Here is a 71,037-nt window from a genome sequence, read left to right on the forward strand (position 1 = left end):
CTCTGGGCAGAAACGTTTGTTAAGAACCGGGATGGCTTCCCCAGGATCTCATGGGCTTGCTCTTAGAAGTGAGTTAACCCGCAGACTCTCAAGACAGTGTCCAGCACTGGGTCTGTACTCCATCAGTGTTAGACTTTATTATTATTAGGACAGTAGTAAACACAGAGTTCTGACTCATGCTGGACACAACACACACACACACACACACACACACACACACATACAGACATAGACGCACTAAATTTGCTGGGTAAGGAGCTCTGGTTCATCAGGAAGTGATGAGTAACCAACATGAAGAAATGCCATGATACTACAGCTAAGTATAGTGTGTGTGTGTGTGTGTGTGTGTGTGTGTGTGTGTGTGTGTGTGTGTGTGTTGGGGAATCCTGGAATGGAAAGTTAGGGCACCTGGGACCTTGTAAAAGTCTCATCCTGTTCCTGGACCTCTGTGTTCACTTGTGCCCACAGGGGCTGGTCCCGGATGACTTGTCTGCTCCATGATGCTAAGTGAGGGACCCCTTTAAGGGGCACGGCTGCCCAGGTGGGAAGGCTAGCTGTGGCCAAGAAAGCAGATTAATTATGGGGCCAGTCCCACCTCTGCAAACCACCCATCTGGGAGGTCAGCCTGCAGACACTGTTCCTCTTGATATTATAGGCCTGTGTGTCTTTGCCCTTAGTCACCCAGAGAAAGCTTTCCAGCAGTCCGCTTCCGGCGGCCTCCCCACCCTGCCCCCACACATTGTCCCTGGCTCCCAGCTGTGAGGTCTTTCTCTAACAAGCTTTTCTGGTCAGACCCAGAGATGAAAGAGAAGGCCTCTCTAACGAAGGAGTGCAATCCTTTGCTTGAATTGTCTTCATGCTCCTTTCCGAGCTCCTTGCAGCGTCTCTTGCAATGCGATGCTCACATTTTTCCTACTCGAAAGCAAGAGAGAGTAAAGGAAACTTCCTCACCCTAAATCACGGGAAAAGCCCCATCCAAGCTGCCTTGCCTCCATGTACTGGCTGAGTGTCTTGGGCAAACAAACCCCTCTGTGTTCCTCACCTGTAAACACGGAGACACCTTTCCTGCCCAGTCCTGATTACAGGGAAGTGCTTGGCTACGTGTAGAACACCTTACAAACATGGAGTAAGGACGAGTGCCTTGCGATCATTTCTGCTCTGATTTGTCTGAATCAACAGTTAGTGGTTTTTATCGCTGTATAATGAAGTAACCGAAATCTAGTGGCTTTCCCAGCAGCCATCGCTTACATCACAGTGCTGTGGGTCAGAAATCGGGTGGGCTCGCCTGGCTTCCCAACACAGGATCTCACGAGGCCAGAATCAAGGTTTCAGGCCAGCTAGACTCTTCTCTGGGGTCCCACCTCTCTGCAGGCTGGCAACGGGCCTTGGTCTCTGCTTCCCCCACTGTCCACACTCCTTCTAACGTGGCCCCTTCGCCTTCAAAGCCAGCAAGGATACTTCCACAAACCCTTCTCATGCTTTCAATCAAGGGTTCAACTGATTGGGTGAGGCCCACCCAGATAGTCTCCCTATCATAAAGTCAGTGTATTCGAGACTTTAATTCCACCTGCAGAGTCTCTTCCCAGCAGTCCTTGCATTCGGGTTTGATTGGAGAATCTGAAGAGGAGAATCTTGGAAAGGCACAGGGGGCGTTTGAGCTCTGCCTACCACAAGGTGATTCTTAAACTGCGTTTTGCATAGGCAAAATGATGGCAATAACGTTCTGTGAAGAAAGGAATTCATAGTCCAATCATGGTGGGAAACAGTTAAACAGAATGAAATCACTTTTGTTCACGGGCTTTTCACTTGGGGACACATCAGAGCCGCTGATATGCCTCACAACCCCTCAACATATACTTTGCCCAAATATATTGAGCTATGGTACCCTTTTCTGCCAAAACACCTGTTGTTCCTCATAACCCAGTTTGGGATCCAACTATCAAAATTTTAGAAGGAATTTTAGCTATTTGTATAGCCAAGGATTTAGATGGATCAATAGGGAATTCCCTATACCTTTATACATCCAGGGTTTTTTTTTTTTATTTTTATTTTTACTTTTTTTTAAAGAATTTATTTATTTATTTGACAGAGAGAGACACAGCGAGAGAGGGAACACAAGCAGGGGGAGTTGAAGAGGGAGAAGCAGGCTTCCTGCAGAGCAGGGAGCCCAATGTGGGGCTCGATCCCAGGACCCTGGGATCATGACCTGAGCTGAAGGCAGACGCTTAAAGACTGAGCCACCCAGGCGCCTCTACATCCAGAGGTTTTTTGTTTTTTTTTTTAAGATTTTATTCATTTATTCATGAAAGACAGAGAGAGAGAGAGGGAGGGAGGCAGAGGGGAGGGGAGAAGCAGGCTCCCCGCTGAGCAGGGAGCCCAAAGCGGGGCTCGATCCCAGGATCCTGGGATCACAACCTGAGCCGAAGGCAGACGCTTAACTGACTGAGCCAGCCAGGCGCCTCTATACATCTGTTTTTAGGGACTGATGATCTGAGCATTCCCAGTTGTCTCATTATCTTTAGGTGCCCTCCCAGGCACAGTCCTGGGTGACTGGTTACCAGAAGGAGTTAACTATTTGTGGGCATCCTGGAGGGCCTCCACGCCCCTTCCTCTAAGAGTGAGGTCCACAGTATTGGGCCCCTCAGTCCCCTTCCCCGCCTCAGAGGCACTGCCCCAGAGCTCATTTTGCCCTAGGTTAAATCTGGAAGGTGGGAGTGAGCTCCACCCCTCCAAAGAACGGAGGGAAGGGACGTGGAGGGTAACAATCCGCTGAAACCGGGCATCTCTCTGTTGCCCTTCCCAGCTGGGCTTCTCTGACCACCGCCTGAAGCAGAGAGGAATGCCCCATCTTAGAGGGTATGTGTCCCTAGCAAGCAGCCCCGTCCCCTGCTGCCCCTTCTCAGCTCCCTGGCACCCGTTCCAGCAGCTGTCCCAGGGCCATTAAACGGGGGACAGTTTAGGCCAGACCTCTGGCCATGCTCTCACTTAACCCTGTGCATCTGGGAGAGGAAATTGGTGCCAAATTTATATTGTGTCCCCTGACATCAACTCCAAAATAGTTCTTGTTTTCAACCCATTCATCTGTGACTATATGCCTGATTTCAAATTGTGGTTTATTGTCCCTCTAAGGACCCCCTGGCCCTCTTTCGGGTGTATAGCAAGTTATGTTCTGGGCAATTGCAACTTCAGATGGAAGGTTTCTCTTGCTGGAGGCAAGTGATTAAACATTTTAATAGTGCAGCAAACTTATCAACAGACTTACGAAAAAAAAAAAAGGGAAGCGATTTTATTCTCCCAGCTTGTGTTTCAGGGTATTTTACTACTGGGGTCAAATGTCTGTCAAAGATTTTTGAAGCCCAAATTTGACTTTGAACAAGCTCAAAAGGTTTCTGGAATGCACACTGCATCGCGCCCTATAAACAGCCAAGGATTTTGCCTGCAAATGCCTAACCATCCAGTTCAATATCACCATGGCGCCTAAAAGGTTTTTAATATAGATATTAAATATATCCATATCAGCGCTTCAGCAAGACCGTGAGCTGTGCTTTTTCCTCTGGGGTCTTCTAGGCTATTTGCTGCTGACATACACTATTAAAAATAAACCTACCCTGAGGAACTAGTCATTTTACACGGTATTAGGACTAATGTTATCATTTAAGTAGCTGTGGAGATTTGCCAACTACAGAGGCCCCAGATAACGATGGAAACATGATCATGTGAGATAATCTTCTGTGCGGAAATGACTTTCATCATCTGTAATATGTCGTTTAGACGCTTATTTAAGACTTACACTATTGAACAAATATTGATGCCTTCAAAGGAATAAGAAACATCAATGCCGGTGAGAGCACCGGATTCACTTCTGGGGCTTGGGACTGGACTGGGTGTGAGATCTCCTGGGATCTGTGTGGTGAGAGGGGGAAGGAGGGTGAAGGGGAGGGAGGAAAGGGATTGACTTCAGTCCCGCTACCCTTCTTTTTAGGTACATGCCAGGCACCGACAAGGTGAAGGAATCTGTTTATCCCCATTTTACAGATGAGGCAAAGTGAAGTTCAACGAGTTTTCCTAAACTCAGGTTCAAACAAAGTCACCGCCGGGATGCGGCAGAACCGGGCTCTGAGTGTGGTTCTGACCCGAGTCCACGTGCACCCTACAAGTGTTGTCCTTGCCTTTGGTAGAGGGGCCAAGACTCTGGCCACTTTCTCGCTCCATCCGTAGGGCAGTGAATTAAGAGTATGATGTAAAATTCAGCAAGGAATAAATATGTTTTGAGCATCAACGATGAATCGGTCACTGTGTTAGGCACAGAGTGTTAGGTACAGAAGTGACAAAGAGAGGTCCACAGGCAGACCCTCACGGTCTGTGAGAAGTCGGACCTGCCCTCACTGAATGCCTGCACCACTCTGCAGCGCTTTGGGCAGACTGGATGGACCTCTTCAATCCCTATCAGACCCAGAGCTTCACCAATGAGACTCGTCCCATCACATCAGGCTCGGGGCTCCCAGAAAATATTCTTACTCCACATACATAGCTAGCTTCTACTGTTTTCTGTTCTACCACACCGTGTCATCCATCCACTATCTCTGGGGCCCTCCCTGCCACCCAGGGAAGTCAGCGATTAGCCCATTTTACAGATGAAGGAACTGAGGCTGAGAGAGGTGAAGTGATTTACTCAAGAGCATGCAGACAGAATGATACAGTGGAGAGAGGACACTGCCTTCATCCTCCCACGAGTCCACCATGGAGGAGAACATTATCCATCACTTATGGCTTGCTGGGCCCTTTGAGGTGGGTGCTGTTATTTTGCCCTTTTTCGGGAGATGAGCCCAAGGCACAGAGAGGTCAGTCACAGGACTTTCAGGCCCTTCTAACGAAGTGGGCCTTTTTGAAAAAGACAACTTGGTTTTAGTCATGGTGTGCCTCTTTGGCCATATTATGCTACCACTCTGGGGACGGACAGCTTATTAAAGTTCAAACACTGGAGAGGCTCTCTCTTCTTGTCCCTCTTTTTCTCACTTTCTCTCGGACGCTGCGATCCCTGTGGCCTCAAAAGATCGGGGACTACTCAAAGAGCCTTTTAAGGGGCGCCTGGGTGGCTCAGTCAGTTAAGCAGCCACTCGTGATTTCATTCGGCTCAGGGTATGATCTGCAAGTCGTGAGGTCGAGCCCCGCCCGGAGCCCGGAGACACGGGGCGGGGGGGGGGGGGGGGGGGGGGGGGGGGGCGGGGGGGGTTGGGCTCAGTAGGGAGTCTGCTCAGGATTCTCTCTCCCACTTCCTCTGCCCCTCCCCTCCATGCTCTCTCTCTCCAATAAATAAATAAATAAATAAATCTTTTTTTTAAAAAGAGCCTTTTAAGAAAACTATGGGGATCTCTTTTTCTATTAAAAAAACACAGAAGTTGCAGGAGGGCTGCAGGGTAGGGAGAACGGGGGGCGGGGACTCAGGGAGGCAACAGCGCTGGTTCTGGGGAGGGCGTGGTTCTGCAGGCGCTGCTCTGGTTAAGTGGCGCAGCCGGTCTGAGGGGATTTGGCAAACTCAAGCCCTGTCTCACTGCTAGTCATTTCTACCTGCTGCATTTGCATATACATATGATATCCGTTATCCTAATTATATCTATTTTCCCAAGGTACAGATAGACATACCCCAGAGTTGGGGTGCCCATTAGCAGATCACACGGGCCTCTGCAGCTGTGTTTTGATTAGCAGAAAAGGTTCCCTGGCATCGGAGAACCGAAATCACCTTTTAGAGTATGACAAGCGCAGTCAAGCGTCTCGCAAGTGAAAATCAGAGGTTTCTCTAAGGAAGGAGTGAGAACAACCACAAAGAATTAAAAGGAGAATAACCTTTAATGGTTTCGACTGTGAAAGTTCAGTCATGCTTAAGGGCTGCCATCCATCAGGCAGCGTGGCATGGGAGTGCTCCTGAAGCCTGGAGTCGCTCCCATGCAGGCTTCTGGAAGGAGGGGATGGCAGTGGGAGACCCCAGGGGAAGCCCCATCCACCATTTTTCCAGGCTGGACTTCAGCAGGGAGGACACGGGAAGGTGGAGAGGCCAAGGAAGGCGGCAGGAGGGAGGAGTGCAAGGGTATTCTGGGTCCTGATGCATTTCCATCTGCCTGGAATGACTTGCAAAGGATGTGCAAATCCTTATGCAAATCCACAAAGCCTTCTTTTAGACCCCGAGGCTCAGGGACTCCTTTCCGAGGACACATAGTGTTTTCACATTAGTATGCTCCCAGGTGTGCACGCCCACGCTCTGGAGACTGGAGACTTCCTTGCGGGGCTTGTGTCTCTATGGGTCAACACCTTAGGTGTTAAGCTTGCGAGTCCTTCCTAATATGTGGTCTGTTCATAAGTTCTATCCTATTTCGCTCTTGGCAACTCTGTAAGCAGGTTTTATGACCCCAATTGCACTGAGCCTAATGGCCCTCGGCGACTTGCCCAAGGTCAAATGGCCGGGCCAGGCCGCCTTGAACTCTGTCTTTAACCCTTGTGCCCTAACTTCAAGTCTGGTGTTACTCCCGCTACATTTCCCTGATTAAAATATTGTACCTTCAGAGTGGTGGTGGACTGGAGATGCCAGGAATCAGGAGAAGGGTTTCTCAATATCATCCCCAAAAGGGCCACACTGGAGAGGGAAGCAGAGTTTTGTGGATTGAAGATGCTCCTCAGGTGATGATGTGTTCCCAGGTACGTCTGGTTGAAAGGTATTCCATTAATTCATTCTGTCCTCCAACAAATATTTACTGAAGACCTGCTATATGCCAGGCACTGTTCTACATGACTTAGATTCAACTGGGGGCAGACAAGTGTCCATTGTGCTAAGGGATCTGACAAAAAGGAACCAGACCCCCGGAGACCAATTTAGAGAGGGCAGTCTCTTTGAGGAAGAGCATCTGAAGCCCAGGCTCCTTATGGAGCCCGAACCAGCCCTGCAAGAATTGAGGGGAGAGGCTTCCGGCAAGGGTGCAACATGGTGGAGGTTCAGGAGCTTCTAGAAAGTGCTGTTTGAGAACCGAAAAGGAAGTGGGCTGGTTGGAGCTGGCTAGAGCAAGGTGTTCTAGGGCAGATGGTATGAGATGAGTTTGGAAAGGGGAGCAGATGGGAGCCCATGCAGAGCCCCAGAGGTTTTTGGGGTTTTTTTTGTTTGTTTTGTTTTGCTTTTTTGAGGTAGCCTTTAAGCTACTGCCAAACTTGTGGCTTAAAAATAAGGGTTTTTAAAATTAATAGATTAGAATAGCATAGTATATATCAGGCAATTGTTCTCAAACTTTAGAAAGTATCAGAATCACTTGGAAGTCTTGGTAAAACTCCAAGAACTTTTTTTTTAAGAGAGAGAGAGAGAGAGGAGATGGAGATGGAGAGACAGAGGGAGAGAGAGAATCTTAAGCAGGCTCCATGCCCAGTGAGGAGCTCGACACGGCGTTCGATCCCACAACCCTGAGATCATGACCTGAGCCAAAATCAAGAATCGGACGCTTAACCCACTGAGCGACCCAGTTGCCCCCAAGAACTTCTGATAGAGCATATCTGGGGTGGGGCCTGAGAGTCTGCATCTCCAACTAGTTCCCAAGTGAGGCTGATGTTGCTGGTTTAGGACCACGCTCAGAGAAACACTGTGTTAAGAATATACCATCTATATTATGGGAAAGTTTTGTTTTTTGAAACTTGTTTCAGGGATATGTATGCTCATGTGTACTCGATACGGATATTTAAAAAAAAAAAAAGAGTGGGTCATATTTTAAGAAGTTGGAAAACCCTTAACTTAGAAACTTAGGACCTTTCTTTAGAAGAGAAATCATCATCCTTCAAGGTTCAAATCAACTCCGCTGGAAATCTTGTGACATCCCCCAAAAATAAACAAACCAGCAAATACCTGAATGAAAGACAAAATAAATGAAGGAAAATCTTCTGGAATCGGGAATAGGGTTTATTCGTAGCCTCACCTTGGCCTTGATTCATCCAACCAAACCTTCGAAAATACTGTGTTGCGCTTGGGCACAGAGCCTGGGATCGTGCTGCCCCTTGTCTCCCTGGCTTCCGTGCCTAGGAGCACTCTGGCTGTGGAGACCCCATTTTCCTGCCCTGGGGCCAGCTCCGCAGCACCGCTATCCTGCACAACGTCGACCAGCATTCAGTCCGTAAGACATAAACACACTCGCCTGGCCTGTTGAGTGGTTCCTCTGTCATTTGTCCCTTCTTCTCCTATTAGCTGCACTGGTTCCAGATCTCCATAGGAAATCGGGGTAAGTCTCTACTCCTCGCTCCTGGCCGGTTCCGACATCAGTTACAAAAGCGTGTCTAATCCCCACTCAGGGACGGACCAGCCTGGTGGGGAACGTGAGGGCTTCTCTGTGGAAGCTCAACAGAAAGGCTGCAGCCTCTGGAAACTGCACGGTCTTGGTCAGTTCGGCCTGCTTTGATCGAGTACCATTGCCGCGAAGATGAGTAAGACTGTCTAGTTGGAAATCCGCAGAGCGCCTGGAAGGACAGCAGGCAGTGCTTAATTTTAGGGACAAGTCAATTTCAATCGCTGTGACTTAGATGGTGTTCCAGGGAGTACATTGGGTTGTCAGAGCCCAGGCCAGGGAAGCCCGAGAAGCCTGCAAAGCCATTCAGAGGGAGCTGACCTCCCACCTTCCTCCTCTCATCTAACTTTCTTCCCATCTCCTGGCCCCTCGAGGCACAACTCAGTGGCGCAGGCCACATGGGTGGTGCCTTCCCCAATCCGCCGGCTCCCCTGTCTTTGGCACTTCTCCGATTCTGCCTGGAATGGAGGAGGCGTTCTTTCCCTCACTCACCTGCCACCACCACGCAGTGCCAGGTCTGGAGCACGGCAGAGATTCTGCAGATACCCACGTGTAGGAAACTGCCAGGATGTATGGTGAACCTGCCAGGTTTAGTCCTCAGAAGTCCCTGGGAAGGCTTCGAGGCTGTGTGCGCACCTGTCTCCCCGGCCAGTCTATAGTCCTCTTGAGGGCAGGGACTCTGCTGCATCCATGTGTCCAGCTCTGTTTAACCACCATTTCCTGAAAGATCCAGCAGCTTCCAGAGAGTCCTCAAGAGGAAGAGATGAAATCACAGAGACTTTGAGTCTCCCTGGAAAACTCCCGGCAGAGCCAAGTCCCCAGACTCACAAGGGAAATTCTCTTCCCTCTCTCCTGCCACCCTCCCCTCAACAGCACTAGATGCTTATGATAGAATCCATGGGACCACCCTCCCAGGACTTCGCTTCTGCGAACTGCCCCCCTCGCCATAGGGAGCCACTCTGTAAGTACAACGTGATTCCTGACCCCGGGCGACTGGCTGGGGCTTGGCACCTGAGCCACACCGAACCAATGAGAGGCCTTTCGGGGTTCCTTGAAATGAAAACTGAAAAAGCACAACCTATATCTTGGAGCGAGGCATGCCCTGTTCTAGGGAGCCCCATTTCTTTCCAGAGGTGTCTCAGAAGTGGAAGAGGCCAGTCAGCAAGTGGTTATGATGGAGCACATACTCTGAGAAGCAGAACTGAGAAATGGAATGTTCTGAGGTCATGTGAGCCCCTCATTTCATTGGTTCCCGAAGTCCAATTGCATCTTTTCTGAGATACTCCAGGATCTAGTTGGTCCCCCTTCTTCCTTTATACAGGGGCAGCTTGAGTTTCTATTGCTCACAACCCATAGCATCCTGGGTAATGGTACAAGGTGGCTCTGGGAAGGCTCTCCCCTGGGGAAATGTCATGCTTTTGGTGAATTCTCTTCTCTGCCCTCCCCTCACCCTTACCCCAAACTGAGAGTCATCCATGGATGGTACCAGTAACTCTATTAGGGGGCAAGCTATGTTTTTAAAACAACCTTGAAAGATGAAATGAACCTGTAAAGGTAATGGGAGGTGGGTTGGCAAAGCTCCAGGGCAGAATGTCTGTAAGAGATGTGTTTCTGCCATAGATTGGTCAGATTCTAAAGTCCAGTTTGGTAAGACCAACAAACAAATAATGTATCTTCATTCTTTTTATACAGCTGCTATGTAGTAAAAGCACTTATTAACTGGATAAAGAGGTAAACTGGATCATAGGTTATCAGTATGGGAAACATATTCACTAGCCTGGGTCCTTGTTATACACAAAAGGTCAGTTAAACTTATACATATTTCTGGATATTTAAGTGCATTATAATTCCCTCTAGTGGACCGTGGTCAACTCCCTAATATCTGTATCTCCCCTCTGTCATCTTGGAAAGGCCATGGAGTTTGGGGTTTGACTCTCCCTCTAGGGACAGCTCTGAGGTTAATCACACCGAAGCATGTGGCTTAATAGTGGTCACGTGACCCACTTCTGGTCATTTAGATTCCAGGAGAGGTTGGCCAGAAGCTTCTGAGAGAGTTCTTTCATGTCCTCTAGAGAGAGAGGCTATGATAGTGTATGCTCACTCTCCCCAATGGGGACCTAACACATTTCCTTACCGTTAGATCAGTCTGAGCAGAGTATCGTGCTAACAGTCAGCCCTGAGCTCATCCCAACCGATGAAAGGAAGTCCCTCAGGAAGGGCAGAGCCATGGGGTGGTTAGAAGCTTAGCGTCTGGAGTATGAGAATTCTGAGTGCAAATCCCAGCTCTGCCAACTGATGTCTGTATAAACTGGGCAATTTGCCCACCCCTCTGAGCCTCAGTCTATACATCTGTACCATGGGGCCATTAGGGTTTCTGTGGTGGTTACTTGCCACCTTGGGCTATGCACAATCCAGCCCCCACCCAACATTCAAAACTCCTTCTGGGGATCCCCCAGTGGTGTGTCATATTGGTGGAAGATGGAGCCTACCTGGCCTTACTCTTGCTTAAAAGATAAGATCTTTTGTTCCTGCCCTGACCCGGCCAAATGGAAGGTTTGGGGCTTTTTTTAAGTAAACTCTGTGCCCAACGTGGGGCCAGAACTCATGACCCCAAGACCGAGAGTCGCATGCTCTGACTGAGCCAGCTGGGCAGCTCACATGGCAGGTCTCGATGTAAGCAGGTCAGATTCAGTGACTCTGGGGCACGGAGGGGACCGGAAGTTATGTTGGTTGGTCCACAGAGCTGGCACACGGAACAGCCCTCCCCTGCTGCCTGACCCTCTGGGGCTCCCTGGGTCCCAGCCCCTTTCCACAACCCTGTGTTCCAGCCTCCCAACCACTCTGGAAGCCCCAGTCCCCTTCCCATAAACTCCGTACTTCTGGAATAGCAAGTTGGCCTTGGTTGCTTGCAGCCAAGAGCGCGGCCATATAAAAGGGCCTTCTTTGTAAGTCCGCTGTGAAGCCTATAACTGAGATTTGCACTTGTAAAGCATTTCAGTGAATGCCTGGCTCAGCGCATGTAGCTATTGAGATTATTACGAACTCAGATGGCCCCAGGAAGGGATGATCTGAGTTAAACACAAGGTTTTAATTGACCAAAAAGGATACACAGAGTTCTAGTTGCCGAATTGGCACCTTTCCCTCCACACGGAGTCTCCGGCTGCTTGGGGTCTCCCGTTTGCCATATTCACCATGAATTGGCAACGCTCGATGAACACAACGGAATGAAGGCCCAGACCCTCCAAAGGCCAACACCAAGCAAACAAGAGTGTCAAGTAACGATTTTGGCAACACATCTCCTTCACCAGGGTTTGCTGGCCGTCATGTGGAAGCCAACAGACAGCGTGAGGAAGTCAGGGCAATGAAGGGACAGGGCTCAAGGGCAGAGGTCAAGACCGGATCTGGAGTTCAAACAGTCATCCCACGGCCACGTTCCGTGGCTGCCCTTCCTGGCTCTTTACCAGCAAGCACGCTTTGAAGTGGTTGAACCGGCTTCTTACCTGGCGGGGGTATGAGTCAGATGCAGACATATGACTTACTTTGTAATTTGGTACATTCCAGACACCAAGTGAATATGGCCATCAATATCACCACCACCAAGAGCATCTTCTTCCTCCTCCTAACACTTATGGTACCATCATGAAACCCCGGGGACCGGCTATACATTTTATAGGCATTAGTCCATTGGCTTCTTCCAACAGCCTATGAGGCCAGGCACTATCACTGTGGTTAACAGACTGAGACTTACAGAAATTGAGTGACTTGGCCTAGCCCTTCACCACTCAGCTGTAGCTCAGCCAGCTTGCCAGGAAAGCCCCTCTCCCCCCACCAACACGCATGCTCACAAGTTCTGACTCATTTCAGCCGGTCTTATTCTCAACAGACCTTTCTCTGCAGGCTAAACAGCCACAGATAGAACTTTTGCTAAAACGCCTTCATGCCCTTACTCCGAAGATGGGTTTTATGCCCTGGTTGGGGGGTGGTGGCATAGCCTGTCTCTTCCACATTATAAACTCTTATGTACCTGCCATAAAAATGCCCCCTCGGTGCTTATGGCAATGTATTGATCACAGCTGTTCAGTCCCACATACAACGTCAGAAGCTTGGGCCCACACTCCTCTCTGTGAGTTTGGCCTGCAGGCTTCAGGCCTGTAAATGTCCCCTCACACCCCAGCGCTGGGGGGCCCCGAAAAAGGATGATTTATGAATGGGATTCTCAGGTGTTCTGCCCCAGATTAATTGCTTTCAGGCCCTATGTGTCAATGGTAGAAAAACGAATCACAGCCACACCACTTTGCTGAAGAAAACGAATCCGAAGAGGCGGGCGTCTTTCTGGAAGGTCACTGTGCACGTGGATCTGGCTGGTCTCTGCGGGGGCGCGGAATGGTGATGGGAGGGGAGACGCTGTAAGGACTGTCAGGTATGCTGTCACCACAGGGGCAACTGTAGCCCCCAGTACCACATTGCCGTGCGGGCAGTACAACAGCCCCCCTACTTTCTCACTTCTCTTCCCTCGCTCCAGGGAGGTGGGACCCAGCCAATCGATACGCTGCGTGGCCGGAGGTGCCTGCTACATGGTCATTTCTCAAGCGAGGCCCTGATGGCACCTATCACTAGCAGTCAAAGGCGGCCAGAGACAGAATCAAGGCCTGTCCCATTGTAGGACCTGTCTCCGCCTCTTTGATAAACATCCCCTGCACAAGCTTGCAGCAAAGAAACCATTTCCAGAATGCAACATGCGGCGCGCCTGGCACCTGCCCTCCCACTTCCCAACCAACATTTCCTTGTGCTCCACAGCAGGTTTTCCCGGGTTCCCTGGCAAGTTGGCCAGGCCAGCCCCAAGCATCCCCACCCCCATTTTATTCCTGCATGTTGTGTCAGGAAAGGGGAGCCCCCCAGGGACGGCTGCTGGAGGTTGGGGGGCAGCTCCTGGCTGGAGGGAGGGTGTCGCGGAGACCCACGCGTGCTGACGAGAAGCATTCCAAATTCAATTACTCCAGGGAGGCCATACCTCATTAGGCGTTCCTGATTTTTTTGGAGAGGAAAAGGCATTATTCTGCCAAACGAGTTGTCTAGCATGCTTTTTTTTCTTCCTCTTCTTCTTCTGTCTTTGGGAGGGTGGGGGGAAGCCAAGTCTGGATGTTGCAGCCAAGGTGGCTCGAAGCATTCTGCTTCCCCCCACCCCCCCACCAGGCTTCTCTTGCTGATCTCAGCCAGAGAGAGGCGGGCAGTGGCCAAAGAGCTCAAGGGTCTAGTTCTAGTTCCTAAGTGGATGGCACCGGGGGCCGGCCCTTTGCTCTCTTGCTCGCTCCACGTGAATGGGAAAACTACATCACCCAACCCACAGCACCCTTCCTGGACAGGGCAGGGGGGCAGGGTGTGGGTTGGCAGGGAAGCTGACACTGGTAGTCCCAGCACTAAGAGGCTATCAGCCTTGAAAGTTTGGGAAAAGACACAAGATTTTTTTCCACTCCACAATCAGTTTAGAAACCTATAGAATAGTCACAGGTGGAGGAGGCACCTTTTGAACCGGGGTTTGCTCAACCTCAGCACTATGACAACTCGGCCCCTGTAACTATTTATCCTGGGGACTGTCTTGTGCATCCGTCTAGCAGCATCTGTTCTCTGCCCCCTAGGTGCCAGAAACATACATCATGACAACAAAAAATGTCTCCAACCATTGCCAAATGTCCCTGAGGGTGAAAACTGCCCCCAGGAGGAGACAGTGCTTCTGGCAAAGGTATAGAGGCAGCTATAAGCCCGGATGCCGGATGTCTCCAGGATCTGGAGGTGAACATTCCAGAACCCACACAACTCACACAACTAATACCCATGTCATCGAGCGTCAAGAGAATTTGCAAGGGATGCAAAAGGATTTCATAAAACCATCATCATCATCATCATCACCATCATCAACATCATCATCACCAGCTACCTTTTCTGGAGTGCCTGTGATGGGCCAGGCATGTACCAGCTGCTCAACCCACGCCATGTCTAACAAGGATTAGTGGTTATTAATGCTAGTGCCACGCGCTGGTGACTCAGAGCCACATTTTCCCCAAATATGGCAAGCATGAGATACCATGGCCAGGCCACACTCATCGCTTGCAGGAACAGAATGGCATGAGCTTCTAGTTCCTTCACAGGCACGATGCCTGACCGGGAACATTTTGGGACACAGGAGGAGTTGGAGAACTGACCCATGCTCCTATTGTAAGATGACTGGCCTGGGTGGACCCCTTCCCGGGTCCCCTGACCCCCACCTTGCAGGACTTTCATATTTGCTGAGCCGTCCTTTACATCCTCACTATACAAAGCGGTCCATGCCTGCAGCATCTGCATCACCTGGGCGCTTGGGAGAAATCTGGAATCTCAGGCCCCACCCCTGACCTTCCAATTCAGAATCCGCATGCTCATGAGATCCCCGAGTTATTTCTCAGGGCACTAAAGTTTGAGACCCTACTCTGGCACAACAGTACCAGCCTGCTGGCATCTGTCAGCATTTTATTTTGTTGAGATTTTATTTATCTTTTTAAGAGTGAGAGAGAGAGCATGCGCAAGCGGCGCGGGGGGCGGGGGGGGGGGGGGGGAAGGGCTGAGCAGGGAGAAGCAGACTCCCCGCTGAACAGGGAGCCCATGCAGGACTCAATCCCAGGACCCTGAGATCATGACTTGAGCTGAAGGCAGATGCTTAACTGACTGAGCCACCCAGGCGCCCTGCATCCATCTGCATTTTAGAGTGTGTACAGATGCATGGCAACAGCCTGGCTATCCCTAGATCCATTCATTCAACAAATATTTACTGAACACCTATCGTGTATCCTGCCCTTATGGAGCCAACAGTCAGGGCCTCTCACCAACCCCCTCCTCACCAGACAGGTGACTATACAGAGGAAGTCACTTGTTTTACATAGAAAGATAATGAAGCCCCACCAGCTTAAGAACCTGGGGGAAAATCCTGCTACCAATAACCAAGGCAAGGGTTTTAATTCCAACATCCTTTTCCTCAATCCTGGCTCTTTCTTCTACATCCGTACTACTTTTCAACTACAATCATCAGGGCAAAAAGAAGAAACAGAAGTTTCTGCCTGTCTTAACTACTGAATCATACTAAAGGCAGGATTGGGGATTGGGGGCGGTGGTCACTCAGCCTGACGGCTGGCTTCCGTCATGAACTCATCTAGAATCAGAGACAGTTTAATTCACGGGGGTGAATCTTTTGCTCAAAGCTCTCCATCAGCAACATCAGTTCTAAATCAAAGGCCTTTAAAGACCACCATAAAAAAATACAAAGCAACCACAGCTCTGGAGATTTTAACGAATCTGCACCCTCAAACTGTCTCTTCCTGTCATCTGAAATCAAAACAGAGGTCCAGATTGCGTCCATGCAGCGGACTCCAAACTCCTGCCCCAAGTCCCCTCCTCACCTGGCCTTCCTAAAACTCAAAAACTTGTTTTTGTTATCAATTACTTCCATTTGGTTTAGTATTGTCTTCTCATAAAGCTATCACAAGACCTGGTTATAGGCCCCCAGCAGCCCCAAACCTCCGTGATTCCAGGGAAATTACTCCAGAGCCTCAATTTTCTCATCTGTAAAATGGGAAACGTAGACACTGTTTTACAGAGTTCTTGGGGGAATTCGTGAGGCTAATGAATGTCGATCCTGTGCTCAGCCCCAAGCCTGAGTCCTGGCAAGTATGCAACACATGGCAGCTCTCTTCTCCCTCCCTTTGCTCTGGGAACATTCCAGGGGGGGTGGCTGAGGGCTGATGGTGACTGACGATGAGTCTTCTTAGGGATTCTCCAACACATTGGGTTGAGCTGCTAGGCATGAAAGAGGCAGAGTCCCATTCAAATGCAGAGGTTGGAGCTCAGCAGAAGGGCAGTTACTGCCCTAGATGCTTGAAGTAAGCTTGCGGCCATCCTTGGCATGTATCTTATGGGTCTCCTGTGATGCTCAGAGAAATCAGAAGATTGCCATGAACGGCTCAGATGCAGGGGGCGCTGTACAGGTCACAGAGACACCTGACATCCTTCTGGTTCTCCCAGCTCAGGGAACTCCGCACCACATGAGCCTTAGACTTCTCTGAGACAGAAGCTAAAAATGCCAGACATCTATGTTCCTAGCCTCACTTGCCTCTATGAAGCAGCCACCAAATGCCCCGCTGAAGACGTTGACTCGAGAGCCAGGGCCTGTGAAGAATCCAGACTGCTGAAGATGTCACAGGAGCGGGATCTCTAGCTAATGCCCAGAATGTCTATGGCGCCCAGCTTCTGCAGGGTCAGCAGTGGGACGGCTTCCAGTGGCGACAGTCATGTCTCCTCAGGAGCTACCCTGGAGACCAAACCTAGACAGGCTAAGCCTGATTCGCCTGCCCTCCTAAGGAATCTATGAGCACCCCAAGTCCTTTAAAAACTTATTTCTTTGTCGAAATTAAAGTGTCTCTTGTGGACGCTAAGAACCCTGATGGATGCATCTCTCAGCCTAATTTCTGGTCCTCGATTTAGCTCGTAGAGAGACGTGAGTATGGGCTAAGAGAGAAATCCCCACCACTGACCCACCTCCGCTGTGTCTGCAAGAGCACTTCTCAAAATGAGATCTCTGGAACACACCTATCAAAGTCGACTATGGCGTAACTAGGGTATTGACAAAAACGCAGATTCCCGGCCCTCGCTGTGCAGATACTGAATCAGAATCTTTGGAGCTACAGTTCGTGAGCGTGGATTTTTTTCACAGACCCTTGCCCACCCCCTCCCCAATTGTTTTGCTCCCTGAAGTGTGAGAACTGCTGGTCTACGGTACTTCCTAGCTTTTTCCACATAAACAACGGTGACATCTGTGTGTCCCCATGCGATAAAATGAAGAAGCTCCTTGTGACCAGAAGCAACTGGCCCTGGGGGGCTCTGGCAGCCCTGGGTCCCATCTAGCTTCCCTCAGCACTGAGAGGAACAAATATGTCATATGCTATTACCTGTCTTGAGGCTGCGAGATTCTGAGATACCCCAAGGCTACTCAAACTGTGGTCCGCGGGCCAGGGCTTGGTCCGGTTTGCTGGCAGCCTGCAACACCATAACTAGAGAAATGGAGAGCAAGCCTTTAGAAACTACTCTGACGGGGCATCTGGGTAGCTCCATCAGTTGAGCATCCGACTCTTGATTTCCACTCAGGTCGTGATCTCAGGGTCCTGGGATCAAGCCCCGTGTTGGGCTCTGCACTCGGCGAGGAGTCTGTTTCTCCCTCTCCCTCTGCCCCTCACCCTGCTTGTGCTCTCTCTCTCTCTCTCTCTCTCTCTCAAATCTTTTAAAAAACAAAAAACAAAAAAAGAAACTACTTTGACAGTTTGCCAGAATAATTTATGTTTGCTGAATCTGCGATGCAATTTTGGAGCTCATATTTTGTGCAATTCTGTTTTCTATTCCATTTTTTTCTCAGGACTTTTTCTTTTTTTTAAGATTTATTTATTTATTTGAGAGAGCGAGAATGAGAGAGAGAGTACATGAGAAGGGGAAGGGTTAGAGGGAGAAGCAGGCTCCTCGCTGAGCAGGGAGCCCGATGCGGGACTTGATCCCGGGACTCCAGGATCATGACCTAAGCCAAAGGCAGTCGCTTAACCAACTGAGCCACCCAGGCACCCCTCTCAGAACTTTTTCTAGTAATATATTTTCATATTTTCTAGTACTGTATTTTCAAAAGCATTGGTCCATGGCAGATGGGGAAAAAAACCTTGTTCTTCCCTAATGATGGTCCTTCAGATGACAACTGGTCAATGGCATTTCAAGCTAATCCTCCAGTCAGTAAACTGTAAGTTAATGTGAACAGTGTTGGTCCAGCTTCAGACCCTGAACTCCATCTGGATGCACCAGCTGCTGGGGGCGAACCTTCTCTCTCAACACCTGTAGGGCCTCTAATTCCAAGACTAGATTAGCACCTGGCATTCAGAGGACTTTTTGCTTCTGGGTAGAATAATAGAGAAAGTCATTACTACTCAAAAACACAAGGAAAACTTGATGCTTCTTCCAGGGTCAAGGTAGATGGCTCAGTGCCAACCCTAGTCCCATACCCACCCAAGCCAATACTTATTCCCAGATCAAATGCAACCAAGTCCTGAAGAACTTTTAGGGTTCAAGTGTTTAAACAGGACAGTGGCAACTTCCATTTTCTCTTTAAATTCCTTATCTCTAATATCCATTTCCAATGTTTTCCAAAGGGAGGTACCCAATTTTTCAACGTTGTGGAGCAAAGATTGAAGTGTATTGAACTGCGCATATGTGAGGTGTACGACTGGATCCGTGAAACCATCACTATAATCGAAATAACAAACATATCTATTACCCCCACGAGTTTCTCTGGACCCCTCAACAACCTCTCCTTCCCTCCTCTTCTGTCCCCAGGCAACCATTAAACCGCGAATTTGTCACCATAGATTGGTTTGCGTTTTCTAGAATGCAATATAAATGGAATGATGTCGTCTGTGCGCTTTTGTGTCTGCTTTCTTTCACTTAGCATAATACTTTTGAGATTCATCCATATTACCGCAAGTATCAGCATTTAATTCCTTTTCACGGCTGAGTAGTATTCCACTGTATGGACATTGCACAATTTGTTTTATCCATTAAACTAAAAAGCCAATTAAAAAAAAGGGATATTTAATTTCTCAACTCCTCCCGAAAGTAGAATAACAAGGAGGAGAGGAAAGAGAAGAAAAAGGAGCACATTTTTCTGAGTCCACTCCCTTCTCAGGATCTTTGCAATTGCTCTTTCCTTGGCCCAGAATGCTTGCATTCCCAAATTGTGGTGTGGCTGACATCCCCCCCTCATTCTCATCTCAGTGCAAAGGTCACTTCCCCGGAGGCCTTCCTGATTCCCCTCCACTCCCTGCCCGTGCCTCCGTCCAGTCCTTTGCCATCGCATCACGCAGTGTTACATTCTCTAAAGGACTTCCCGTTCTCTGCATTTATTGAGTCTTTTCTTTTTTAATGCCTAGCCCCTTCATTAGAATGTAGACTCCAGAAAACCAAAGAGACCCTCTCCATCTTTTCACAATTACATCCTTTGTGCCTAAAACCCCGACTTGCATATAGTAGCTGATCAATAAATGTGGGTTAGCTGAATGAATGAATGAGGGAATGAATGAGCAGGCAAAGGGTCATACTATAGACTGAGTTGTGTTTTTTAAAGTTTTAAGACCTTTCGTTTTGAAAGTCTCAGATCTCCTTGATATAGTAATGACATTCAGGAGGCCACCCACCAACACCAGAAGAGAACGGAAGGAGCAGCTGAGACTTGGAAACATATTTAATGCAGTGGTGAGAAAACCAGCCCGGGCTATCCCCACTGCTGGCTGGCTTCAACTCTCCTACAAATCATGTGAGATGCTAAATCATGTTTAAATCCCTGATTGTGACCACCGGGAACTATGAAGGACACTCACGCATAATTTACATACTGCCAAGCTCCTGAGAGCCTCTAAATAAAGCCCCTGAGGGCCCCCAGGCACTATTTTTGAGGAGAAGGACATCAAGTGACAGATTAAATCGAGTCTGTTCCCTCCACGCCAGAGAAAAAAGAAACCTCGCCCTCCACTCGCTGACATCTGTGACTATCCTCAGCTCCATTTGCTGTCAGATGCTTGCTTCCCAAAGCCACAGTCAGGATCCTGAAAACATATATATGCGTGACTGTCTCCCATTTTGCAGAACGCCACCGCCGCTCAGGGGAATTTTTTTGCTCAGACTTTCGTTCTTTCTCTAGATCTTAACCATACAAAGTGTTTTCAGCTCAAAGGAGAGGGGAGGGGTGTTCACAAGAGTACTCCGCATTCTGAAGGTAAATGTGACATTACCTTTGATCACAACGTGGTCATAAGACCAATCACGAGGTGGGCATAGCATCTTCTAGAGGGTTTGCATCCCGACCCCGACAGACATGCACCTGGGAGGGCAGGATAGGCTGATAGCATTTCCCACCCCAACCATTAGATTTTGGCTACAGAGGGCCTGTTATTACGACCGTGCTCAATTTTTATAATCTGACAAAAATGGAAAGCAAAAAAGCCAGCAACAGGAGGCCTAAGTAAACACAGCAAGTGGTTTATACCTTTCAAGGGGCCCAAAGAAAAACAGCACCTGTTTTATTGTTGTGTTTTGTTTTCTGCGCAATTCAGAGGAGTCCGTACAATCAAAACACACATACATGAGCCAAATAAAACAACGAAGTGAATACAGTCTGGCACCTAAGCAACAGGCTACTTGCACGTCACCAGTGCTCAGGAGCCTTCTAGAAGCAGGCAGATGATCTGTCCCTGGCCCACATGCACAGTTAGGCTTGGACTCAGGCACAACCTGCTCTAGTTTCAATTTTCTATAGGAGTCGGAAAAAATGTTAGGAAAAAAAGTAAAAACCAAAAAAAAAAAAAAAGTTAGAAATGCCCTGAAATCAAGCACTGTTTGTACCCTTGCTCCTATGCTGTTCCACTCACCCCCAACACTGAGCCAGGCAATAACACACGCCCAGGAAATAAACTCTTTGATCAATTGCCCGTCGGCAAGGAAAGGAATCACAGTGTTTCTGTGGTCTTCCCCATGCCTAGCATGTTACTCTGCAGGGTGAATGAGTAAATGAATAAGGGATGGATGAGCGAATGGGGAACGATATTTCAACCATCCTGCAGCATTTGATCCTTACAACCTGTGGGATGGTAACAATAATAGTTAGCACTTGTATTATGCTAATTATATGCCAGTCACTATTCTAAACTCCTCATACATATTAACTCTTTTAACCCTCAAGAGCGCTATGAAATAAGGACTATTATTATCTCCCTGGAACAGATGAAGGAGCTGCTGGAGGTATATGGAGGTCAGGCTGCTCGGAGGAGCCAGAACTGACTCCTTGCTGGATGCTCCGAAGCACTGAGCTTCCTCTCCATGAGCTACCTTTCATGCGGCAGGAAATGGGAGTGTAGTGATATTAATTTGACCAAGGCTACTACGCACTCCATGGGTATACACCTGGGACCGTGTTCCCAGGACGTTCGCGGTTCAGTGACAACCAGGATGTAAATTCCCATAGCCTGACTCCAATACCCAGGTAGGGCATGTGACTAAAGCTAGCCAGGGACAGTCATTTGAGATCAGCAGAAGAGAAGGTTTGCATCCTCTCAAGGAAGCTGGGATAAAAGGCCAGTTTTCTCAGCACTATTCTCCCAAACGGGAGGTGCTGCGGGGTCCGGGAAAGAAAGAGAAAATAAAAACAAACCTGGAAAATGAGGGCTTCACCCCATCTCTCCCAGAAGGAGACAGATTCGCTACCATCTTCCTGTCTTCAGTCCCTGGGCGAAGGCCGCAGCAAGTCCGGGGCCAAGTTCTAAGCAAAAGTTGCATCTCTAAGGGCCTGAGCAAAGGTTCTGAGCGAGGCTTCTCAGGGACTGGGTTTTACTACAAAATAGGTCAGAGAGTCTGGGGTGGGGAGGGAACTCGGGATGAGACAGTGGAGGCCAGGACAGAATGAGAATTATAAATGGGGAGGGGGAGAAAGAGTTGGAGCTAGTTCCTGATCCTAGTGTGCTTTCCAGCATGATGGTTTCGGGGATTATGATTTAAGAGATAATTGCTCCTGTTTGGGGAAGGCCCAAGAAAGCAGGGAGACACGGGGTTTGGAATTGGGAAACGGGAGTCTCTTAAATTTAAAACCCCACCTTAAACCAGGGATTAATTCATCGGAGAGAACCATGTTGTTGCTGTGGCCAGAGAGAGGAGGATGAAAACCCAGAGAAAGAAATTATAGTACGGTAATTCAGAAACTTCATCAAGCTGGAAAAGGAGAAAGAAGAAGAGCTGGGTGGGCTCTCCACTTGCCGCCTCCGCCCCACCCCTTTTTACTCATCACACAGATGGTGCCAAAAACAGGGCCCTAGATTGAGGATTTGAAGTTGGTTGTGGGGACGAGGTAAAGCTACCACTCTGACTCAAACTGCAAACTCGGAGAAGAAACACCTCCCTCCCTCACAGCGAAACCCAGAGAAATATGCCCTGTGCAAGTCAGAGCTCAGCTGACATTTGTGGGGTTTGTAAATTCCCAGTAATTCCTTGCTCAGAAGGCCGCTAGGCAGACAAGGGCAGAGTTGGCTATGGACGTCTACGGAACAGAAACCAAAAAGGTGCTTTCCTCCATGAACTCAAGCCATCTCCAGGCCAGGTCTCCAGGCACATAAGCTTTTCATAAAACCAAGACGCATAATCTCTTTGGAAACTGTTGCTCTGTTCTTTGAAGAGAGACATTGTGCTACAGAATGTGGCAGAGTATAAATTGTTTTAAGTTGGTTATAAGAGATTTGCTCAATGAGTTGATCTAGGAGTTCCCACTGGGAGGTCATTTGAGAGGATCTCCTATATGAATGAAAATGAGTTTCCGGGCTGACCCCCCCCCCAGGCACACCCCCAAATGCACACACAGCCCAGGGCTCCAAAGATCTCACACCCATTCCCAGCAGATGACGTAAGAACTCATCATTTTTGCACTGGATCCAAAGGTCCTACTCTTGAGCTCAAAGATGAGAATCTGTGAGCCCTGCTGGGCTTTCTGAACATCCTGCTACTAGGTTCCAGGAATTAGCTACACTCTATTGCATGATGATAATTTTTTTTTCACGCTGAGAAAACCGCAGTGGGATTTTAACCAAAAGGAAGCAAAGGTTTTCTTTTTATAAATTCGATTAGTCTTTTCCACTTTCTGTACCTCGAGACATTTCCTTTGGGAGGAATTTTATACCCAGAGACCCCTTAGCGAGGCACTGTTGCATGCGGGGCGCAGTGAATTTAAGTGCAAGACGCTTCATGTGGACAGAAAGCAAAAATCGCAGGCACTTGCAGTCGCCAGCAAAGTCAGTTTCTAAATGCTGCCGTGGGGATGGCCCTGCAGGAGAAGGAAGATGAAGTTGGCCGCGGGCAAGCTGCACGGGACCTCTGGCTGGGAGGCGTGCGGGTGGTTACCAAGCCCGCCCTTCGCTCGCCACGGCCGACTTTCCCGCCGGAGCCGGCGCCGGGGCTCCTGGTCCCCGCGCGGCACCCGGCGCCGGTCTGGAGATAGCCCTTGGCTGTGGGCGGCGGGAGTCCCCCTGAAAGTGCGCCTTTTCGCCGCCGACATTCAGCTGCTGGGGGAGCGAGCGCGCTGAGTGCGCACCGCTTCGACTCCTCCGCCGGCACCCGGGGTACCCACCCGAGCCAGCTCCCCGAGGCCTCAGGTTCGAAGCCTCTCCCGAGGCCGAGGAGAGGTTAGGATTTGAGCGCCAGCAGTTCGGTTAAGGAAGGAGTTTCTGAAACTCCCGGGGAAGCGAAGTCCCGCGGGGCGTGGAAAATAACCAAGCCTACGGGTGGGCTTTCCAAACTCGGTCTTTGCTTTGGGTCAGTGTTTCTGCGCCCTCCTCCCACCGCTCTAGCCCCAACGCTAGCAAAGAGTTCTTTGGGCTAGGGTAACTCGCCACGTCAGTCCTTTCTCTGTCTGCTCCCCCCCTACCCCAAACTTTCAGACCAGAAAAATAGAAGTAACCCCCGGGTGCGTCCAGGCGTCCCCATCCCAACACACACACCACCATCACCATCATCATCACCATCACGACCACCACCATCACCACCACCGCCGCCGCCCCCACTCTGTCCCTCCCACCTCCGGGTAGAGGAGGGACTGGGAACCTGATCTCCGGGCTCCTGCCCTAAACGTTTCCCCATCAATAATGTTGATACCATCGCGGTGCCTCCACCCCCGCCCCCGGGGCACCGCTGCCGCCTTTTCGCCGTTTTTTGCTTGACCCAAGAAAACGAAACCTCCTCCACTGCCCTCCTAGCCTTGGCCGGGGGCGGGGGGGGGGGGTGCTGCGGGGCCTGGGGCCTGGGGCTGAGGAAGCAGGGGCTTGGCCAGAGCGCGTGGGGGCGTCCTGCAGTTCCGGGGTGCCCAACCAAATCCAGCGGAAAGAGAGGGAGGGTCCCGGGCCCAGGCCAGGCCTCATTCCAGGCTCCATCCCAAACCTGGGGTCAGACTGGGCCAGCATGAGATAATTTTGCAGGTGGGAGAGCCAGGCCTCGGAAAGGGGAGGCCCAACGCCCTCTCCCCTTCCCAGGATCTGGGATGAAGCGGAGAGCTCGGAAACCGGTTCGCTGGGAACTCAGGTGGTGGCCCGCGGCCTTGGGGCCCAGCCCTTCGGTCCACCAACCCAACAAGGCGCTCTAGGTCTTGGGAAAACTGAGGAGCTGCATTAGGAGAAACAGCCATCAAGCCCCCAAAATGTGAGTTTGCACAACTCGCCAAGCGCCTCCCCCGGGTGCATTTCTTGTTGGCCCACGAGGTCACGACCCTGGTGCAGCAGGCAGCCTCGCTTCGGGCCACCCCCATTACCTCGCCTAGATCAGTCCCTAGATGCCAGGCCCTCTGGTGGAAACGGCAAGTCGGAGGCGCGTCCGCCCGGCTCCCCCAGCAGCTGCCCCACCCTAGGCCCGGACGGCGCGACCCCCTATAGAGCGCGCGGGTCACTGGGGTGAGCAAGGCGTGGGGACGGGCTTCAGCAGTGGCACCTCGCTCGCACTCGCTGCCTCCTTTCGACCCGCTCAAAAGTAAAAATCACCCCCCCGTCTCCGTTTTATTAATTTAATTATTTCTTTGCCTCGCGGCACGCGAAGCCTCACCCGCGCCCTGACATCGCAGCGCCCGCGTCAGCGAACCACGGAACTTGGGCCCCAGACAATGGCCCGTAATTGATGTATTGCCATCAACAATAAAGACCAATTCTCCTCTCCCCGCCATTCCGACCATCCCCCTCCTCCCATCCCCCTCCTCCACCTCCCCTCGCCTCTCTCCCCGCCACAGAGGGAAAGAAAACAAACAAGAAATTAGCGGGGGACGCCGCGCACGGAGCGAGACGCCCGCCTCTACGCCGTCGAGGACGCAAAAGAACGAAAAAAGTTATTAAAGTTTGGATCCCCCCAATTAATTCGTCTCTGTTCACCCATTTTTAATTGATCATCGCGAAGCTGCTTTTGCGTGTGCATTTCGTTTGGTTGTTTGTTTTGGTGTTTTGGGGGGAGGGAAGGCTTCCCCCCCCCCAGTCTTAATAACACATAGAGCAAGGAACGAACACGTGTGAAGCTATTCCGGGAGCTTCCCGCGGCGCACGGAGCGCGCACTGGGAAGCAGGGTTTGCGGGATCGCCAGCTCGGCTCGGTTCCTGCCAGCACGCAGTGACCCGGAGGCCCGGACTTCCAAGAAGCCAAGAGTGTTAGAGACGGATGCGGGCGGCTCCAAATGCAGGCACATTTGGAGAAAGGAGTGTGCAAGTGCATATGCACCGGCACGTTAGTGTACCTGGGATAGTGCGGGCTGCTGTGTGCGAGGACCACAGTTTGCAAGGGTGGGGGGGCGCGGGATTGGCACGTGCTACTGTACACTTTCCCGGGGGTCTGGGAGAAGCGAGTGGCTCGCACCCCAGGAGCACGCAGATCCATCTTTGCCGAGGGATCTCTTTAAATATTCAGTGAGAAATAATGGCATTTGAAGCACCACCTATGGAAACATTATTATCTTCATTCTTCAACATCAGCCCCACTGATAGCTTCGTTTGTCTTTTTATCAAAATCTACTGTAACCAACAGGACCTGGGGAGAAAGGGAGAGCGAGGTGGAGAGGGAGTGTGTGTGTGCCTGTGCGTGTCAGGGACCGAGCGAGGGCAGAAGAGAGGAAAAATAAGAGTGAGAAGAGAAAAGGTAAATGAAGAAAGGGCGAACGAGAATAAAGAAAGAAGGGAGAAGTTAGACCAAGAAAAAAAAAAGTCGCCAAGAGGAAAACAAACATTCACCCGCACCCGCACACAAAAGATTTAGAATTTAAAAAAAAAGACTAAAGACCAACGAAGCTAAAAGAGAAGAGTCATTTGGGGGAGAGCGGCAAGGGTCCGGTGCACCCGAAACCCGACTCGAAATATTGGTGCCCACTTCGCGCGAACCGACTGTGGTGCTCTCCAGACTCAAGGGCGCGCCCGAATTGGGGCGTCCTTATGAGCCCTGTCCTCTCCCGATAGCGAGATAGGGCAGGGATTGTGTATCTGCACCCCCCCCTCCTCCCCCATTACTCAAGCGAAGTTTAGTGTGTCCATCGGGCGCAGGACTTCGGGAACCTTGGAGCGCGGAGACCCCGAGGCGCGAGGGGAAAGATCTAGGCTGAGCCGAGGACTGAGCGTCAGGTTCGCGGGCGCCGGAGCCCAGCCGAGGGAGTGCGGGGCCCACGCTCCCGATTCCCGACCCCGGGGCGCGGGTAGGGCGGCTGCATCCCAGCCTGGGGAGATGGAGCTAGTGCGAAAAGTTTGGGTGCTGCGCTCGGCAAGTGCCGGAGAGATGGAGGCGAGCTTCTGTCGGGCCAGACAGCTGCGGACAGGGAGCCCCCCCCCACCCCCCACCCCCACTACTCCCGGCTCAGCACAGCCACCTGGTTGCCAGGAGCCTGGGGCGCGGTCCCCCTCCCCCCAGGGCAAGGAGCCCAGGGGTCCTGAGGACTGGCTTTGCCCACGGCCCGGCCGCCTGGGCCGCGCCTCCCGAGGCCAGGGGCGGGTTGCAGCGTTCGGGGTAAGCGGCGGCCCCTCCCCTCCCCCGGGCTGGAGCTGAACTCGGATCCCAGGCCGGTCCCTGCTCTCCGCCCGCCCCGGGCTCGGCGGCGCCACCGCCGCCGCCGCCTCCCCGCGGAGTGACGCGCCCTGCAGCCAACCGGGGCAGCCGGGGGGGAGGTCCGGGAGGGGTCCTGGGCGGAGCCGGGCCGCCCCTTATCCCACGGGCTCGGGGCTGCTTCTCCCGAAAACTTCAGCCCTAATTGTCCTGGGAATGTCCGAGGTAGAGAAAGGGAGCGAGGGAGCAACGAGAGGCTGGAGGATCGGGGCCCTTTGAGAAGGATCCGGGTGGCGGGAGAGTTGCCCCTCCCCCCTCCAAAAGCCCCAAACCCATCACGTTCCCAAACCTTTCCTCGGTCCTCTTCTCCGCGCCCCCGCGAGCCCGCGATCCAGGGGATGGAGAACTCGGGGCGAAGGAGCGCCGAGCCAGGCGGCGAGCGGGAGGGAGGCCGGGCCGCGGGCAGTAGGCGGACCGGCGTGGGGCTGGCTCTTCCCCACTCGCTTTTTTTTTTTTTATGGGGTGGGGGTGGGCTGCTTTCTGGTAGCTCTTAAAGAAACGAAGAAACACTCACGAAACGGGACTTCCTCCCCCCAAATCCCGCCACGGGACTCCCTCCCCCCGCGGGCCGGCGCGCCTAGCGCCGGAGTTGGGAAGTTCGCCTAGCGCCCGCAGCCTGGGTCTCCAGCCCCCGCCGCCCGGCCCCACCCCCCACTCGGGAGGCTTAATTCCGGGGAGGGCATGCTAATTCGGGTCGGCCCAGCCCGGGATGGGGGGGGTCGGGGGGGGGGGGAACGCAGGCCGGGGCGCGGGCGCGCACAGGCGAAGAGGAAGGCCGGCGGCGGCCGGGCCCCGGAGTCCCGGGCGGTCGCGAAGAGGGTTAACCCAGTGTCGGGCGGCGCGGCGCGCAGAGCCAGCCCCGCGGCCGGCTTATTGGGCCAGCGCGCGGAGAGACAGGGGTCTGCAGCAAATCACGAACTAATTGATTAAGGCGAGCGGGTTTGAATAGCGCTGGCCCGGTGCCAATCGCCTTTCAAAGAGCCCCTCTATGATTAATCGCAATGCATTATTGATAATCATAATTATAGCAGGACACATGCGCGCTGCGCCCGGGGCCGGGGAGCCGGGGAGGGGGCGGGCGGGCCGGCGGGCGGGGGGAGCCGCCGCCGCCGCCGCCGCTCGATTTCCGTAATTTTGAGAAGATTTTTTTTTAGTAATTTTTTATTCTGCCCCAGCTGATGTTTGAGCCAGCATGTCGCGGAGGAAGCAAGCGAAGCCTCAACATTTCCAATCCGACCCCGAAGTGGCCTCGCTCCCCCGGCGAGATGGTGAGTGCTCCGGCCCGCGCCGCGGACACACACACGCACACACACGCACTCACACTCACACTCACGCACACCCGGACCCACGCACACGCGGCTGGCCTCCGCGCCCACCGCCCCGGCCGCCGCCACCGCCGGGTCCCCACTCGCCTTTCCCACACGGCGTATTTATTCCTTCCTTCCTTCCTTCCTTCCTTCCTTCCTTCCTTCCTTCCTTCCTTCGTTCCTTCCTTCCTTCCTTCGTTCCTTCCTTCCTTCCTTCCTTCCTTCCTTCCTTCCTTCCTTCCTTCCTTCCTTTTTCTTTCTTTCTTTCTTTTATTTCTTTTTTTTTCCTTTTTAATTTTCACTTTGCCTGCGCTGGGCTTCCCCCTGGCCTGGGGAGAGCAAACACTTCTCCTGGCAGAATCTTTCCGGAGTTGTTGGGTCCTCCCTGGCGTGGGGGGGAGGAGGAGAGCGGGCACGCGGGCCCGGCTGCTCCGGCCCGGCTTTTCCGGGGAGCGGCGGCCGGGGCCCGGGTGGCTGGCGGGACGCGGGGCGGGCGGAGGTCGGCCGCCCGGGGCCCCTCGCGCTCCCCGCGCCGTGCCGGGGGCCCCCGGGCCGGCCTCCGCCGCGCCGGCCTTGCTGCCTGCGGGAAGGAAGTTTACTTGGTGCTCAGGGCTGAACTCCCAGCGCGGGGGAGCCCCCTGTGCCGCGCCCCCCCCCAAGCGCTCACACTCCACCTGGGCCCGCGCGGGGGAATGGGGTGCCTTTAGGGGTTCAGAGCTGCCAGAAGACGGGGACCTGTGTCGCGGCGCCGGTGCCCGACACGCCGGGGTCGCAGCAGGGGCGGAGAGTGCTCTTTGCTGCTGGTTGCTTCCGAGACACAGTGCAGGCGGACCGGGAACAGTGTTGGGGTCCGGCTACCCAAGTTTATCCCCGCATCTTTTCTCCAAATACACGCAGCCCACCCCTCGCCCCCGAGAAATCTTTAGATTGGGTGTGTGTCCGCTGAGAATCGTGGTACCCCGTGCTTCCAGGAATCGTGAGGGTCTTTTTCCAGGGCTGGGGGGGCTCTCTAGCCAGAGGAGAACGTCCCCCCCGAAACAGAGGCACTCGCTTTCTCGGATGGAGGCGACAACTGCGAGGTCCCGAAGGGAATGAACAAGTCTAGAACAAAGTTTGTGTGAGGGAGCCGAGGCCGAGAGTAGGAGAGGTCCCGGCAGGGGATTTGGGGTACGCAGGGAGGACACCTCGAATCCCTCCTTGTCCCTGAAGGTGGTTCACTTTAGGGGCCTCCGAGCTGCCAGGCCCAGCGCCCGAGGCGAAGGAGCGGCGCCCGGGTCGGTCCCCGGCACGATGCTTGCCTCTCGGCTGCGGGGAAGGACGAGGGCAACCCCGGCGGGGTCTCCGCGGCTCCAGATGCTCTTCCGAATGCTCAAGTCCTGGGCAGCATTTGGGGGTATGGAGGAGGGAACTGGACCCCGACATGGCTCAGAAAGGTGCCCTTAGATCGGCACCTCTGTCCACTAAACTCTGCGGCCATCCGGGCCCCACGGTCCCCGGGCTCCTTCCCTAGAGGCCTGCTTCTCTGTAAAGCTGGGGCGCGGGGAGCCGCGCAGAGCCCAGGCAGAGAAGCCAAGGGACTCCCACTCCCGTCACCCCGGCTGTCGGGAAACGGGACTCCTGGCGTGGGGGGGGGGGGCTGTAAGAAATTGGGGAGAACTGAGACCGATTAAGAAAATAGTTTACAATATTTGCCTCCCACCCCAGTACTTCTTCGAGCTTCCAGCCTTACCGAGAGTCTCTGCGATTTCTCAGTCTGCTGAGAAAAGCCCCCGAACCCCGCTTTCCACCCCAGGCCAAACCGGGGACGCGAGATAAATTGGGGTGAAATTACCCCAGGCCGCAGGAACAGCTCCGAATATTTTTCTGGGTTTTCTCAGCTGGTTTTTTCTGCTTCTCGCCCCTACACCCATCTTCTCTAAAGTTTCTGGTGAGACCTTCCGCCCCGAACACTGTTAAAGTTCCCAATTTGTGTAGGAAAAACCAAACGGGAGGAGAAGAAAGAGTTTTTCGGGGTTTGTTTTGTCTTTTTTGTTTTGTTTTGTTGGGGTTTTTAAAAATTTTTTGTCAATTTGTACTGATTTCATACATTTTCAAAAAGGAGAAAAAAGACTAAGGCTTCGTGGAGAAATGATGCCTGCTAGATCTTTGCCTTTCTCCTGTCGCCTTCTGAATCCGGAATTTTTAATAGTTAAGGCTTCTCATAAAGCGATAGCATAAAAGGAGTTCACTACCTCTTACCATTATTATTTATTAGGACTTTTTTTTTTTTAGTTTATTTGAGCTTTGAGGTAAGTTAATTAAGTCACTGAATCAAGTTTCCTTTCTTTCTTTCTTCCTCCCTCTCTTTCTTTTTTCTTCCCTTTTTTTTCTCCCCCAAAGCTGGTTCATTGTCCTAAGAAGCAGTAAAGTGTTAGGGGCACCATCTCCAGCACTTTCCTCCCAGTTCTTTCTCACCTCTCCCCACCCCCTCTTTTTCTTCCGTGGTAATGGTTTTAGGTTATGACTGTTTTTACATGGTTGAACAATAAGTTTGGGGGAAGCTGCCTAGAGGGTAGATTTTGTAATAGGGTTACAGGATTTAGTATGTTGTAATAATATTAGTACACAACTAATCCTCCTCAGCGTTTGCCTTACAGGAGGGCCTTCCACACGCCCCATCTTTTTATTTGAGAGTAGTGGGGAGACAGGCTGGAGAATACGTGACCTATCTCAAAGTAACCTTTAAAAAAGTCGCCACCTTTTCTGCAAGGAATTCAGCAATCTCAATGCATCCCCCGACACAGAACACACACACTTCACTGAGTTGTTGAGCTTTGGGGCTTTTTTTCTTTTTTGGGTTTTGTTTTGGTTTTTTTCCCCCAAAAGGTTATTAAAATTTTAGAAGACAGTGCCTCCCTCAAACAATGTGTTACTTTTTCTTATGTCTCAAAATGGTCGGAAAATATGGTCCATGAAACCTCGAACAAACCGAATTAAATCTAGTTGGTGCCTTTGACATAGGCTTGCACCTCACACATGCTGATTTCTACCTAGAGTCGGACCTAGAAAAGTTTGTGGGCCCCCAGTCACAGGAGCCCAGAAGCAGAGACTCAGGCTGAGAGCAGCCAGGGCTGTTGTGCTGTGTGCTGCATGTGTGTTTGTGTGTGTGTATGTGTATGGGGGTGTGGGTGTGTGTGTGTGCACGTGCATACAAAGAAAACCAGAGCCATGCTAAACAGCCACACAGATAACTCCCTCAGAACAAGTTCAAGAAAACAAGATTATTTGGTCAGTCTTCCAATGTTCATATTTTAATTCAGCTGTAGTACCAGGAACCCCCTACATTAAACTGGGAAATTTTTCTATTTCTTATGAAACCAAGATTATGGCACATATTACTTGCCTCTTAAATGGTATTCAACAAGTCTCAGATTATTTGTAGAAAGATGATTGCCATTGGAAAAATTATTTACCGAGATGAATAATTCTGAGGACGGGGAATATTAGGATCTGATGATTTTCTATGTGGGTTCTTTACTAAGCTCTGGGTTTCAGAGGTGTGTGTGAAGATTGAGGGATGGACCATTCAGATTCCATTCATTTATTAAAGTATTTTGGTGCTCAGCTTTTTCAAGGAAAAGATAATATTGGAAGAGTGATAAAAACATCACGAACTCGAGATAAAACATTGACTCATATAAAGTATCATAAACATTCCTCTTATTTATATTAATAATGAAATTCTATTATTTACCAAAGTAATTTACTCATTGTGAGCAGCTAATGGCAACACATTGATTTCTGGGCCCAAAAGGTTAGAGAGAACTATAATTAATTGCTTTTTTTTGAAAAACCGACACCTGCACGATAAGGCAGTTGGAAAGAATTCATGTTTAGTCAGGCCTATTCTAAGTTTGTGGCATAATGGAAGATTCTGGATGAGAGAATGCAAACTGTTTTGGGGGGATTTGGTTCGGGCTGCAAATACTTTCTAAAACATTAAAAACAAACATACCAACAAGCAAAGTAGAGTTGGGCATGAGAGAGTAGATGCAAAAGTGAATTTGTGATAGTGAGGGTCTCATGGTTTCTGGTACATCAAGTTTGTCCTATGGTTTATAGGGACAAGTGCCAATTTATAGGTTATTCTTTGGGGACTTTATTTCATTTCTTTCTGCATCTGCAGGTAGAAAGTCATCTTTACCAGGAGCCTTTTAGAAGGCAGAAACCCACATTTCTCACATGGAGAACTTAGTGGAAACCCGAGCGAGCAAGCGGCAGAGTCCCAGTCTGCTAAGTTTTTTGAAATGGTTCAAAGCCCAGCTCTCTGTAGTAACCAGAACAAAGTCCTCCTGCCGTCTTAATTCGGTGTTTGTAAGACATCGCGTCGTATACTGCTCGCCCCATCTTCCAGAATTTTCGTAGCTTACCAAAACTGAAGGAATTTAGCAGTTTAGCAGAGACGGTAAATTACCTAAAGCCCCAACACCCCTCCCCCCCCCACACACAAAAAGTGTGTGTGCCAGGCTTTAGAAAAGCTAAATGTGTCGAGCTGTTTTAACCTTTGCTAGTCTCCTCCCATGAAAAGGTGACAAGGTCCAGATCATAATATGTCCTTCAGTATCTTCCCAGTGACCCCCAAATTGAGTCTTGCTAGTCACTTAGCAGGAAGTTGGTAGTTTATTTTAGTTTCACCTTATCAGCTTGGCTTCTTTTCCTAACCTTATTCCCCTGTCACCCTCAGATGCCAGACCCCCAAAGGGGAAGATTGACAGGTAGTCCCCATAGCTCAGTTTTACCCTCAAACAACAGGGATTTAGTTTCTTGTGCCTTTGCCAATGTTTATGTAGTCAAAGTTTAGATCTCGCCTTAAGGAGTCTCTCTTTTTACGCGTCACTGGAATAGGAAAAGCCACAAAGAAGTTTTTGAACAAACCCTTGCAACTGGAACCCCATCTAGTGTTCAGTTTGATTCATCCAAGGGGAAGACATTTTCCCCCTTTCATTTATTGTGTGCATTAGGTGGGCTTGTATCCCTGCTTTAAAAAGGAGTGTCTTGTCCGTGTTGTTATTTTTTTCCAGAGATTTTGCTTGTATTCTTCCACTCGAGAATACACTAATCCTGGCCAGAACACGGAGGGAATTGAAGCGGGCCACTGATGTGTCATTTGGTTGCATATCACATAGAGGGAAACTTAAGACATTATTACAGAGAATATGCAGGGCACACGTTGGAGTGTTTAAAATTTCTTTGGAATCTTAAGCTGGACATTCAGATTTAGGTTTTTCCCAGGTCTGGGCAAAAAAACCCACAACATATATATGTATATTAATAATAAAAAGATAAAGACCAATCAATCAAAAATGTTGGTGATGGCCTTTCTAAATTAGTCTACGGGAAGGAACAGCCTGTAAAAATTATAGGCTTCAAAATCACAATCGTGTGCGATGTTCTATTAAAAATGTTAATGTGATCGTAAGGTAATGGAAAGTAAAGTGAAGGATCTTTCTGAAGAGCTCCAAAAAAGAAAACTAAATGTGGTAGAATAGGGTTGTTTTGTTTTGTTTGGTTTGGTTTTTTTCCTGGCTGGCCAAACCTTGCTGTGTGGGGCATAGTTTTATTTTTGTTTTCACAGTCGACAGATACGCTGGAACACTTCAATTTTCTGCCTCCTATTCTGCAATGTTAGGTTGAGATGATGAAAAACTGACAAATTTGAATTGGGTGTCAAGCACCTAAATAGTACAAGACCTAAAACATCTGGGATTTTTGTATAAATGGATGGAACTGTAAGTTCACCACCTTATCCTCTAAAAAAAAAAAAAAAAAAAAAAAATCCCGGAAAAATTCCAGCTATCTTTTTGTGTGTACAAACTTAGCAAACCACTACTTCTCAAACGTTCCTGCCTGACTTGGATTATAAAATCAATTTGTATGCAAACACCATAGAAAAGGAACTGGAATGTTACTTTCACCCTAGTACAGGGAGCAAGGCAACTGTATTTACTATAATGGGGTCACCAGTTGCAATCCTGTGTTAACAGATTATTGAGAAACAAGATAGCAGACGGTCAAAAAATGAATTAGAGCATGTTTGTGTGTGTGTGTGTGTCTTATTACAACTTAAAATATTCTTTCTGGTAGTTAAAGATTCAAACTAGTCCTCATGCTTTGTCTTTGTTGTTGTTGAGCTTCTTCATTGCAGTTCAGTTTGGAATGCAGACAGATAGAAAGTTAAGAGCTTTTACAATATAGCGACACCTGCTTTTGAAATAAATCAAAATAGATACTGGAATTTTTTTTTTTTTTTGGTGTTCATAAACATCAGGAGATTAAATTAATCGACTCTCCAGTGAGATCAAATGTCAGCTTATTAAAATGTTGTGAAAATCCAAGCTAAAACACGGGCAGCTTTTGAACACAGTCTCTTTCTTAGAAGCAAGCAGGTATTTATTTTTAAGCATCTACATTTTCCGTCCAGTTAGCACAATCCTAAGTCTAAAAATGTTCAGGTTGAAAACTTGAAAATTCTCAAGTGAGTCTTGAAGCAGTGCAAATGCCAGAATTCGAGCCCAGGAAAGTAATAATCAGCTAAATCCTGTAAAGTGACCTTCTTTTTATTTTGTCGATATATTATGAGAATATCAGATGTTTGCAAGTTATAAAGAATTAAAATGCCCTTTAATCGTGAACACAGATGTGCTAAATATTTGAAGCAACTACATTGTAATGTGTACAATTGATGAAGTCAGTTTTCTGATTTCCCTTGCTAGTTATTTAGTTCTGAATCTGTCATTATTTGTCTAAGCCCAGCTGACCAAGCAAAACTGTGTTTTAAAGTGGCTTTATGTTTTGATAAATGTGAGCTGGTTGAAAAGTATTTTCCACTGAATGCAGAGCTTAATAGAACATGCTGACATAATAGTTTTAATGCATTTTGTTGAAAATGTGTGAACAAACAGAATAGCTTTTGTTCCTTCATAATTGGCTGTAAAAGTAGATGGAAACATAACCATTACATATGGAAATGTGCAAAGAGAATGAAATAACATTTCTGTTGAATATATTAGGAATTGCATTTCCTAGTTTAAAATAAGCATCTGAAATGGATGCATCATTTAAAATTGGTTGTCAAAATAAGAAGCTTTAAACAGAATTTTTGTCACATTATTTTTGTCCCGAGTTAAGCAACATAACTTTAGCGAATTTCGTTTAATATTTTGTTTACATTATTTTAAGGCAGGGAGAGAGACAGAAAGTGCTTAAAACAGCACCTTGAATGTGCACAGGAATCCGGTGCCAATTAGGATGATTAAACATTAAATTAAAACTGAATCATTATTGGTATTTTCTGCTACAGCTAAGATTTGTTTGGTATTGTTAATGCATTTTGCTCTATACCCTTGTGGAGATTAAAAGATGGGTATTAGAAAAGCTAGCTTGTTAAGTATAACTTAGCTACTCAAATAACACTCCCAGTGAATAAAGTGTGCATACATTTGGCATACTTCACCGGGGGTTCTCATCAACTTGGGCATCACTCAAGGCAAATAGAGTTAAAGTAATTTCCAGAAGTTAGTATTTAGGTATTAATTATATTTTCTGGAATGCAAAAGTACTCAAGCTTTTTTGGATGTTTACTACGAAAAGGCAAATGGCTGGCTCTTTGGAGTTGACTCTTAAGTTTACCGAAAAAGCAACATTTTGAATTTGTATTTATTCATATTTGCAATTAGTTTTCTTTTCTTTTTTTTTTTTTTTCCCCTGCAAGTTTTCTGGGAGATTCAATTTGGAAGTCATGGAAACTAACTATTATCTGATTCAGTTCTGCAGAAAAGCATGCAGGGAGGTAATCCTTGAATTAAACAGTTTTTTTTTTTTTTCACAGCCTTCGGAGATGACCACACACCATTTGTACAACAGAAGTTGGTGTTCCCCATGCTGGGCAAACAATGGGGCTCCATCCTGTCTTTGAATAGGATGTTAGCTTGGAGTTGGAGATTTTTATGTTTAATTTACAAATGGATCTTAGCGAGAAGAAATCTGAGCAACCAGTGGAAACAAACATGAAATAAAGGGATTTTTATAATGAAAGGTTCAGGACAATCTGTTAAACAATTGATAACAGTTAAGAGCAAACTGTTTTTAAAGGCATTCAGACAAGGAGAATTGCACAGCCTTTCCAAATTCTAAACCAAGAATTATTTCTTCCCTTCCCCTTAACTGCACATCCTTCTAGAAGTTGATGTTGAATCAGAATGTAAATCTTGTGCCAGTTTTTATAGATATAAAGAGCTCTTTTGATGAAATATTTAGAGGCATAACGTTGCCATTTGGAGCATAGTGGCATATATTCCTTGAATAGTGGAATGGTAGCCAAGGTTGCATTTTTTAATTTTAAAAATAAACATGCCATGGGGTGATATATAGGTGCCAGGCAGGCCTTGTAACGGATTATGATCATTGCCTTTCTCTTTGTTGTGTGTGTGTGTGTGTGTGTGTGTGTTGCTTTCTTGTTTGTATTCAGTGGAGTCTTGAGCAGTCTGGAGGTTTTGTTACTGATGTGGCAAAAGTGTGTTTGTCACCGATCAGCCTTAGCTCGGGTTCTAGGTAGGGGCTGGAGGTGATTTTTAAGTTGTCAGTCTTCTGCTTGGTGATATGCATCCCCCTCCCCAACCCCCCCCCCCACCCGTCAACAACTGATTGGAACCTGAATGACTACAAATTAGTTTAGTGACAGAACAAACTGTCACAGATATCTTTGAATCAGTTGAAAATGAATAAGGTTGACAGAAACTCAAGAGACTAATAAGTCCTCAGAATGGTTGCTGGACCCTCTCTGGATGAGTAGACAATAAGGTGTATAAAATATTGGAAATCAATATTTTGCTATGGAATTTCATTATGCACCAATGTCTTCAGTTCGTAGTATTTTATATTTTGATGGATTATCTGAAGACCGTGGCTCTCTGAGATACCGGATTGATAGGAATTCCTCCACACCCTCAACATGTAATTATGAACGTTCTTAGGTGATATCGACTGGTTTTCGGGGGCAAGAGTTTTGAGTTTGGAAGACAGAAAACAATTGATCACCCTCCTTCTTGTTTTGAAGTCATGGGTGACCCTGTGCATCCCGACCCCCTTTCTAACCCTGCACCTTTTGATGTTCACAGGAGACGCAGAGAAAGGTCAACCCAATCGCACCACGAAGAGCAAGGATGCCCACGTCTGTGGCCGGTGCTGTGCCGAGTTCTTTGAATTATCAGATCTTCTGCTCCACAAGAAGAACTGTACTAAAAATCAATTAGTTTTAATTGTCAATGAAAGCCCAGCCAGCCCACCCGAAACCTTCTCTCCCACCCCCCCTCCCGAGCATCCCGATGAACAAATGAATGACCCCGTTCACAAAACAGATCAGGCCGACTGCAGCGACCTTTCGGAACACCGCGGCCGCCACAGGGAGGAGTCCATGGAGGTGGAGGCCCCGGGGGCTAACAAAGGTGGCGGTGGCGCTCCGGGGGGCGGTGGCGGCGGTGGCGGTGGCGGCCCCCCCCCGCCAGGCTGCAGCGGCGGCCCCTCCACAGGTACCTCAGCGATCACAACCTCTCTACCTCAACTCGGGGACCTGACGACACTGGGCAACTTCTCAGTGATCAACAGCAACGTCATCATCGAGAACCTGCAGAGCACCAAGGTGGCCGTGGCCCAGTTCTCCCAGGAAGCGAGGTGCAGCGGGGCCTCCGGGGGCAAGCTGGCCGTCCCCGCCCTCATGGAGCAGCTCCTGGCCCTGCAGCAGCAGCAGATCCACCAGCTGCAGCTCATCGAACAGATCCGTCACCAAATCCTGCTGTTGGCTTCTCAGAGCGCAGACTTGCCAACATCTTCGAGTCCTTCTCAAGGTACTTTACGGACATCTGCCAACCCCTTGTCCACACTCAGCTCCCATTTATCTCAGCAGCTGGCTGCAGCAGCTGGATTAGCACAGAGCCTCGCCAGCCAATCTGCCAGCATCAGCGGTGTGAAACAGCTCCCCCCCATCCAGCTACCTCAGAGCAGCTCTGGCCACACCATCGTTCCCCCCAACAGCGGCTCTTCCCCCAACATTAACATTCTGGCGGCAGCGGTTACCACCCCGGCCTCGGAAAAAGTGGCTTCGAGCGCTGGCGCTGCGCACGCCAGCCACCCGGCAGCCTCGGCAGCATCCTCACCAGCTTTTGCAATAAGCAGTCTATTGAGTCCTGCATCTAATCCACTTCTACCTCAGCCGGCCCCCGCTAACTCGGTTTTCCCCAGCCCTTTGCCCAACATCGGAACAACTGCGGAGGATTTAAACTCCTTGTCTGCCTTGGCCCAGCAAAGAAAAAGCAAGCCACCAAATGTCACCGCCTTCGAAGCGAAAAGCACGTCGGACGAGGCGTTCTTCAAACACAAGTGCAGGTTCTGCGCGAAGGTCTTCGGGAGCGACAGTGCCTTGCAGATCCACCTGCGCTCCCACACCGGAGAGAGGCCCTTCAAGTGCAACATCTGCGGGAACAGGTTCTCCACCAAGGGGAACCTCAAAGTCCACTTTCAGCGCCACAAAGAGAAATACCCTCATATCCAGATGAACCCCTATCCCGTGCCTGAGCATCTGGACAATATCCCCACGAGTACCGGCATCCCGTACGGCATGTCCATTCCTCCGGAAAAGCCGGTCACCAGCTGGCTAGACACCAAACCGGTCCTGCCCACTCTGACCACTTCCGTCGGCCTGCCGTTGCCCCCGACCCTCCCGAGCCTCACGCCCTTCATCAAGACCGAAGAGCCAGCCCCGATCCCCATCAGCCATTCCGCCACCAGCCCCCCAGGCTCCGTCACAAGTGACTCCGGGGCCCCTGAGCCAGCCACGAGAAACCTGGGTGGGCTCGTGGACGAAGCTGAAGGGTCCGCCGGGCCGCCCTCTGGTGGCAAAAGCGAAGAGAGTGGCGTGGCCCCCGGCTCGGCCCCGGCGGCCAGTGGCAGCGCTCTGAGCTCCCCAGCGGCCGACGGCGGCTCGGGCAGTGCCGCGGCTTTCACCAACCCCTTGCTGCCGCTCATGTCCGAGCAGTTCAAGGCGAAGTTTCCTTTTGGGGGACTCTTGGACTCAGCCCAGGCATCGGAGACCTCCAAGCTTCAGCAGCTGGTAGAGAACATTGACAAGAAGGCCGCCGACCCCAATGAGTGTATCATCTGCCACCGGGTCCTCAGTTGCCAGAGCGCCTTGAAGATGCACTACCGGACGCACACTGGGGAGAGGCCCTTCAAGTGTAAGATCTGCGGCCGGGCCTTCACCACGAAAGGGAATCTTAAGACCCATTACAGTGTCCATCGGGCTATGCCCCCGCTCCGAGTCCAGCATTCCTGTCCCATCTGCCAGAAGAAGTTCACCAACGCTGTGGTCCTTCAGCAGCACATTCGAATGCATATGGGCGGTCAGATCCCCAACACCCCGGTCCCTGACAGCTACCCCGAGTCCATGGAGTCGGACACGGGCTCCTTTGACGAGAAGAATTTCGACGAGCTGGACACCTTCTCCGATGAAAACATGGAGGACTGTCCCGAGGGCAGCATCCCCAACACGCCCAAGTCCGCGGATGCATCCCAAGACAGCTTATCTTCTTCGCCTTTGCCCCTGGAGATGTCAAGCATCGCTGCTTTGGAAAATCAGATGAAGATGATCAATGCTGGCCTGGCAGAACAGCTGCAGGCCAGCCTGAAGTCCGTGGAGAACGGGTCCGTCGAGGGTGACGTCCTGACCAACGACTCGTCCTCGGTGGGTGGTGATATGGAGAGCCAAAGTGCTGGCAGCCCAGCCATCTCAGAGTCTACCTCTTCTATGCAGGCTCTGTCCCCATCCAACAGCACCCAGGAGCTCCACAAGTCCCCCAGCGTGGAGGAGAAACCACGGAGAGCAGTGCCCGGCGAGCTCGCCAACGGTCTGTCTCCCACCCCCGTGAATGGTGGGGCTTTGGATCTGACGTCGAGTCACGCAGAGAAGATCATCAAGGAAGATTCTTTGGGGATCCTCTTCCCTTTCAGAGACCGGGGTAAATTTAAAAATACTGCTTGCGACATTTGTGGCAAAACCTTTGCTTGTCAGAGTGCCTTGGACATTCACTACAGAAGTCATACCAAAGAGAGACCATTTATTTGCACAGTTTGCAATCGCGGCTTTTCCACAAAGGGTAATCTGAAGCAGCACATGTTGACACATCAGATGCGGGACCTTCCATCACAGCTCTTTGAGCCCAGTTCCAACCTCGGCCCCAATCAGACCTCGGCGGTGATCCCCGCCAACTCATTGTCATCTCTCATCAAAACAGAGGTCAACGGCTTTGTGCATGTCACTCCTCAGGACAGCAAGGACACCTCCACCAGTCACGTCCCCTCTGGGCCTCTGTCCTCCTCTGCCACGTCCCCAGTCCTGCTCCCAGCTCTGCCCAGGAGAACCCCCAAGCAGCACTACTGCAACACGTGTGGTAAAACCTTCTCCTCATCGAGCGCCCTGCAGATCCACGAGCGAACTCACACTGGAGAGAAACCCTTTGCTTGCACTATTTGTGGGAGAGCTTTCACAACAAAAGGCAATCTGAAGGTACCTCGCTCTGTCTGTCCCTCATCCACCCACCCAGCAGCCCTCTTGCTGGTTTGCCATTGATTATCTGTGATGCATGCTCCCAGGGCCAGCAGCTCCCCAGAGGCAGGATGTGCAGGGAGCGAGTTCTCGTGAGGGCACCTGCCACATGGGGCTGACAGCGGAGAAACGCGGGTGCCCCGTGTGTGGGTCAGGATCAGTGGCAGGGACCCAGGGACTGGGGGCAGGCTGCAGCCCGCCAAGCGTGAGCGCCTGGAATCATTTGGTCCACCTAAGCAAAGCAGCAGCCCCCATCCCCGCTGTCTCGCTAAGTGCACCATATGAATTGCCTTACCTACCCAGGAAGACAGCCCGGCGTTGCCATGGGGTATTGATTAAAGACCTCCACGTGGCCTGTGTGCAGCCCATATCACTTAATAATTACCGTCCTCCTCGGCGGATGCATCTATTTTTCATAACCGTGCAGTCCAGCACGTTGCTTACGTCCCCAGAAACAATAACGTCACACTGCCCTGCTAATGGGTATTATGATAATTGATTATACAACACTTCCCGCTGATATGTGTTGGAAATAAAGCAAATATGCTTAGGTTCTAGAGCAACAGTTGAGTGCTCTTACTGTGTACATTTTTCTGTTGACAGAGTATTTCTCTAGAGATTGCTGCCAGTAATGCGAGGTGAATAATTACTTTCTGGCTCTCCTCTCTGTGCACGGGCCCTCCACCGGGCAATCTGTGAGGGGTACTTTCTTCCCATCTGAAAAGGACATTTATAGGGTAAAGGGTGTCAGATACAATACTCACCATTGCAATGAGAGTGGACATAACAATTCTAACCCTGAAAGGAGCTATCTGCGACTGACTAGCTTGCTTGAGGCCATTATAAGCTAAATACGGGTAATAAAAAAAGAGTAAGTAAGGCAGGCATCTTGGCCCCAGAAGAGGGACGAGGGCCCAGGGCTGGGGAGAGTGCACACGTTATTAGGAGGCAGCCACAGTGGACGGCTCCCTATTCCTTCTCCACCGTCTGGCACTTAATAAGAGTAGACATGTAGGCCACTTGCTCTGTCGAGTGTTGCGGTATGAGCGGAGACAGATTCAACTATTAAGCTTCTCCCTTCCTCTCTCTCCCTTTCCCTTTCTTTCTTTCTTTCCCCCTTTTCCCCTCCCCCCCCTTTGCCTCATCTCAGGTACACATGGGCACTCACATGTGGAATAGCACCCCTGCGCGGCGGGGTCGGCGGCTCTCCGTGGATGGCCCCATGACATTTCTAGGAGGCAATCCTGTCAAGTTCCCAGAAATGTTCCAGAAGGATTTGGCGGCAAGGTCAGGAAGTGGGGATCCTTCGGGGTTCTGGAATCAGTATGCAGCAGCGCTCTCCAACGGGCTGGCCATGAAGGCCAATGAGATCTCCGTCATTCAGAACGGGGGCATCCCTCCAATTGCTGGAAGCCTGGGCAGTGGCAGCAGCTCACCTATTAGTGGGCTGACGGGAAATCTGGAGAAGCTCCAGAACTCTGAGCCCAGCGCCCCCCTGGCCGGGTTGCAGAAAATGGCCAGCAGCGAGAACGGAACCAACTTCCGGTTCACCCGCTTCGTGGAGGACAGCAAAGAGATTGTCACAAGTTAAAGCGACTCTGGCTGCAGAAAGAGCGTCACCGCTCAGAAAGAGAGACCCACGGTTGCCTCCCCCTCCCCTCCTGGTTCCCCCAGATCGATGAACTACAACATTATGGAGACATTCTTTTTGTACTTTGTTCAACTTCTAGAGTTATAAGAAAGCTTATTTATTAGTGATATAACCTGGCTTTGCAAACAGAATGCAAGCGTTAACTTTGGTCTTCTGTATTTTGGACTAAATACTAATTGACTAGAGTGCTGTAAATTTGCTGTAACATTTATGGCAATCACAAGTTGCCCTGCTAGGCGGTCTTAATCTGGCATTAACTTATTTTCTATATCCGGTTTAATATGAATCTGGTGTTGATGCAATGCCTCAGTGATGCATTAGATCTCTAATAAAGTCTGTATATAAATGTACACTTTGATCCTGCTGGAAAAATTTTATCAGCAAACACGTCTAATCTTTCAGAACAAATTTAAGCGAAGGACTGAAAGTACAGACTGATCAATGTGGTTCTTTGAAAGGTTTGGGTTTTTTTTTGTTTTGTTTTGTTTTGGGTTTCTTTTTTTTTTTAATTTTTATTGGAAAATTCAACCTGCTTTTTTTTTTTTGTAGATTTAACCATTTCCGTTTTGAACTGCTATTTGTATTGTGCTTTTTACTTGAGTCGTCCTCAATGTTGATAAGTTTCTGTACAGTAATAAGCACGCAGAATTCTTTAGAGAAAATACAAGTGTTGTTTTGGTAGTTGAAACTGAGACGTAACATTTTGCCTTGTAGGTATATTCACAATAGAAAATGTGTGCTGGAATTACACAATGCTGCTAAGTACGGCATCTTGAACAACCATCAGTGGAGAAAATGTAGATGCTCTTGTATATACGATAAGAAATATCACTTTCATTAAAATGTACATATGTTCCTTTACAAGAGCAAATGCTTCTTCTTGATCAAGAGAGCAGGTATAGTGTTTGTTTATTTTGTATTAGGTATGGAACACAAAAAAATTGGACTGTTACATGCACTTTCTTGGAAAGTTGAAAGGAAGGGGGGGTCCAATTTCTTTAACATTTAATACTTACTAACAACAGAGATACTGTAATTTTACCCAAGTAATCAAATACATTTTTTTTTTGCAACAGATAAAACAAAATACTGTGTCTGTGTTTTTAGAGTGCATTTCTATTTAGCCAGGCCCCGAAATGTATTTTAACATTTCCCTAGGCACCAGTAAAGCGTATGTGAGTGTGTATCTCTCTCTCTCTAAATAAGGAATTGCAAAAGGCGTAACAGAAACAGGTTTGCATGGGACTGTGGGTTTGTTTGTTTTGTTTTTTTTTCCTTCTTTTTCTTCTTTTTCTTTCATTTTTGTCTTTTCTCTTTTTAATTTAGAGGATCTAGATATTTTGCCAGATAACTATGACTCATCTGGGCACTCTGCTCACATCCCCACCCCTAAGAAGGAGGAAAAATGAAAGGAAATAAAAAGCTGTTATTGGAGGGTTCATCTGGGCGGGTCATCCCTGAAGCAGGACATTTGGCCCATTAGATTTCAGGTTTATTTCAACTGTGCTCATTTTCTCTTCCCTTGATTCAGTGGCTTTTCTCAGACAGAGAAAGCAGCTTGGCTAGAGAATGCCCCATGCGGGGGCGGGGGGGAATATATAATCTGACTCTGAAACTAGGCCTCAACCCAGAGAGGTCAACGTGTTCTTTAATTAGGCTTTCAGGCATTGAAACACACATGCATATCTGAAAAGAAAAAGTCCATTACAACTTGAATATTTCGTCATCAGAATCCAATCTGATTCTTCCTCTCTCCCTTTTGTTCTAGGGGAAACATGTTTTCCTCCTGAGCACTATTTTGGGGTGAGCAAACGGACAGGGTGGAAGTTGGTGTCTTCAGGGGTCCGGCGATTTGTTTCTTTCAGGGAGGTAGGTGGTGAGCCCGTGGCCCGTGGCCCTGCACCCAGGTAAGGGACAAGCATCGGCCGCCTCCCAGTAGAAGTTTGCACCGGGGTGCAGGCCACCCTATGGCCACCCCGGGACGCGCCTCCCCAAGGTTGGTGGCTCAGCCTGGGGTCCAGGCCAGGACAAGGCGGGGGCAAGCGCCCCCAAACCAGGAGAGGTGCGGGGAGGAGGGCTGTGCGCGCAGCGTCGGGGTGCCCAGAGGATCTCCGCGACACTTAAGCGCGGAAGCGTTGGGGGATTGAGCCTCTGCAGTCCCGGCCACGCGCCCCAAGAGAGCCGCTTTTGCTCAAGAGTGGGGACACGGAGGAAAGGCCGCAGTTCTGGCCAGAAGCTCTTGTTCTACGCGGGCCAGAAAGGGGACGTTTCCGTGGCGTTCGGGGCGTCCCTCCCCTTACCACGGCTGGGCGCGGCGAGGAGGGGGCGCCCCGGGCCGCGTGGCCTCGGGGTCAGGGCGCTCCTCCCAGAAGCGGCCCCTGCGCCCCGGGACAGGCTGGAGGGATCCGCGCCGCGGGCCACCGGGAGGGGCAGGCTCGCAGTGCCCCCTCCGCGCCCCGGTCGCCCCTGCCGCCCCTGCCGCCCCTCCAGAGGGGCCCCGCGGGCCGAGCCCCGGCGCCCAGCTCCGGCGCATGCCGGGCCGGGGCCCCCGCTCGTCGCCCCCAGCCCCCGGGGGCTCCCACTCGCCGGCCGCCCGCGGGGTCACGGCCCTGCGCCACCCCGGGCTGCGCGTCCGCTTCCGCGAGGCGGGCGGTCCGGGCCGGGAGCCGGGCAATTGTTTCTCTCCCGGCTCACCACCGACCTCCTCCCTTCTAGCGTTTTCTGGAAGGGAGTTAAGGGGAGCCCCGGCAACTTTTCGCTTAGACAGACTTCCCGAGGCAGCCGAAGCCCCGGGGTCCTGGTCTCTCCCTGTCCCCGCGCCTTTGTCCCTGCCGAGCCATCCATCGATCCGCTATCTCTCTAACCTATTGATCGTTACCTGCCCACTCGCCTTGCCGTTCATTTCCAAATCAAGGCTCGCCCTCAGCCCCGCTGCCCCTCCCTGTGCGATCCCTACGCTCGGCTTTTAATCTCAGCCCCGCGGGAGAGACACGGATTCCTATCTGTAAAACAACGCGGTTTATTTCAAGGCGGAGCCCGTTAACGCACCCCCCACCCCCGCCACCGCTAAGCCTCAGCCCCTCGCTTGGCCGCCTGGCTTTGCCCCTTCTGAAACTTGGGGTGCGTGGAGGTAGTTTGAAAACCAAGAAGAACCGAATTTCCTGGGTTGTTGCTGCCGGGAATGACGACCGCGAAGTTGACGACATTTTTGAACTAAAAATATGTATTTGGGTGACATGCGCCCCAGTTTCTATTTTTACAATGTGCACTGCGAAAGTATAGAAAAGTATAGCGAATCATGTAACGAACCCCCTTGTCTAGAAAATATGGAAGGGCAGTGTAGTGATTGACAGGGACCTGGGGAGGAAAAAAGAAGAGAGACCAATGAGGGAACCAAGCTGCCCAAGACACCCCTCCCAGGAATGACTGTGAGGAGAGGGGTGGGGGAGGGGGGGGGGAAAACAGGTTCCTGCCGACCCTTTAGAGACACCTGAAAATGATTCTTGAGTTTTGAGTTTTCACATCTCAGTCCTCACCGACCAGGTTGATTCAACTGACCTTTATAGGTGTGGGATGGACAGTTTTGTTTTGTTTTGTTTTTTTAATTAGAAAAAGTGTTCATACAGAAAATGCTAAATGATTTGCAGTTGACATAAACTTCTAGCAGTAGATTATTTGCTTATTGTTTTTGGCGTGTTGTGAGTGTCAAGAATGAGAGAACCTAAAGGGAAAAAGGGAGAAAGAAAAGGCTCCCACTCTGTTAAAACTTAGCAGCCCCGTTAGAAAAATAAAGCGTCAGAACCTTTACTAGGAGTCACACACTCTACCCTAAGTGAAACAAATGTCAGAGGGGGTAACAAAGTGGGAAAACATGCAAAGTGAATTTCAAAGGGTTCTACAGCAAAGCGCAATCTGAGATTCACAGAAAGTGGAGACGGATAAGACAGGAATTAGGTCATCGCGTCCAGACCCCAGGAAATATGTTTAGATCAAAGCCTGCTCCGTTAGAATAAACAAAACAGGGCCCATTGGGCCCTACCAATATTTTCATCTCCGTGCTAAGAGCTGCTAATCTAACCGGCTCTAGTTGATGAAAGCGGGTAAAAATTACAACTGTAAAAATGACTAAGTAAAAGAATGTCCTCTCGACTATAATAGGAAGATAAAGATTTAGATTTGAGCTAAAAAGTAACAAGATCCAGGCCCAGATCAACACAAACTTCCTGGAATTTTAGCACTAACTAAATTATCTAATCCCAAGCCATTGTTCCCTCCTTGTCCTCCACCCCCCTCCCACCAACCCAAGCAATTGAATATGCCAGATGATTTACATAAAAAAATTGTTAAATTTTAACTGCGGTCTAAAAGCCTTGCAGGGGGCCAGCCTTTGGGTTCACTTACTTTACATTCCTTCAGGACGTACCCCCCCAATAACCCCACTGTCGCCTGTGCCCCCCGCCCCAGGCAGTTGTTGAGGGGGGGGAAGCATGCTGGCCTTTATTGTTATGAGTGGTTCTTTAAGGCCAGTCTTTGAGTTTGGTTTCTTTCCAGGGAGGGCAGATAGACAGAGACTAGAGCGTGTGTCCTAGAAGCCAGGCTTTGGGTCCACACCATTGGGCAGCCCTTGATGCGTTAGCAGCTAAGCCCAAGTACTGTGTAAAGCTTACGTTCACGGCAGAGCTGATGTACTGAAACCAACTGCCAGGGAACATCTGATAGATAGAAACATCCAGAAACGGGACAGGAAATCCCAGCGAAGGAAAATTCACCCAGGCTAAATCTAGGGTTGTAGTTCCTTGCTGAGCTGGGTTTCCTCTTAACTGTTTAAACATATGATTTGGCTCCTCTTTGTGTTTCTGCAAGTCCATCTGAGCTCAAGTTTAACAAAGACTAGGGTCCCCTCCAAAGCCAGGACGACGGGGGTGGGGCATGGGCCTTTATAAACACCGCCAGGAACAGGCCATCTTATGTGCGGGGGCCCATGGCGACTCACCTCACAGAGGGTAAACTGGGGATCAGCTTGGGACTTACGATCCACCAAGGGCTCTGAGGAAAAGCGGCCCTGTGTCGGAGGCCACTCAAACCGATCCTGCCTTGTTAGGCCCACGGTGGGACCCCATCCAGCTGACCAAGTGCAGGCTGGATCCCCATGCGGCACAGTCGGTCGGTCAGGACCTGGGTGTGGAGAGGCCGGGGGTCCCATCATCTTGTAATCACAGCCACATCCAGTGTGAGGCCAGGACGGTCACCTAGAAACATGGGTGCAGGCCCCACTCCTGAATGGAAGGGACAGGGAGGGACACAAAGGCCTGCAGAGCTCCTTCTACCTTTGGAATCTGGGGTGCTTCCACATGTCTCATCTTGTTACAGTTCTGTGAGGCAGGCAGGGCCACTGTCATTTACCAGATGACAAAACTGAGTCCCAGAGAGCAGAGAAGGAACACCAGGAGTCGGGGAGCTGTCACTTGCTTGACAGCCAACCCCAGGGCACAGTCCTAACTCGCCTGACCCATGGGCCGCTTTCCCCATCTGTACCACGCAAGGCTTGCTTTCCGTCAGTATTTCCAGTAGCTTCCATCAGACTCCACCGTGGTCACCATGTCACACTATCCCCAGTCCCACCCAGATTCTTACCTATTTGATAATTTCATGTAAGTTACTCCCTCTTTAAAAGTGAGTGTATTTATTTTAGAAGGAATAGGAAACACTGAATTTGATTCTCTGCAATAGTCTTTCCAGCCCTGTGCAGGAGAAATCTTACCACTCACGGCCATTCAGTGCCATGCCCCAAATCCACATAACACCAATAGCAACACCACCAAATAACACCAATGCGTCCCCTGCTGTGTCCGCTCCTGATTTTCTAACTTCTTGGAGAGTTTTCTTTCCTGGTCGCCATCCCAACCCTCTACTTGTCAGCACGCCTTGGCCCTGGCCCAGAGTTTTTCAAACTGTGGGTTGGGACCCATTGGTGCATCATGAAATCAGCCTAGTGGGTCATCATCAGCATTATTTTTTAAATGGAATAGAATAGAAAGTATCAGAATATATCACACTCGACAGTAAGGGTGAGTAGTGTCTTATTTCAGTTGTGTGTGTATGTGAGTGAGTGTGTGTGCACGCGCACGGGTGCACGAGGGCACAGCGATAAATGCACTTAGCATGGTCGCCATCAAAAAAGTTGGAAAGCCACTTACAGAGGCCCTGGAAAAGACGGTCTCTCTCCTCTCTCTTTCTCAGCTGAAATCACAGCACCAGGGGCTTTCAAGAGGAGCCTGGTGGTCAGATTTGGGGATGGGAAGAGCAGACATGAAGAAACAGGCAGATAATCTAAGCTCCCCAGCTCTCTGCAATGACTCATCCATTATGCAGAGTTTTCTACCTGCTGCTTCTGCAGGAAGAGAGAGGCAAGCAGTGGGACTCCTGGTGTCGGCCTGTGTGTTCTCCCCTCTTGGGCTGCTTCCATGTGGAGGATTTTAAAAGCATTTTGCTGTAAAGGGGGTTTCTCCTTAAACGCACTCATGAGTGCCAAAGAGAAAAGCCAAACTGAGCGCTGAAGCTTACTCACTGCACCAAACCGCACTGTCCCGTGAAGGTCCTTCCCCCCCATTGGTAATTGGGCTCCAGCTCTTGGGTACCTAAGATACCGTCCCTCCGGAACCCTGCCATTTCTGAGCATCCCTAGTCATGGTGCTCACTGTGGGGTTGCCGGGGCCCAGTAGTCTGTGGTCCTGAGCAATCATTCCTAGCTGAGACCTTTTCAGAAACAGTGCTGGGGGGGGGGGGAGGGGAGGGTAGTGGCCTGATTAAGCGTCTGCCTTCGGCTCAGGTCGTGATCCCGGGTCCCAGGATGGAGCTCCGCATCGGGCTCCCGGCTCAGTGGAGAGCTTGCCCCTCCCTCTGCCTTCTGTTCTCTCTCTGACAAAGAAATAAATAAAATCTTTTTTAAAAAGACGTATTTATAGTGATTATGAAATGTCAGACATTGCATTAGATGCTTTACTTGAATTAACTCATTTAATCCCTGTAACGACCACATGAGGTGGGGACTATTGAGACACCCATTTTATGGATAGGGAAACTAAGGTACAGAGAGATTAGCTGAAATGTCTAAAGGCACACATCTGATAAACAGAATTTAAGCCCAGACAGCCCAGCTCCGGGATGTGCATGCTTAGCTTTTAACCACTATGCTATCCTTTTGCCCTGCCACAGATCTCACCAAGAAACCACCTGCCAGTCCCTCCCCAAGGAAACCCCAGGCCCAGAGTTACAAAATAAGTAAATCAAAGCCCTGCACCTTTTGCTTTTTCTACTCTATTTAGAGGTCTCCTGAGTGGTAGCATCTTGCAGGATTCACAGGTAAGTGCTCTGCTTCCCAAACACCTGTTCTTCTTGCCAGGAGAACCCTCCTGACCAGGGTCCTTCGTGCTCAGCATGCAGTGTAGACAGAAATAGCAGGTATCCACACTAAGTGTAAATCCACACACGAATTCCAGCACCTTCCTTCAGTGAGCACTGGATGCTTTATGCGTGTGACAAGCATTATCTACCTTGTAAAGACCTTGCTAATACTTACAGATCAAAATATTTTTGTATCTTTTCCATAGAGGAAATGATCCAGCCACCTAGCAGTGTGGGGGGCTTTGCTTGCCTCCCTCTTTCCCTCTTCATGGGAAAATGCATCAGTTGGTTTTCCTTTTCTTGTTCACACACGACAAGTCATGCCATCTTTCACCGGGGCAGGGGTGGGAGGGGGGAGTTTCATCTGATTTATCACAGCAGAGAGACAGTCAGCAGGCATGAGTAGCTGGTATCCGTTTGTCTCCCTGTGAAGAGAACTGACGACATTCACATTTTCTTACCGCACAAAGCCAGAGTGGGAAATTCCTGGAAAATCAAGGAAAGGTCAAGGACAAGAGCTAAAATTTAGGAGGAATGTCAGGTTTTCATGATCTGCATGTGCCATGGAGGGAGGGGGAAGGATGAGAAGGTTGGGGTGGCTGAGCTTCCTTCCCCTCTGGGCGTCAGCCCCTGAAAGGCCAGCATATCCGCTTCCCAGGGCTGTTGTCACAAATAAGACAACAGAAACTTAACTCTATCACAGTTGTGGAGGCTGCAAGTCAGTCAGGATGTTGGCAGAGCCATGTTCCCTGTGAAAGCTCTCGGGGAGAATCTGGTCCATGCCTTTCTCTTAGCTTCTGGTGTTGCTGGTGGTCTTTGGTGTCCCTCGGCTTATAGACGCATCCCTCCCATCTCTGCTTCCAGTGGCACGTGATAGTTCTCGTGTGTTCTTCTCATCTTCCCTCCGTGTGTCTTCTCTTCTTATAGGGACACTGGTTGTATGGACTCAGGGTCTGCCCTAAGGACTTCATCTGAACCTGATTACGTCAGCAAAGACAATTTCCAAATAAGGTGGCCTGGGCAGACACCCAGGGCTAGAGGGAGGCCATCACAAAACCCCAGGTGAGACACAAAAAGAAGCTGAGAAGAAAAAGAAGGTGGAAGGAGCTCTGGGTATTTTTGAGCAGATTTCACAGCCCAGAAAAGCCACAGGTCTGAGAGCTAGAAAGGCACCCAGAGGCCCTGGGTCACAAAGTGGAGACTCACAGGCTGACTTCGGCCCGCATATGTGTTTTATTTGGCTCGCGAGGCATATTTAACAAATTTGAAAGCATTGCCAGCATTTGAAAGTCAGGAGATCTCATATAAAAGTTCAAATTTCCAGATTTTTTTTCCTTTTTTTTTTTTGGAATGTCAAATGATCTAGTGTTCTCGCCTTCCCACATTTCAACAATTGGCTGGCATAAAGGTGTGACTGTCCCGTTTGGAGGGAGCAAACCTGTTCTCCACTTTTCTCCAGTTCCGACCCAAACCATCTCCCGCAGCCACCAGCCTGCCGGCCTTGGCACGTACTTCACTCTTCTGCCTCGCCGTGGTCCAGCCAGCTCGTTTTGTAAGTGAAGAAAGGAAGGCCGAGAGACAGAAGGACCTTGGTTAGTGGTGAATGCCACACAGATGAATGCAGCAGGAAAAGGTGGAAAGGCAGAAGGCAGATACCTTCAACGGAAAGAGTCGAGGATGTCAGGAAGGTAAACCATAGCAAGAGGGCATTTCAGGAGGAGGGCTCCATAAGGAAGCAAATCTTGGGGTTCAGACAGGATCCTGGATTTCCTGCAGACGTTCTGGCTAGACATGCTAGGTAGAGAAGGGGAAAGGAGGAACACGATGACGTTAAGCTGGCCTCAGTAGGCCAGAATTTAGGTTTCCCTGGTCATCCTTTGCACGCCAGAGGCTTTGCAAAAGGCTTTACAAACCACTTCCACACTCACTGTCTCCTTCAGCCCCGCAGGGCGGACTGGATGGTAGCTGCATTCCCTTTAAATAGATGAGGGAACTGAGGGCTAGAGAACTTAAGGAGACCTTTCCAGGGTTGTCTCCTCAGTGGCAGAGAACTATTCAAATCCAGCTTTTCTCCCTGCTAGCCCAGTGCTCTTTCTAATGAAACACGATTTCAGGAGGTTGTAATTGCCCCCTGGCAAAAAGGCTCTCCCACCTTTGAGTCTGGAAGGTTCAGTTCAGACCCAGCCACAGCAAAACCTCAAAAGGGTTAGCTTCCCCCAGATCGACATGGAATTATGTAGAGAGAGCAATCTCTAATTAGCCACTTTACCCAGAGTCTCCCTCCCTCTCCTCCCTCCCACCTTCCCTCGTTCCTTCTTTCATCGGATGGTTATTAAAGCTTATTAAACTATGAAGCACCTCTAAGTGCCAGGCAGTTTTTGGTAAGCCCCAGGTTTGCCGTTTGGTGTCCACAGAGCAGTGCAGACCACCGCTGTGTAGGATCATGAGTGCAGTGAGGGGCTCTCGAAGTCGGCACACAGGACAGCAAAGTCTAGCTACAACAGGAGAGGAACTCGGGGAAGCCCTCCCAGGCCCTGGGAACGTGCCCGCTGCTGGGTTCCTCCCTTCCTTCATTCATTCAGCAAACGTTCAGTGAGCCCCTGCTGTGTGCGGGGCACTATGCTGGGTTCTGGGACACAACAGTGACCGAAAGCAGGATGAATCTCTCCCTTCAGGTTGCTTACGCTCAGCTCCTTTTCTAAAAGCTGTTGTCCTACCCACGCGGAATATTAACAGGTCCTAACAACACCAACTGCCATGGAGATATTTACATCTCGCATTATTACGATGAGAAGGGGACCAAACTGTCATGGCCACATGCTAAGTGAGTGACTGCATTTGCAGGGGCATCTGCTTCTGGAAGTCTAGAGACAGGAGGACTCTCCTGCTGAAAAAAATCCTACACGTGGCAAGAATTTTCTTCCTAAGAGATTTCTGCACCCAGAAACCGGAATCAAACAGCCCGTGTCCGTGTTCCAGGTGGGGACACTCTCCCCAGGCAACGTGTCCCTGTCTCCTTCCGGGTCAGATTACCTCCAGCCAGGGTAAGGGCAAAGAGCAAATCTTTTCTACAAGAAACATCTTTATGACTGATTCGGGCAGAAGAGGAACAGTGGCCGCCGATGCCCCGCAAATAAAGAAAGAAAAAATTTTTTAAAAAGTTAGTGCTCCTTCCCTAGGAACCCTCATTCATAGTTTGGGGTAAATCCAAGAACACTCTGTGGGCCGGTGGGCTTGACCTTCACCACTGCGGGACAATCACCAGAGAGAGGGCTCATACAGACGTGGTCTTTTCCTGGCCGCTGAAGGAGAAGCAGCAGACCTGTCTTAGAATCAGTGAAAGCCGGTTGCATTAAAGGAAACAAAAACCGAACCGAAACAACAACTGTATTAATGAGAAAACAGACAGAGACAGAGGGACTTTACAGAGTAAAGGAAGAACACGGAGATGTTCACACAAAGGGCAATGAGAAAGGGCAACTATCACAGAGCCTCCTGGGTAAGAGGAAGAGGGAACACGAGAGGAGATTCATGACTGTCAAAAATTAATGACGGAAGTCTCTATTGATACGACAGTGTTTGTATTTCTTTGTCTTACATATTTTTAAAAATATATATGTAATACTAGTATAACCTAGTAAATATTAATATTTAGTTGCTTTAATAAAGAACCTCTCCTCCCTTTAAAAAAAAATCTAAGGGCGCCTGGGTGGCCTCAGTCCGTTAAGCGTCTGCCTTTGGCTCAAGTCATGATCCCGGGGTCCTGGGATCAAGCCCCATGTCGGGCTCCCTGTTCCTCGGGGAGCCTGCTTCTCTCTCTCCCTCTGCCTCTGCCCTGCTCCTTGCTTGTGCTCTCTCTCTCTGTCAAATAAATAAAATCTTTAAAAATAAATAAATAAGTACAAATTAAAATTTAAAAATTAATTAATTAAAGAAATTAAAAAAAAAAAATCTCAGTAGTAGGGGGCACCCGCCTGGCTCAGTTGGCAGAGCATGCGACTTGATCCCGAGGTTGTGAGTTCAAGCCCCACGTTGGGTGTAGAGATTACTCAAAAAATAAGATCTTTTAAATGATTTTTAAAAATCTTTAAAAAGAAATAAATCTAAATGATAAAATAATTTTCAGTGTCTACTGCTCAGTTAAGTTTTATAAAGCCAATGAGTTCAGATTTCAAGGTTTCCGTTCAGACACTACAGTTCGCTCCAAGGAAGCTTAACACAGCCATAACCTAAAACAAAGTTTCACTCTGCTTTTTCCCAGGGGCTTCCTAATACCAGAGAAAAATGATGGTATAATCAGGTACTTTGTTGCTTATCTCTTATTACTAAAAATCATACAGTTTCCACTTTTTTTTTTCTCTGTAGAAGCTTAATTATGATACATAAGGTACTGGTTTAAATGAGTGCTTCTTGAACTGTCCTGTGTATTCAGATCCCTTGGAATGGTGTTGAAATGCAGATTCAGATTCAGTAGACCTGGGAGGGGCCTGAGAATCTGCATTTCTAGAAAAGCTCGGGCGTGGGGGGTGATGCTGGTGTTGTTGCTTCATGGACCACCTTCTTGAATAGCAAGGCTCCAAATGAGTTCATCACCACCTCTGTCAGAATCAGTCCCACAGTCGTTGGATAACATGAATACTCAAGAACCATGGTTCTCAAAATTTCCAGTGTATCAACATCTCCTCGAAAACTTGCTCTAAATTGCAGATTCCAGGGCTCTGGCCCCCAAGATCCTGATTCATTGCCTCCACCCCTTAGTACGCCTTTAACTTAGCCTGGCTGCATAATCCAGTACCAGGGCTATATAATCAGGGCCCTGCCAACTTTCCAACCTGGGCTCCAGATACTGTCCCCCTTGCTTGCAAGCTACAACCTCAGTGGCCTTTCTTCTTTTCCTTGAATGTTCCATGTTTGTTCCGTATGTTCGGACATAAAATTCATACTTGCAAAACTGCCCCTAGATCTTCCCAACTTCCCCATGACTCTCTCCTCTTGTTCTTTAGTTCTCAGTGTCAATGTCACCTCCTCCAAGAGGCCCTCCCTGACTACCCTAACGTAGGGTGGCCTAAAGTAGTCTCAAGTAGTGCTCTCTCCCATAGTTTTTTTCTTTACCACATCACCAGACTGTATCACCATCACAGCTCCTATTACTATCTGGAATGATCTTGTCCATGTATATGTATATTGGTTTAGTGTCCCTCTGCCATGAAGGCAGGGACTCTCCCTGTCTCGTTTCCCACTGAATTCCTGGTACCGAGTACAGTACCAGGGTAATGAATGAATGAATGAATGAATGAGTGAGTGAGTGAGTGAATCAATGAACAAGCATACCCAGGTTGAAAAACAAGGTATAAAAGAAAATAAACAATGCCATAAATTCTGGTCTTGGAGGCTGACGACTGCAGAGGAAAGCTGATGTGAGGGTTTAATGAGCAGAGGATCAGATAAGTAGAAAAGGAGTCGCTATGCTTCCTTCAGGGTGTGGAAGAAAATTAAATTAGGAATACAGGATGGCAGTGATTTTGCAGCTTTGTGCTCATGTGCTGTATAATACCAGGTCCTTTGTCCTTTTTCTGTGTCTGCTTTAAAGTGGTAAAAATAGATGTTCATGGCAGACAACTGGGGAAAACAGGAAAAGCTAAATGACAAAATACATACTGCATTATCTTACCACCCACACGTAAAAATGGTTGTCATTTTTGTGTTTTTCCTTTTAGCATATTTTCAGTAGTTTCAGATACCTGTGTCTTGCAGGATGTGTATATGGCAAAAGCCTCTCATGGTGTGCTCTTTTATGATTTAACATTATGGGATGAGCATATTCTCATGCCTATGAAGTGTCTTAAAAAACATATTTTTATTGGTTGCTTAATGTTCCATTAAATGGATCGAAATATCTAATTCAGGTTCTTTGTTTCTTTCACTCTGTTGTCCAGAAAAGTGCGATATAACTTGGTGCTCTCTCTCTTTTAAGTGGAATGGAAATGTCTAATAAATGAATTTTTCCTTGATGAGAGGAGTGGTTCTCAATTGAGGACGCTTTTGCCCCTCCGGGGTGGGGGGCAGGGTGTTCAGCTATGTCTGGAGACATTTTTTGCTGGTCGCCACTGGGGGGAGGAGGGTAGCTGATGTCATCGAGTGGGTAGAGGCCAGGTTACTGCTGAACACACTGCAGCACCCAGGACAGTCTCCTGCAACAAAGAATTGTCCAGCCAGAATGTCAATAGTGCTGAGGTTGAGAAACTTGCTATCCAGGGCAGTGTCAGGGTTAATATTCAACAACCACTTAAAATTGCAATTAGTACTCTACCATTAAAGTGCAGGACTTTTCCCTGGAGCTCTGCTGTAGAATAATGAGAACGGCAGTTACTAGAATCTGGGATAGCTGATAGTTTACTTCCACAACTTCTATTTTATTAGAAATGTTTAATATTTCTAATAATATTAGCAATATTATTAGAAATAATATTGATACTATTATTTCAATATTATATTGGTGATGTGGTAAAGAACAATAAGAGAACGTGACACTAGAGCTTCCGAGGAAGTTCCGAGGATGAACTTCATGGTCCTGGTGTTGGTCCTCATTTGGGTCCATACTCTCTTGTAGACACTGAGGACCAAAGAGTGAATAGTCCCAGGCTGTTAGATGGGCTCAGTAGAAAACATTTTCTAAGGCAGACAAGGGATTTGGCTAATCTAGAAAGAGTTTCCAAATTCCAGAGGGGGTTCTGATGAGCACTTAGTTACATGCGGAAGAGGATTTCCCTGAATGAAGGTTTTATTCCTTTGCAGCTTTTGTAATATGTGAACCTGTTGAGGAATTCCACATTTAGTAAGCAAAATCACCGAAACCGCCCCCACTTCCCTTCTGTTGAGAAATGTGTGCGTCCCTTTCATCCCGATTGCGATCTTTGGGACTTTACCCGACCTTCACGGGGACAATTGGTGTAGAGACAATTTGTTATGATATATCCCCAATGATCCAAATACCATCGTTTCAATGAAGAACAAAGGGAATGTTTGCTGCTCCTTTACTTCAGCCCACATTCTTTCTGGGGTTTATTGTGAATGGGAGAGACGTCTAACTTGGAAATGTTTGGAATTGTGGCTCGGATATTCAAAAGATTAAACAGAAAGCCTCCCCAGGCAGGTGCTCTCAGTAAAAGATACACCACAGCCGAGCCAGGAATCACTTTCTGAGCCGTTAACAATGGAAATGCGATCTTTAGTTAACAGGGACTCAGAATTTAGAGCGGGCGAGCAGAGACCAAGGTCAGTGGTTCGCGCCTTGAGATCGATGCGTGCCTCGGACCGAGATCATTTCTGCGTGCTGCACTTGTTGGTAACTTTGCCTTCTGCAGTAATTTATGTGACTCATCTGCGGAGCCTCAGAACTGCAGAGAGGGGGTCAAGGGAGCTTCACTTGCAGGCAAATCATCTTCCAGGAGGAAGACATCTCCCCTTCTCTTGTCCTCCATGCAGGTTTGGTTGCAAGACCAGCAGCAGCTCCAGGCTGTAAATCGGCTACATCGGCCAGAGGCACAGACTGTGTCATTTGGGAGGCCTGGGAGAAGGGGCGAGGGGGACAGGGAAGACAGAGCCTCAAAACTGGAAGACAATTTAAAATGAGCAATCATGGGCTGGAGGAGACATTGTTGGCTATAAAAGAAGTACAGGAATAAAAGAGATGAATGGGAAGTCAAGTCTTGGGTCTCTCTGTTCTAGGTGATGGACAGTCTTTCATTTTTCTGCTCTTGGTCGGCAACCTTCAGTTTCCGACTACTCATTTTCTTTGTAATTTGCCATTAAAATACTGCTTCAACTGCTGAAAATGATACAGCCGATGCTCTTAAGATTCACAGGCTGTAGAAAGGCACTCTTCTCTGGCAAGAGAGACACATCTACGGACACAAATGCATCCAAACATGCAGTTGGTGACACAGAACACACATCCACACACATGCGCAGTGGAGACTGCTGTAAACATAGGCGATGCGGCAAATGGGTTTGTTCATTATCTTTGGACTGGAATGGGTCTGGGGGCAGGGGGTGAGGGAGGGGCGGTCAGATGGGAGGTGGAAAGGAATGAACTTCACCTCCAATTGCACAATCCCTCCCAATATTCTCCAGCTCAAGTAAAAGCCCCCAGGTCAGGTCTTGATTGATATTTCCATCAGTTTCATCTCTGAGCGAACGAACACCTAGGTAGCATCTATCTGCCTGCCAGAAACCACGCGATGTCCGTGAGTAGGATACCAAAGTTGCCCTAGGGAATTAGAATCCTAGTGGGTATAAGACGAGCTTACACAGAGTCATAGTGTAAGTTATCATGCCCAGGTTCAAACTGACCTTTACTTTTTTTCTTTTTTTAATTAATTTAATTTTTAGTAGGCTCTGTGCCCAACGTGGGGCTTGAACTCACAACCCCTAGATCAAGAGTCACATGCTCTACTGACTGAGCCAACAGGCACCCCTGACTTTTCAATTCTAAGTAAGAGTATTGGAATTGGCACCTAAGATTTCTTTCAAGTAATTCCAGTCAATGCAACGGGGCCTCCCAATGGACCGGGTGGTCAGACTCTGGGTGACACTCTTTTATTCACCTGTGGACCATGAGACCTGTGGGTTAGATTCTTCGGTAAAGCCAAGGGAGCTTCCTTATTAGTGGAGTTGATAATACTACAATTCTAGCATTTTTAGCCCTAGAATAATTTTGCTTGATACTACAAGTAAACCAAGGCCTACAAAGGGCAAGTGATGTAACCAAGGGCCCACGCAGCTCATTATTCAAAAGAGCTGGGAGTGGAATACAGGGTTGGGCATTTTCCCCCCATTTTCTAGGTTCTTCCTGTGACAGCACATTTTTTTTTAAAGATTTTATTTATTTATTTGAGAGAGAGAATGAGATAGAGAGAGAGAGATCATGGGGGTCAGAGGTAGAAGCAGACTCCCTGCTCAGCAGGGAGCCTGATGCGGGACTCAATCCCGGGACTCCAGGATCATGACCTGAGCCGAAGGCAGTCCCTTAACCAACTGAGCCACCCAGGCGCCCCGAGTGACAGCACATTTTATTCACGCCTAGGAATCAAGTAAAACGAGGATCTCCACCGTATTAGGTCTATGTGCCTAAAGATGTGTTCGGATCCAGGCAGGACAGCTGGAAGACCATTCCATTAAGATAAACAGTGGAAAGCACCTGGCAAAAGGCCCTCTATGTGACAGGTCTAGGGACACGGATGGCCATCCTCATGGCCATTGTCCTCCATGTCTCTATCATTATGTTCTAATGCCAGGCTCTATTTGGAAAACTGGTAAATTCACTTCTCAAAAAGATGCCACACCTTACAAAGTCATCTTCAATAGTATTCATTTAAATGTTTACATGCCCTCCAAAAAATTTACACGCATGGGGTACATTATTATGTAGAGGAAGATCTATTTACTCTCAACTGGAATACATATTTGCATCACTTAAGAAATGTTAAGTAGCTTTTCATTTGTACTGTCTACAAGACAGTGATGATAAAAGATGTCCATAAAGTCTGGAAATACAGTTATTATTAGTTCTTGACCACATTATTTATATTCACCTATGTTTCCAGACTTTATGGACATCCTGTAGATCATAAACATAGTAAACAAGAATAAATTGCTTGCCATTTTGGAGAAATTCCTGATGTTTTGTGTGCTTGGCTTTAAAAAAAAAAAACATTTTATGATGGAATCTCTGTGTTTATAAACAAAGCCCCAAAAAATTTACAGAGAAAGAAATCATTTTGACTTTCTTACTCAATATTGGTTTCATAAACCATGACCGACTTACGGCAAATTCTAGCTTGAAGGATGATTGAGTTATTTTGTTTAAGTGAGTTTAGTATGTTCAGGACTGGGCGATTTTTTGTTGCTGTTGTTTTCCCTAAATCTCATCCTTCTCTGAAGTTTTACAATTCGATCATCTGGGTTAATTTCTCTTAGGCATTTCTGAGCCCGACAATATGGAAAATTTTGTTATGCAGGATTTTTCTTTTAGTCTCGTTCCCCAGGCACATCCTGGAAGTGAAAACAATTTAATTTTCAAAAACATTTTTTTAACCTAAAAACTACAGAACAGATTACTTTTTAGTGTGGTTCTTCAAATGATCAGATTCTCTGTAGCTATCAGGCTCACTAGAAAATATGAGACCATGTCTTAGTTGGCTGTGCCCCCATGAAACTGGTTTTCAGGTTCTGCGATGACAAAAATCATAGCCCGGGTGACCATCTGCCTGGTCAATAAGTGGCCAGGAGTGGCCTGAGTCAGCTAATTGTGCATAATTGGGATTATGTAGTAGAGATGACACTCCCCTCTCCAAACAAAGAAAATCACATTTGTGCTGTTTCATGTGACCACTGATCTCTTCTGGCCAGCAAAAGCAGAAATTTGGGGTGTTGTAAAGTCTGTGTCTACAAATGGCCAAGATGGTAGGAATGATCAGTTCTGGGATAAGCACCAGACAATAGGCAGTGGGGGAGGGGGAAAAAGGGAGCCGGGGACAGGGGAATCAGAACGAGATGGGGGGAGGTGAGATTTTGTGCTGGGAAAATTATTGTCACCCATCTTTTAGATTCTGAAATGTAGGCACATGCAGTGTCAAAGACCTGTCTTCCTACTGCCCAGTCTAAAATGGTTATCCAAGTAGCTTCCGAGGACAGGTGTGTTGTGGGGGGGGGGGTGGGGGGTCACTGGTTGGGGCAAGGGGAGGGGGTTTGTGTGTGCGGAGGTGTCAGAGGTGTTGGGGGGGTGTGAGGAGGGTGTTGGGTGTGCATGGGGCGGGGGTGGAGAGCAGAAATGATGCCACTGATTTCAAGATTGATGATTTGTTTGTTCAAGCCTTCTGATGAGTCAGGTTCCTTGGAAGCCAGGCTGGAGCTGAGACAGCCAGCCCTCTGCAAGAGGGTGACCGGTGGGTGTGTTGGAAGAAGTCAGAAGGAGGGCTTGTCCTCGAGTGACCTTGGAGCCGGGGCCCAGAGCTGCAAGCAGCACACTGCGGACAATGGCTGTCAGTGGCGGTGGAGTGGAGGGCTGGAATGAGGCCCCGTTTCCCAGCCACGATATCGAGAGAGGGGCGTGGGTTCTCATGCTCCCCATCCCCCTTCTCCTAGAGAGAGTATCAAAGGCACTGTGGTTGAAACTGTGCCAGCAACACGGTCAATTCTGGCCAGAAAGCCTTGGTGCAGCCTTAGTCCAGGATTGCTCAACCTTAGCCCCATGGTCATTTGGGGTTGGACAATCCTGTGTCGTGGGGCTGTCCTGTGCATCATCGGATATTTACCAGCACCCCGATCTCTACCTACTAGAAGCCACAGCACCACTTCTTCCCCGCCACCGCCCCACTGCCCCATCGTCTCCTCTCCCCAGATCGTGACAACCAAACATGCTTGCAAGATGGTGCCAAGTGTTCCCTGGCTGAGGGGTGGGAGCCAAATCCACCCCAGGTGGAGAATCACTGTTCTGAGTCCTTATGCTCTGCTCTACTACTATCAACTGAGGCAGAGTCTTTCCCAAAACTCAGATCCTCTGAGGAGTTGTGCCTTCATTAATCCGGCCGAGTGTGTACATTTGTTCAGGTGAGAGGCTTTGCGTCTGTGTGTGCGTATACGTTCACACGTGGCTGTCCGCGTTTTACTGACCACTTGAGAATGCTCTGGGAGTCAACCAGCCCTTGTTTTAAGGGTCTGTCCAAATTCCAAATGTGCAAGGCCACAGGGCAACCTCTGGGATTGAGACAGGCAGACCCCGCAGAGCAGACCACTCCCAGATCGCCTTATTCACTGGGCACGTGTTATGTGCCAGGCTCTGTGTTCTGAAGACACAGAAGGAAGAAAGCAGGGCAAGGCCATTGTCCTCAGGGGGCTTACATTCCAGAAGGCGGAGGCAGTGTGGACATGTGAGGATCAGATGATTTCAGGGAGCTTGGCTTTCCTCTGGGTCAGATTTTCCAGAAGCTGCAAGGCTTCAGTTAGGGGCTTCCACCTCTCAAACCCCTCCAAGTCCAGGAGGGACCTTTGGCAACGAGTTCACCTGTTTTTATAAAATTGGCAAAAAGTTAAGAGAGCTTTTCTTCACAAGGGCCCTCAGGTTGCATAAAACTCGGGCTCCCCCCAAAACTGGGATCTGTCCCTGATTTTCAGCTCCTGTACATTACAGAATCAGATCCCTTTTTCAAAATGTATCCGGAAGGAGGAGAAAAATGCATCCAGTTTTAATTCACTGACAGCAGGGGAAGAAAGAAAACAACATCCATCCGTAAAAACAAAGTGATGAGAAAAGAATCCGGTAGATCACCCATCGGGGTGGTTACTCCGGTGCTCCCTTCAGAGACCAGGGTCCTCAGATTGGCACACACGGGGCGGGGGAAGCAGGGGAGCCAGGATCACCCCACCCCCACCCCCAGGCTGGGGAGGGAAGCTGCCATTTCTGGTTCCGCAGGGCTAAGCTGCTGGCCAAACCCCCGCTAGCTAGAAGCCGGCCACGGGGCTCTCCCGGCCATTGTGAGCCCGTATTGATCAGGCAGGGCCATAGGGCTGCAGCAGCTGAAGCTCTGGGGGGGCAGCATTGATCCCCTCCCCAGGTTATTTATAGGATGCGCCGGCCTGGCAAGTAACCGGGGAGAGCTTGTTTAACGAGGGTTCAGGGCGCTCTTCGCTAGCTGGTTAACTTTAAGTATTGGAAATGGGATTGATGCGCACATAATAATATTATGATTCATACAAACCACTTCTCAGGCAACTCAATATATTTCATTACCTCCTTTCTAGCAAATGTATTGATTTCTGTTTTGCGGTTTTATAACACAATTTCAAGGCTGTTGTGGGCTTAATGAGCCGTGTTCTTATGATGTTTAAAAAGATTTGAAGCTATTGTTGAAATAAATATTATGGATCACCCCCTCCCGAGGCCCCCCTCCCTCTCTCCCTGCCCCCGGCCCTCCTTCTCGCCCCCACCCCCAACCCCCCAGCCCGCCCCTCCCCTGCCTGGGCGGTGCCGCCAGCAGAAAGCAGGGGGCTGCAGCTCTGCGGCCCTTTGTGGCCCAGATCAAAGGACCCGAGTGTCACAAAGGCCGCCCCACTCGGGCCGCGCGGCCACACACAGCCGCACCTGCAGCGCGGCCAAATGTCATTGTCGCTTCTGCGGGGCGAGCGCGGGGGACGCACCTCCGAGGCGGCAGATGACTCTAATAACGCTTGATGAGAATTGATGGGGAAGGAGGCGCGCAGTGTCCAGGGCTTTTTATTAGCTGCCCCGACTGCCCAAGCCCGAGCCCGAGCGCCTGCACCTGTGGACCCCCTTCCTCTCAACCTTTATGGAAGTTGACAGATTTTATTAACTTTAAGGAAGAACTTTCCAGCGTGCGGAGGGCCGCAGTTTATTCTGTATTCATGCGAAACGGAAACCGAAAAAGCCATGTTTACATATTTACCGGCCCCAGTGACTTCCCTCTGGGGCTCCATAAGTCACGTTCCAGATTAATTTTGTCATAAAATTGACTAGCGTGCTACGGGATCTTGGGAGTTTGGGGGCTGTCGTTGGATGTGTGAATTTTTTTTTTCAATGGGAGAAAGCTATATTCAATTATCTAATATCTCAGAGGAACCCCCAAAGACTTCCCAAATCGTGCAGAAATTGGAATTCTTTTTAAAAGCGTTTGCTCCTGGGGAGAGAGCATTTGCAGGAACCCGAGTAGCTTTTGCTCACAGCAAGGCTTCCCAAATCTTTTTGATAAACTAGAAACAAAGGCAAGGACCAGAAGCATCTTCAAACTTTGTGAGAGTGACTCTCTCTGGGGGTCTTGGGGTGAGGGGCTCATGCATATGTTTGTCCTCGGACATTGGAGGCTAAGCCCCAACACATTTTGAAGGAACACGTTTTAGTTTTAGTAAAATGATATGGTTGGTGGGCAAACTATTGTTCCATAATCCAACATGATTTTACCTAACTTCTAGACTCTATTAGAAAGATCCTAACTGGGGGAAAAAGGTGGTAGGATTTTGCTTATATATTCCTAGTTGTCCACTGCTCTCAGGATATTTTTAGGGTCTATGTCTCATGACAAATGGAAGTCTCCGACTATGAAAATTCATGTTATATTAATGGCCCAGTGTTGAAAATTCAGCCACAGAGTCAGCTGGGTATATTGCTTATTAGCTTAAAAGCATAAAGCTTTCTAGAGCTTCCTTTTGTGTGCCAAATAAACTTCAAATGAACCGAGGATCATTTTGCAGGAAACTCTTAAGTTGAGCGATAATAGAAAGTAGTTAGTAGAATATTACACTTTTCATTTGGGCAAACAGATGGGTTGCCTGCTTTTAGATTTAATCAGGGGCTGACAGACAGGTAGAACACCGGCATATTTTAGTTGGAGTCTCTTTCTTTTCAGGAAAGAATGAAACTACTTAATATTCGGTATATCCACCCCCCCAATCTATTCCACTATGCCCCGTGATCTCGAATGCCTAACTTTTCCTCATTTCTGTTGACATTTACAAAGTACAAAGGGCATCTAAGTGCAAGTGAATCGTTTATTAACACATCTTTTACTCTATTCTTCCCTTGCAAAAAAAGTTGTGTGTGTGTGTGTGTGTGCACACGCACGCATGTGTGTGTATGGTTAAAAAATAAAACAAAGGCTGTTTAAATCACTAAGAGCACACCCAAATCTCCATTTACACAGACACAGACGTAAATAAATGATTTAACAATTTGGGAGCCATGAGTCTCTGACCTCATGCTTTCTCAACTAACCTTTTTAAAAGATTTTGATATCAATTGTTTCTCTTTTTTCCCCAGAAGCATAATACGTGGTAACCTTAGCATGCACAATCTGTTTCAACAGGAGCATACAGACAAGTCAGCCAATGGTGGATTTTAATATCGTGGCAAAGTTTATATTACCTTGCTGGAAACCAAATCTCCCCCTACCGCCTTCAAATGCAAGTCCCTTGACACCCCCCCATTGGAGATCATTTGTTATGCAGAGTTTTGTGAGGCAATCAAAATTAATTCACAGCGATCTTTTCACCCAGAACCTCCAGCCTCTAATAATGGGCTTTCTCAACAGGTGTTCATTGTGGCAATCTGACTTCAAATTGCCAGACTAAAGGTTTTATTCTTTCGTCATTTCTTTTTTAATCTCAAACTTGTAATTTACTAATCTGTAGCAGCTCTCAAAAAGGGCCCAGCTGCCTACCAAGAGGGGATGTGTACCTCCTAGGAGGCCAGGGCAGGAGAACTTCACCTCTGGACAACCAGGAAGGAAAACTGGAAATTCACAGCCTGGGCAGAGCCCAGATGGACTTGATCCCAGGGCCCCCTTCCTCCGAGGTGGACCTAAAATTGGTGATATCCGATTTTTGATAGCACACACCTCCAGAAAGGTCTCAGGAACGTCCTGGGTTTTGCATGAGTAGAGATGGGATTTTAGCGGCGGAGACCCTGATCTCCAGAAAAATGCCATGCAGAAGGAAAGGGTTTTTAAAACTTCCCTCTTTCTGCTTGGCCAGTGGAACTGGCCCAGGCTAACGTACTGTCTCTGTCAGCTCTCAGATCTGCCTCCTTTTACGGTAACTCTAGAGTGGGAAGGGAATAATTTGAATTAAGTTTTATTGCAGAGATTCTTGGACTTCATGGCTTATCAGAATCAAGTTGGCTGAGTGTGTGTGAGAAAGCAAGAGACCAGACTCCGCCATTTCCAGATTGCTAGAACTCTAAGTGCCAGGGTTCCGGCCCGAGAGATTCTGATATATAGTAGGTTGGCCCCAGGCCTGGGATTATACATTTTAACAAGTATCACGGGGCCTGATGCTAGAGGCCTTGAATCCTATTCATCATGGCTCAGTGATCCGATCTCTATAATGGGTACCCCCTCTTCAATCTCCATAATCACGCGGTTCCCAACATAGACTCACACAGCGCCACCTCTGAGCAGGTATCCCTGGGAGGCCACCCATCTGGCTAACAGGTGGTTTCTTCCTAAGGAGGTGACGTCATGGAAGGACATAGGCAAGGTTGTCAAGAAGTAACCAACTTTGCCAGGTAGTAATCCTTGGCCTCCTGGTTTTGTGGGTAAATGATGCCTGCAGCTTGTTTATTTCCTCTGGGCTGATGTCTGAGAGGATGCAGCCTAGGCTGAGGAGAGGGCTTTGTGCAAAGACTGGAACTAGAGGCAAATCCTCCCTGACAAGGGGGGCCGGAGGCTGCCCGAGGGTTAGGAGGACATCGGGAGGTGTCTGTTGCAGGTCTCGGCTTTGTCATAGGCTAGGAGCCGGCGTTCTGCAAGGGGCCAGAAAGGAGGCAGGGTGATGATCCGTGTCCTGTCCTTCCTGACTTAATGGAAAGAGGATTTGGACTTCTTTAGTATGTGCTATTCGGAGCAGACAGACCTAGACAGCTTCAGAGAGGTATACCAGAAGTCTTATGTGAATCTAAAACAATGATAGAGAGTCTGGAGATGCTAGAACATCCAGGATGTATTGAGAATCCCATTGTCTTGTTGGCCACCTCTCCCCTGAGGCCACTCTTCCATGGACTAATCCCCCCTTGGGAGGCAGGAGGAGCCTTCCGCCGACCCCCTTTCCAGAGACCGTCGCTCCTTAGCACTTTAGCTTGGTTGTTTCCTTGTGAAGGCTCCCCTGGATCCATTCAAAACTTAATTACGGCTGTAAAAACCCGTGCAAGGGCAGAGCGGTGTTGGTGTGCATGTGCACAGTGTCTCCTCTAGCACACTCTGTGCGTGGGGCCAGGCAGCGGCTCTGAGCGATGATGGGCATTGATTTTGTAATACATGAGCGACTCTGTTCTGCTCTCCTGAGCCTCTTCCATTTCATGGGGGAGTGGGAAGGTTTCTTGGGCCCCAGACGCCAGGGAGCCCCCTCCCTCCCCACCAGTCTATCTATGGACAAAAAATCCTACCTACCCCCCTCATTTCTGGATTGCACAAAGCACCCCCCAAGGGAGGGGAGACACTCAATAGCCTCTTTCAGAAAATGTGCATTTTTTTCCCCTTGGCCTCGCTGTATGCCCAGCGAACGTGGCTGAAAGGCACCCCAAGGAGGTTTCTAAGCGGGAACCGCCACCTTGGGTGCATTGGGCCGCTTTGGCGACAGACTTGTCCGCAGCTGGGAGCTACTGTCAGCCTGGAGAAGTGATACCTGCAGATGGTATTATGCTCTAAGAGCCTGTTCAGCATAAGTCACTGATGTACTTTATAAATACATAAATGCATATGTCAATGGAGCCAAAGTCCACATATGGAGGGTCCCAGGAAAGATTGCCTTCATTTGACAGATGAGAAAGTCAAGGCCCAGAGAGGGGAAGACTCTTGCTCAAGGTCACACAGCAGGTTTGGTAGGAACCATCTCTTGACCAGCCATTCAGAGATTTTGAGCTGTTGGAACTGTCACACTCTTGATAGCAAGAAGATCATACTTTCCTTTTTTCTTTTGGTTTAATGTTTCCCAAGTGCTTGCATTTATGTTACTATATGTTCATTCGAATCATCCCTTCTTTCGTTCATTCAACAAATATTGAGCATCTATCATGAGCCAGGCACATCAGAGCTGGGGATACGATGGTGAGCCAGGCAGACGTGGTTGATGCCCTCAAGGAACTTTTGGTCTTGTGGGGGAAACAGACATGAAACAGATAATTACACGTAACTAAGTGACCAGAAGGGGAAAGTTCCGTGGTGTCCTGCAGAGACCTGACCATGTGTGGGCGTGAGGCTGGGTGCATCAGCCCAGTCTGGTTCTGTCTTGCTGCAGAACAAATAGCCCCCAGACCTCAGGGGTTAACGAGACATATGTGTTTCTCTCTCCTGCTCCCTGTGCTTACTCAGGAACTGACTCACAGAGGCTGCATCTCAGCCCAGCTTCCACAATCGCAGGAGAAAGGAATGCATTTCAGTGTTTCTTCCTAGAGGCAACTGTGTCACTTCTGCTCACATTTCATTGGCCAGTGCAGGTCACATGGCCACGCGGGACTTGAAAGAGAGTGGGAGGGATCCAGATCCAGAATGCCTACCGCGTAGGGTTAGAGGTGGCTTCTCTGAATCGTGTGTGAGTGTTCACCAGGGACAGGTGAACACAGTAGAAGTGCCAGCAGCCTGAGTGCAGGCCCTGAGGTAGGAAGAATCACAGCCCATGTGAGCAACGGAAAGAAGTAGCTGGAACCCAGTGAGCCAGGGGAACGTGGTTCCTGTGCATACAGGACATGTGGGGACTTAGACACCAATGGGAGACTGTTAGTCTATACCGCAGAGAGGAGTGGCCAAGCAGTGTTCCTTTTGACTTCAATATGAGGGACAAGTGGGCAGGGAGGAGAAGGGCTTCAGGGCACGGGTGCTCATGCATCACCACACACCTGCGGGGTGGCAGAACGCCCATTGTATTGGAAGGAAATCGCAGACCAGGGAGCTTGAGGTGCTTGGCCCAAGGGTTGCAGCTCCTAAGCACTAAAACCAGGATTCAAAGCTTCTCCCTTGGACTCGGACGCTACCTGGTCCCTCCACAGCCCATAGGGGCTTCCGCCTGACGTTGGAAGAGCCTGCAACATACTCTGTCCTCCATCAGCACCTTGTGGGGCAGCACTTATGTTTGCTAAGTCTCAGTTTATTGAACAGAATTTCTGGTCAAAGCAGAACTCTGATGTTCATATTTCCAATTGCTAAGGGGCTCCTCCATGTCACGCTTCTGAGAAACCTTCCAAAAGGTGATCTTTGCGTATTAGCAAAGGATGAAACGTTGGGGGCATCAAAGAGAAGTTTAGAAATGGCTGCTGGGAGAAGCAGGAAAGTCTTTTCCATGCTGAGCCCCCATCTCCCAATTAGCATACAAAAACATTTTTAAAGGAATAACCTTTACTAATAAAATGCTATAATCTCAATAAGACATTTCAGCAGGGGAATTATTAGATATTAATTCATGCCTAGTTGCACTGACAGCTCTCGGCCGTCAATTCAGGCCTAATAGCACACTAGGTGAGAATTAATATACCATAATTCACACTCTGTCACGCATTATTGCTTAAATAAGATACATGAAGAATAACCTATTCTGGCAAAATAACTGGGATTCTCAGAGTTCTCCTGGCCAAGTTATAAATAGTTACGTTAGGATCCAGAATTTTTTTGTATTACTAAATTTGAAATAAATTGCATATATGTATCCTCATCTGTAATTACTGTGAACATTTTTCTTAAGTACTAACATTAAGTTCAGTCATATTCCATGTTTTAAAATTGAACTTAAGCAAAATCACATAATTTTCTTGAGACCAAAATAGAAATTTCTTTCTTCCATATATAATTGTATCTGGTGTGACAGCATGATAGAGCGTATCCGGACAAAGGCTCAGGAAAGATGAAATGGGTCTGATCCAGAGGGGTACAAAATAGAAACAGTGGGGGGCCAGGGGGCCTGGAGGATAGTCTATTTATGTTTATGAAGAGTTTGAGTCTCACTGGACAGTTACTGTGACTCATGATGCCCGTTTCCCTAGCAAGGGAGTGCAGTAGGAGGCAATCCCTGTCCTCCAGAAGCTTCCAGCCTCCTGAGAGAGACAGTATTGGTGTAGGTGATAAATTAACCTGTCCTCAGTGGGTAACATCGAAGAAAATGCCAAGGCGTGAAGAGGAAGACCATGGAGTCCTTTGGAAGAGTTCTGTCAGCAGAGCGGTCGGCTCCCAGAGTTATAAGATGAATCGCTGATAAACCATCCATGTGTTTATCATATCATCATTGGGCACCTTACTCCATGCCAGTCCCTGGGACGGACACTGAGCCGAGGAAGAAGCTGGCAGTCAGACGAGGGAGTGGGCACTTACAGATAGAGATAAGCACAACGCCACGTGGCGACAGCCAAAACCAGGGTAACACAAGGGCTCAGAAGGGAGCAGAGCCTGTCTCAGCCTAGCGGTGGGGAATCTGATCAAGGAGAGCTTCGTGGAAGAGGTGACACCTGAGATGGGTCTTCCAAGAGAGGAAGTAGCCAGAGAACATATTGAGAGCGAGGGCCGGGGTGGGCAGAGAGCGCAGGTAGAGGAGAGGCCGAGGAGGCCGGAGGGCAGAAGGGCGGCAGAGCGCGGTGAGGGGCTCGTGGGTTGCCCTCATGTGACTAGATTTTACTTTGAGATCCCGCCATAGGAGTGATCAGTGAGGTCTGTACCCAGGAAGACAAGCGGGGAAGCAAGGAGAGCAGGTAGGAAGCTGTTGTTTCGGTCCAGGGGAGGGGATGGATGCCAGGACTAGAGCAGACGGTGGGGGGGTGATGGAGGTGGGACAGGGAGGAGACGGAACAGGCACCAACAGGCAAGAGGATGAGTTTAACTGAGGACGTCGTATGTTCCAGGCCTTGAGCTCCTTAGGAGAGAAGTCTGGGCTGCATGTCAGGTTTTGAAGGCCTCCCACATTCACAAACCTAGAACATTGGAGAGAAAGAGCCCCTGGAGATCATCTACCCATCCCACCACCCATTTCAAAGATGGGGAAACTGAGTTCCAGAAAGTAGGGGGAACCTTGACAAATCACAACAGATCTCTGAATCCTTTTCCAGACTGATGACTTCCTTTCGATGGAAAGTTTTCCACTTTAATTGCCAAATTAGAGAACTGACTGAAAGCAGGGGACAGAAATCCTAAGTAGAGTGATGGCCTACAACAGCGTTCCCTAAACTTAGGTCGCTCTCAAACGGCACTTGTAAATTTCACCAGCTACCTCGTATTTTAATTAACTCCATTTTTTTTTTGCTTTAATGAATTTATTCAAAAGACAAAGCTATATCACTTCCATACATGGATGCTGACCTTCCTTTTCCTATTAAAAAGAAGTAAACCTGAAAATTAACTCCAGGAAAATAAAGCAATCATAAAATATTAGCCAGATACTGTTTTTTTCTTTTTTCTTTCTTTATTTATTTGACAGAGAGAGCACAAGCAGGGGGAGCAGCAGAGGGAGAGGGAGAAGCAAGCTCTTGGCTGAGTAGGGAGCCTGATG

General features: G+C 49.0%; 1 protein-coding gene and 1 long non-coding RNA gene across 2 annotated transcripts; one reads left to right on the forward strand and one right to left on the reverse strand.

Annotated features, from left to right (window-relative positions):
• Positions 1–7,917: 7,917 nt before the first annotated feature.
• LOC113936582 lies at positions 7,918–28,193 on the reverse strand. Its single transcript, XR_003524294.2, has 3 exons — positions 27,301–28,193; positions 8,802–9,058; positions 7,918–8,481 (listed from the first exon to the last, which is right to left on the reverse strand). It is a non-coding gene; the product is annotated as an uncharacterized LOC113936582 (long non-coding RNA).
• Positions 27,163–43,680, forward strand: SALL1 (spalt like transcription factor 1). The gene is made up of 4 exons (XM_027619968.2): positions 27,163–27,176; positions 28,187–28,279; positions 37,474–40,913; positions 42,103–43,680. Exons 2-4 carry the CDS (start codon positions 28,204–28,206, stop codon positions 42,541–42,543), a joined length of 3,957 nt encoding a protein of 1,318 aa, XP_027475769.1. The 5' UTR covers positions 27,163–27,176; positions 28,187–28,203; the 3' UTR covers positions 42,544–43,680.
• Positions 43,681–71,037: the final 27,357 nt, after the last annotated feature.

This window comes from Zalophus californianus, chromosome 17 (assembly GCF_009762305.2).
Source record: "Zalophus californianus isolate mZalCal1 chromosome 17, mZalCal1.pri.v2, whole genome shotgun sequence".
Classification (NCBI taxonomy): Eukaryota; Metazoa; Chordata; class Mammalia; order Carnivora; family Otariidae; genus Zalophus; species Zalophus californianus.

What these genes read in the sequence shown, in the direction of transcription:
- SALL1 (XM_027619968.2), top strand. Translation starts at nt 28,204, where the DNA reads ATGTCGCGGAGGAAGCAAGCGAAGCCTCAACATTTCCAATCCGACCCC. An exon ending in CTCGCTCCCCCGGCGAGATG is followed by an intron (nt 28,280 to 37,473) that starts GTGAGTGCTCCG and finishes TGATGTTCACAG; the next exon opens with GAGACGCAGAGAAAGGTCAA. An exon ending in CAACAAAAGGCAATCTGAAG is followed by an intron (nt 40,914 to 42,102) that starts GTACCTCGCTCT and finishes GCCTCATCTCAG; the next exon opens with GTACACATGGGCACTCACAT.